This window comes from Berghia stephanieae, chromosome 3 (assembly GCF_034508935.2).
Source record: "Berghia stephanieae isolate SIO BIC M18660-M18661 chromosome 3, UCSD_Bste_1.3, whole genome shotgun sequence".
Lineage (NCBI taxonomy): Eukaryota > Metazoa > Mollusca > Gastropoda > Nudibranchia > Aeolidiidae > Berghia > Berghia stephanieae.
The window spans coordinates 80,896,216-80,968,304 of record NC_088362.1 but is presented as its reverse complement, the minus strand read 5'-3'; the positions used below and the strand labels follow the sequence as shown (position 1 = coordinate 80,968,304).

The 72,089-nt window shown below is 36.6% G+C and overlaps 4 non-coding genes across 4 annotated transcripts; all 4 read right to left on the bottom strand.

Moving 5' to 3' along the window:
• Positions 1-35,805: 35,805 nt before the first annotated feature.
• Trnay-gua (transfer RNA tyrosine (anticodon GUA)) lies at positions 35,806-35,894 on the bottom strand. Its single transcript is given in 2 exon segments — positions 35,806-35,841; positions 35,858-35,894. It is a non-coding gene; the product is annotated as a tRNA-Tyr (tRNA).
• A 2,789-nt stretch (positions 35,895-38,683) lies between these two features.
• Positions 38,684-38,755, bottom strand: Trnah-gug (transfer RNA histidin (anticodon GUG)). The gene has a single exon. It is a non-coding gene; the product is annotated as a tRNA-His (tRNA).
• An 8,704-nt stretch (positions 38,756-47,459) lies between these two features.
• On the bottom strand, positions 47,460-47,531 carry Trnah-gug (transfer RNA histidin (anticodon GUG)). Its single transcript has one exon. It is a non-coding gene; the product is annotated as a tRNA-His (tRNA).
• A 637-nt stretch (positions 47,532-48,168) lies between these two features.
• On the bottom strand, positions 48,169-48,240 carry Trnah-gug (transfer RNA histidin (anticodon GUG)). The gene has a single exon. It is a non-coding gene; the product is annotated as a tRNA-His (tRNA).
• Positions 48,241-72,089: the final 23,849 nt, after the last annotated feature.

The window sequence follows — 72,089 nt, the reverse complement described above, 5'->3', positions numbered from 1 at the left end:
TGACTGAAATAAAGAGAAAACGCCAGTCTTGCCACACTCAACCCCAAGATCAACTTTAACTGTGTAAATTTAAGAATTCATATTTTTATATATACCTAGTCAAAATCATCAAAAGAAGTAATGAGGAAGTGCGACATTTTGCTGAATGTGCGATTTCATAAAAGACAGGCGAGAGACCCACCAGTAACCTAGTCTCTTGCACACCTTTGATTTATCATGCATTGAGCTGGTGTCAAACAAGATAGTCTAAAACAAAGTACTTATCAAATTAAATAATATACCCAATATGCCCAACAGAATTATTGTTTTTTTTTTAATCTTTTCATTTCAGGAGAAAGGACAAAAGATCCAACATCATCATCAAGAGTGTGTACTTGTCATTTCAGAGATGGTGACAAAGCCAACCTCCCTGAATGGTTTGACAGAAATAAAAATAAATTGTTTCCATCAGAGCCAGAAAGAAAGAAAAGAAAAGTGACACAAGGAATTCCCACCCCATCTCAATTGGCACCAACATCAAGAAGTCCACCACCACCACCACCACCACCACCACCACCACCACCACCACCACCACCATCATCATCATCATCATCATCATCATCATCATCATCAATCATCATCAGCTCAACTCTCTTCATCATCATCACAAAGTCACACCTTTAAAAAAACCAGATTCCTCATCATCATTATTTTCCTCCTCATCATCATCCTCATTATCTTCTCCCTCATCATCATCTCAACTCTCGTCACCATCATCACATGATTCCATCTTTTAAAAAAAACAGATTGTAGAACAAGTGAGGATATTTTAAATAGAACAACAAATTTAATTCAAGAACAAGAAATTACAGACAAAAATAAGGAAATAGCTAGCTTTAAAAAACCCAACTAAGTTAGATTCAACGCACTTACACTGTTTCAAGCCTTACAGAAAAAGTTCTTCGAATGGAGACTGGTGTACATTGTTTTAAAATATTTAATATTATTGTTCAATATGTTGAGTGCTTTAGAGGTAACATTATTTATTATAGTGGATGGGAAGTTCAGGAAGAGACAGTTGCATTAAAAGACAAAATTTTCATTATTACACTGATGAAACTTAGACAGAACTACGCTAACCTTCATATTTCACAATTGTTTAGCGTTAGTGAAAGTACTATAAAAAATATTATACAAACTTTTAATCATGTTTTACATAAGCCATAAGCTTCTCTTTGAAAATGTTATGAAGGTTACATGCCCTTCTAGACATAAAAATAAACTATCAGCTCCATCATCATTTTTAAGATTTCCAAATTGCAGAATGATCATTGATTGTACAGATGACCAAATTGCTATTCCTAAAGAAATGGATAAACAACTCTTAATTTATTCTTATAGGTCCATGAATTCTGTTAAAGCTCTTGTTGGTCTGAGTCCAAATGGTATGATAAATTTTGTTTCTAAACTTTATCCAGGGTCTGTCTCGGATAAGGTCATTGTACAAAATTGTGGATTACTAAAACTTTTAATTTTAAGCCCTGGAGATTTAATTTTAGCAGATAAAGGTAATAAAGGTAAAACCCCATCCTGATTCAAGATATTTTACCTCAAGGAGTAACTGTAAATATTCCTTCCTTTTTACATAATAAATTTACTGAAAATGAGATTTTATTAACAAAAGAAATTGCTTCATGTAGAATTCATGTTGAGAAAGCTAATGAAAGACTGAAAAATGTTAACATCCTCTCATATATTCCAACCATGTTAAGAGAAACATCTGATATTATTTTTCAATTTGTTGCAGCACTTGTCAATCCCCAGTCTCCTCTTATTAAGGAGACTGCATTTTGTTAGCTTTGCCATTTATTTTGTACAACTACAACACACATATTTTGTTCATCATCATCAAATCACCATTCAAAATAATGGTTTTGTAGGTCCATACATGATTTTACATGATAAACATGACAAATTATGGCATTGTTGTATCAATGTATGTTCAATGTCATTAACATTGTTAAATAAAACCACACAAATTAGTTTTGGACTGAATCAACCCAAGGCATCATCAAGATAGATCTGTGGAAGTAAAAGAATAACAGATTCAAATTTAGAGCTGCGACCATGCTCAATAGGCAAAAAACAAACAAACTAATTAAACGTCTGTTGTGGTCTTGTGGTATGACACTCGCTTTCAGATCAGAAGGTCCTGGGTTTGGGCCTCGCTCGGCGCATAGTTGAGTCCTTGGAGAAGGCTCTTTACTCACAATTTCTCACCGTACTCAGGTGTCAAATGAGTACCTGGCCGTTAACAGCGTTGTCTCTGTCCGAAAAAATTGTAATATCGCCCAACAGGCATCATGTCCCGTCTTACATGTTAAATGTTGCTGTTGGCCAAGGACCCCTTGTAAAGCACTTTGAGCACATTTAGTGGATATTACGCTGTATAAAAACTCAATTAAAAAAACAAATTAAGTGATTCTTTCATTCATCTTGCTTTGTTGATAAGGGGGAAACCCGAAACGTCCATTTTATCTGTTTTCGTATATTAAATTGAAGTTCACATTCAATTTCACAATGTTATTGATTTCTTCGAGTTTCAAGCAGCAACATTTACATTACACCTTAACCCAATAGGAAATTTAGTTTACCGTGACTAACACTGGTCTAAATAAATCCTTTATTCATCCCATAGAGGAAATTTATCTCTAGGGTCTATTCCCAGGGAAGACTGGAATAACCGCGGTGCAGCGCCGCAAATTGAGCTAGGGCGAGGTGACTTGCTCAAGGCCACACAGCGCAGCGGCGGGTGAACGAACTCGGTACCTTTCGGGTACGAAGCAAAAACCGTACCGCTGATCCACGCTGCCCCACATGAAGTATTATTGGTCAGATTCAGCGTGGGTTACGCAACTGGATGCGTGGGTTGACGGAGGCAGGAAGCAATAACAAACCCACATGGTTGCCATTACCTCCACCATCATTCTCGCTCACGGTTTGTGGAAAGCACTTCATTACAGGCACGTAATAGTGAATCTAGTTTTTGTTTTGAACATTTCTATTATTATTCTTTGTAAATTGACCCATATTAAAAGAAACATACAAACAAAAAAGGCATGACCAGTCACTAACAATGCCGTGTAGTGTGTAGACAGTAACACAGTACGGTGAACATGACTGACACTGACATTGGGGTCGGAATGTCGGAACCCATGAGTCGTTCGCAACTCTGCCTCACGTATTCATTTAATCAGTCAATTTAATTTTTATTAAGCTTGCGTAAAACATACAAACAAAAAAGACATGACCAGTCACTAACAATGCAGTGTAGTGTGTAGACATTAACACGGTACGGTGAACATGAATGACACTGGGATCGGAATGTCGGAACCCAGTAGTCGTTCGCAACTCAGCCTCGCGTACTCATTTAATCAGTCAATTTAATTTTCATTTAGCTTGCCTATTCTTCAAGTTTATGTTATATTCACCTTTTCTATTTAAAAAGGGTAATCCAAACAGACCATAAACGATTTTATAATAAGCCGACTTCAACTTCCATCACACACGAACTTATTTTGGGTGTTTTTTTTTTAACCAAACCGTTTGACTCAAATTAAAGCTTCGGCATTGGATAAGGAGCGAGGTCCCTGTTGCCATCTTGCTTAGTTTATACAGAGACTGGGTTGCCACCTTGGCTGTTCTTGATAAATAGTAAAATAGTACAACCTTGTGCAATATGAGAGAGAGAGAGAGAGACATTTTGAACAAAAAACGAATCTCTCTCTCATCCTCTCTCTCTCTTTCTCTCTCTCTCTCTCTCTCTCTCTCTCTCTCTCTCTCTCTCTCTCTTCCTATTTCATCTGTCACACTGTTTGACAATCTTCATCACCTGGCTCACTTGTACTTGTAATATCGGTGTGAGGTAAAATTTTGAACAATTATTATTATTTATAAAATGCAGAATCTTTTCAAATAAACGGATAAAATAGAGATTAATTCTAATCGAACAGTGGAACACAAAGGCAGAATTTGCGAACAATCTAACACATAAGTGTCGTGGTCTTATTTATAAAATGCAGAAACTTTGCAAATAAACGGATAGACTAGATGTTATTTCGATTCGAAAAGTGGAACACAATAGGAAAATTTGCGAATACCCAGTCCAGACATAAGCGTTATGGTCTTATTTATAAAGTGCAGAATCTTTGCAAATAAACGGATAAAATAGAGATTAATTCGATTCGAAAAGTGGAACACATAATCAGAATTTGCGAATGCCCGGTCCAGACATAAGCGTTATGGTCTTATTTATAAAGTGCAGAAACTTTGCAAATAAACGGATAGACTAGATGTTATTTCGATTCGAAAAGTGGAACACAATAGGAAAATTTGCGAATACCCAGTCCAGACATAAGCGTTATGGTCTTATTTATAAAGTGCAGAATCTTTCAAATAAACGGATAAAATAGAGATTAATTCTAATCGAAACAGTGGAACACAAAGGCAGAATTTGCGAACAATCTAACACATAAGTGTCGTGGTCTTATTTATAAAATGCAGAAACTTTGCAAATAAACGGATAAAATAGAGATTAATTCGATTCGAAAAGTGGAACACATAAGTAGAATTTGGAATGCCCGGTCCAGACATAAGCGTTATGGTCTTATTTATAAAGTGCAGAAACTTTGCAAATAAACGGATAGACTAGATGTTATTTCGATTCGAAAAGTGGAACACAATAGGAAAATTTGCGAATACCCAGTCCAGACATAAGCGTTATGGTCTTATTTATAAAGTGCAGAAACTTTGCAAATAAACGGATAAAATAGAGATTAATTCGATTCGAAAAGTGGAACACATAAGCAGAATTTGCGAATGCCCGGTCCAGACATAAGCGTTATGGTCTTATTTATAAAGTGCAGAAACTTTGCAAATAAACGGATAGACTAGATGTTATTTCGATTCGAAAAGTGGAACACAATAGGAAAATTTGCGAATACCCAGTCCAGACATAAGCGTTATGGTCTTATTTATAAAGTGCAGAAACTTTGCAAATAAACGGATAAAATAGAGATTAATTCGATTCGAAAAGTGGAACACATAAGCAGAATTTGAGAATGCCCGGTCCAGACATAAGCGTTATGGTCTTATTTATAAAGTGCAGAAACTTTGCAAATAAACGGATAGACTAGATGTTATTTCGATTCGAAAAGTGGAACACAATAGGAAAATTTGCGAATACCCAGTCCAGACATAAGCGTTATGGTCTTATTTATAAAGTGCAGAAACTTTGCAAATAAACGGATAGAACTAGATGATAATTTCGATTCGAAAAGTGGAACACAATAGAAATTTGCGAATACCCGTCCAGACATAAGCGTTATGGTCTTATTTATAAAGTGCAGAAACTTTGCAAATAAACGGATAAGATAGAGATTAATTCGATTCGAAAGTGGAATGCAAATGCAGAAGTTGTGAATACCCGGTCCAGGCATAAGCGTCATGGTCTTATTTATAAAGTGCAGAAACTTTGCAAATAAACGGATAAAATAGAGATTAATTCGATTCGAAAGTGGAATGCAAATGCAGAAGTTGTGAATACCCGGTCCAGAGATAAGCGTTATGGTCTTATTTATAAAGTGCAGAAACTTTGCAAATAAACGGATAAGATAGAGATTAATTCGATTCGAAAGTGGAATGCAAATGCAGAAGTTGTGAATACCCGGTCCAGGCATAAGCGTCATGGTCTTGTTTAAATGAAACAATGCAGTTTTAAAAAATTTATGGTCATTGAGTAATTAAGCTAAATATGCGGAGTTCAAATAGATAACTTGATCTGTGAATTTTTTATAATTAGCTGTTTTTATTCTCCATCATTTAGATTATGTGATTAAGTTTATAATTGAAATACAAACTTTTTCTCACTTATCAATGTTTTGCAATAAAGGAGAGTGTGAGTGAACCTGTGCAAAGAAAATTATTTGATAGAGTGATATTTATCATGCTTTTCAGTTTGTAGTTGAATTCTAGAATGGATTCTTTATAGTTCTCATTGATTGTATGTCAGTATGTCAGTCTTTAGGACACCGATTACCCTAATGCGGTCACAATTTACAATGTGACGGCCACAAGCCGTTAAACGCAGAGTGGGGTATTGTTGTTTGCAAGTAATGCTATAGTTTTAATAGGATATCTGTCTCCTATTAAAATACATTCCTGTGTTGGATTTTGGATTAAATTCATGTCTTCTTCGGATTATGGGATATTTAATTTTCATGGATTGTGATTGTGATTTTCAAGACTTTTAATGTAAGTAAATGCCCATTAGATGTTTTTATTCATTTATTCTTTATTTTTATTTTTTTAGTTTTGTTTTGTTTTGTTTTGAAGCATTTATTATAAGAAATAATGTACATATGCACTTATACACCAAAGACTGCTTTCAACTGCTTATTATTATTATTATTATTATTATTATTATTATTATTATTATTATTATTATTATTATTATTATTATTATTATTATTATTATTTTTATATATATATATTAATAATAATAATAATAATAATAATAATAATAATAATAATAATAATAATAATAATAATAATAATAATAATAATAATAATAATAAAATAATAATAATAATAAATAATAATAATAATAATAATAATAATAATAATAATAATAATAATAATGTGTGCATTGAGTGAAATCCCAATCACGGTTGCCCAAATAAAACTGGCGCTAGAATCCCGACTACCTGTCTAACTAAACGAATGTTGTTTGTACGATACATACTAACTACACGTTCAATATCGGGGGCAGAAAATATGCGTTTGGTTTTATGAAATTAAAACAGTAGTCCCACATTGTTCTTTGATGTTATTTGTGGTTGCATTTGCTTTGAAACTTACACATTATATTGTGTTACATTGTTTACAAAATATTTCTGGTACTCGTATGCATGTGTAGTCAACGGTCAATCGTGTTCTTTATTATTTTATTATTAATTTTGGCTTGGCATCTTACATATGTGAATTTGACAGGTTGTTATGGATGGTAATTACTCGTATAACATTAAGTGATTTTTAAACATTTTTACGGCGTTTTAAATGTCTTTCTTGCATTCATTGCCGAGCACCTCCACTTTTCTGTTACTATTTTAACGATCAGCTGATTTTCTCTTGCCTCCCCTTTAATTTCGCGGACTTTTTTCAGAACGAGGCGTGGGAGTGGCTAATGATAAAATGTCTAGCGTGATTGGTGATTGTGATGCTCATATGAGTATTATAATAAAGGTTACAACACGATACTAAATAGTATGTAGTAGACTATAGTCAATAGCAACGAAAATTAGCGAAGCAAGACTAAGACTAAGACCTCAAAGACTCAAAGTCCGTGGTCCATAAGATAAAAACACAATAATTCAATGACTCCCTCTCTCTCTCCCTAACTAAAATCGAACGTAAACAGTTAAATCTTTCCATTGGATATACTAAATCTGCCTAAACTCAAAGTAAACTGATTATTGTCCAACAGTAGTTTTACGGAGATGTGAGATTTTGAGAGTGAGACTGAGAAGACGAAATGACTTACCTTCACAGAATACTCTTTATTCTTCATGCTGGCTTGAACTTTGCCGAACATCAAGCCATCTGAGTAAGTGAAAGTCAAAACATGACCTGACTGAGATGATGATTTTCACCTCGCGAGACACTTTTATGCTCATTGGAGAAGTATTTCATAAGGGCGGTGATGGAAATAGAGTTCGTGTCAGCCATTTTTCTCGACTGTTTAGTAGAGCCAGCCGGTTTGTTGCCATGCGTTGCTGCGCAGGATTACGTCACGACTTAGGAAGCCTATTCATAATGGATGGGGAAACCCTAACCATGGCTTCATGTTCATCGAGCTTTTATTAAATGAATTCCTTTATGATGATGATGATGATGATGATGATAATAATAATAATAATAATAATAATAATAATAATAATAATAATAATAATAATAATAATAATAATAATAATAATAATAATAATAATAACGATTTAAGAAGATAGACTGGAGGATAGATAGATAAATAATTATTTAGTTTGTAAGATATATATATATATATATATATATATATATATATATATATATATATATAATTAGATAGATAGAAATATAGATAGACTAACAGATAGATAGATATTAAGAAGAAAGAATGGAAAAAAAAGATTGATAAATGCAGATGGATAGGTAGTTAGATTTGTAGGTACAAGGTAAAACAAGTACAAAGTCAAAATTTAAAACCAAAAAGTGTACAACTGATAGACATTGGCATTACTCCACACAGATGGACAGACAGATGATAATATGATTGACTGAATGAGTAAGAGGGTAAGAGGGTATAAGATCGATTGGCCATGTTTGTAATGACTGCTGTGACCACAGGGTTCATTGAAGGGTCATCTCCATGTCTGTGGTCATTTCCTTGATAGGTTTGCCCCACGGGTTGGTTCGGTGATGGATGGATGGTTGGATGGACGGATGGGTGGATGGATGGATGGATGGATGGATGGGTGAATCGATGGATGGATGGATGGATGGATGGATGGTGAATCGATGGATGGATGGATGGATGGATGGAGGGATGGATGGATGGGTGAATAGATGGATGGGTGGGTGAATGGATGGATGGATGGATGGATGGAAGAATCGATGGACGGATGGGTGAATGGATGGATGGATGGATGGATGGATGTTTGTATGTATGTATGGATGGATGAATGAGTGGATGGATGAAGGGATGGATGGATGGACGGATGGATGAATGGAGTGGGAGAGAGAGAGAGAGAAAGACACACACACACACACAGAGAGAGAGAGAGAGAGAGAGAGAGAGAGAGAGAGAGAGAGGGAGAGAAAGATATATATATATATATATATATATATATATGTATATATGTATATATATATATATATATATATATATATATATATATATATATATATATATATATATATATATATATATATATAATAAGGTTACACAAGAATTCTAATGGAAGACATGATCAGTTATTCTTGCAGTTGTCTCAGTGGCTTAATGATGCAGTCATTTCAAATGAAAACTTGGTTAATATTTGATGGGTTTGGGACAGTTTTACGTTCAATTTAATGGATTGGTCAAAGTGAGTATTAGAAAATTACTCTCTTCTTAATCGGTTTTGATTATTTGGGCGTGAAAAACTGACATTTATCAAAATAATATTATGCCATAAAAGACAGTGTTTAGCATAATTACTCAGAGATTTAACTTTTCGAGTTCAGTATGATTCGTTTTTACTTTTAGCGGACCGGTTTTAGATTGACATTGGGGCGGTCAAAATCAGTAGAGGAGTGGTTTGAAAGAATTGTGGGAACAGTTTTTCTTGGGCTGCACCTTTTCACTTTTAAACTTTTCTTGCTCACCGTCATTTACTGCATGCTTTTTTGGACAGTATTAATTTTTTTGGTATAAATCGTTGTATTTTGTTAAGTGTTTGAATAAAGGACATGAACCACTTGAGTCATTAGCCTTTACATACGAGTACAACTACACCACAGAGAGAGGGAGAGAGAGAGAGAGAGAGAGAGAGAGAGAGAGAGAGAGAGAGATAGAGATAGAGTGAGTGAGAGAGAGAGAGAAAGAGAAAGAGAGAGACGGAGAAAATAAAGAAATAAAGAAAGAGAGAAAGAGAGAAATAAATAGATAGATAGATAGATAGATAGATAGATAGATAGATAGATAGATAGATAGATACCCTTTGAAAGAATAAACTCATTAAATTGTTCAAACAAACTATCAGGTAACCTCGGTGGCGTAGTGGTAACTCGTCTGACCCATAATCAGAGGGTTCGATCCACAGTCGTGGCAGGACGACTTTTGGGATTGTTTTATTTTTTCTTGTATTTCTCTTTCTGCGTCTTCTGGCACCACACACCATCTTCATATCCTTATCTTACATCAATGCCGGTTCCCTAATTTGTGACTTGTGTAAATGCTAAATGTTGAAGTCACCAGACCATTGCGTAAAAATTGGGCTTCAATAATCTTAAAAGGAGGGAAAGATATGCAAGGATGCGATGAGAAGACAACGCCAAAGATGGGACGGGGCTGGAATGGATCACCCTGCCGCTAAAAGCAGAAAATATGATGGAGTTTGAGGAGGATGGTTGCAAAAATCAAAAGCAATGCCCCGTATGATGACAATATCATGCGATAAATAAGAAAAGAGAAGGTACGATCACAACTCCAGGAATTTGTGTTGTAAAACAGAAACCTTCATCTTATTCTGTTCTCGACCAATCGCCCTAGATGTGCTTCTGTTACCAAGTCAATTTTCCGCACATCCTTATGAATGCACATACGCCAAGAGTTTCTTGGCAAACTCCACTCATTGTTTTAATGGATCCGGGTGAATTTAAATATAGCAAGTACTGTTTTGCGTCCAATCCACTTTAGAGTTAGAGATATCGAGATGATTGGTGGATAAAGCGACGAATAAACAGGATTGCGATTGTCCGAAAGTTTGGAAGATGACCAAAATCGTGATAGGTTGGAAGAGAACTTGCATCTAACTAAGAACTGATAGAAATGACATGACGTTATGTGAAGTGTCCAATACATCTCAACTCCAAAATCTTCAGCCAGTTTCATTTAGGCACTTTCCAATTTCCCTCGAAGATTTTGGTACTGCCGATGCTCTTGGACAAGGGGCCATCCCCATTCCCCTCAGCCCCCCCCCCCCCCCCCCCACCAAAAAAACCCCAACAAAAAACAAACAAAGAAACAAACACAAAAAAAAAACACACAAAATAAACAAAGCCTGTTTCATCTCCTACGATAATATATTTGTCAAGATCACGACTTGGTGGGATGTTGTGTTCGATGAATTGACATAGATATAGACAAATAGATGACCTGATGGAATTATGTGATTTGAGAGTGAATAAAGATATACAGAGATTGACGGCCAGATTTTGTATCTACAAAACTGACAAACATATATTTAGATATTTTGGCCTGAAGCTTTTACTTCAAATTCGATCGTTTAAACTGACTCTCAACTTGATTAAAATTGGCAAAATATCTCAAACCAGAGTTCGAAACTTTTTGACAATTTTGACAAAATACGGATTATCGTAATCGATCGATTTTTAAAGTAAAACTTTTCCGGCCAAATCTAAAATAAAAGTGTTCCACTTGTTTTCGGCTGTATAGGTCATAATGTCATTTGATGATAAGAGCTTTAGAAGATGTAAAGATGTCGAGGGGGGATAAAAGGATGGGACGAATGTTGGCCATAAACTGTCATAATTGATTGATTGTCAACGTGTGCATAGATCGGCCATGCTATTCAAAGATGTGACGAAACATGAGAACTATAGAATACCAGAATAAAATGAGGCACCCCCCCCCCCCTTACCAACCCACACACACACAAAACAACAACCTCAAAATACATCAAGACCAGTAATAGTAGGTAGAGAAATACATGAATATGGTAATTTTGGTTGATGGGTGGCCTAGATAGAATCGACAATGACTACAGTTTCTCACGGTAATATTGTTAATGTTAGGGATTTTAGATTGATTTTCAATGTCCGGATAATGGTAAATTAACACAAAGAATGAAATTCTGTTACTGTTAAAAGAACTGTGACTATGATCAACCATGTTAGCATAAGGTGGATACTGTATAAAAGTCTATTTTGCGTCTCACATTTTTTCATAAAAAGATAACGTTTCCTCCTCCTCCTCCTCCTCCTCCTCCTCCTCCTTCTTCTTCTTCTTCTTCTTCTTCTTCTTCTTCTTCTTCTTCTTCTTCTTCTTCTTCTTCTTCTTCTTCTTCTCCTCTTCTTCTTTTTCTTCTTCTTCTTCTTCTTCTTCTTCTTCTTCTTCTTCTTCTTCTTCTTCTTCTTCTTCTTCTTCTTCTTCTTCTTCTTCTTCTTCTTCTTCTTCTTCTTCTCATTATTATCATTATTAATATTGTATTATTATTACTATTATTATTATTATTATTATTATTATTATATTATTATTATTATTATTATTATTATTATTATTATTATTATTATTATTATTATATTATTATTATTATTATTATTATTATTATTATTATTATGTTGTATTTGCCTAACAGTTTAATTCAGATGGAACCGCCACCGAATATTTATTGGACAGGAAGGAGTTACAAAAATTAACAGAAATAGAAATCGACTCACAGAAAAATAACCGCTTGGTAACTGGGGGTGCGATTTTCTAACACAAGGCCAGTCATAAATTCACATGAATATCATTTATCATCGCTTGATAGGAAAATTAGCCACTATTATGAACAAACCTTATTCGATCAGGAGCGACCGAGCATCATGAAAATGACAAGGCTTAAAGACCAGCTACTTGAAAATTCTAAAATTCTTAGTTTTTAGGAAATAAAAATAGTAGTCGCTCTTGTTAACTTTACAGATCAACAATTTACTCACACCTGGATTAAGTAACACTTCAAAATCCTTTAGCTGATGAAGTCTGGCATCAACTTTAATTTTATTTCAGTTTAAATGAGTTAGAGATGTCTATATGAGGTTCTGAAATTGAACCCAAAATTCCGTAATTCTACGAATTGTTCTTAGTAGTATCAGGTGCTCGTAGACCGGGAAGTGATTGTCACAAGGTGCTTTACATGCTAATAACAATGAAGTTCAAGAGAACACAAAACAAAGCAATCAAATAGTTGTTAAGCATTGAGAAGCTTGTGCGGATAATATGTTGTCTTATATTCTCCTTCGGGCCAGGATGTCCAGAATTTGTGTTCCGCTCTGAGCGGATCATAGTTGAGTCCTTGGAAACGACTCTTTACTCACACTCTCTCACCGTACTCACATTGTAATCTGATTATATTATTTGTGGCCGTTTACAGTGTTGTGTCTATGAGGGAAAAATAATATCGCCTAACAAGTGGCATGTCTCGTCCTATATTATGTTAAGTGTTCCTGTTGGCTTGGGACCCCTTGTAAAGCGGGTTGAGCACGTTTAGTGGGTGTTGCACTATATAAATGCTTTAGTTTTTAAAATTGAAAACAAATATATATCTAGTTAATAGATTGTATAATCGTCGAATTGACGTCTGAGATAATATACAAGGAAATGACGTCATTGCATTTTGCAACAAGGCACAGAAAAAAATTCTGGAAACTAATAAAAAAAAATAAATAAAAATAATATAAATAAATTAATAAATATCTAAATAAAATCTTGCACTAGAATTTCAGTAAAGAGCGATAGGAGGAGATTGATTTCTGTCTCTTCATGGGAAATCGCTGTAAACAGAAAGATCGCTAAACAAGAATTGAGAGAAAAACATGAACACACAAAAACAAAAATAAATAAATAAAAATTTCGGATAGATATTTCGAGAGAAATAAAGATAGCATACAAAATGACCAAAAGGCCAACGTTTTAGTTCTATCTAGTTCTATATCAACTTGAAAATAACTGTCATCATCATTCTCAAGTTGATCACTTCAAGTGTAAACGCTTTAGATCACAAAGGCAAGAATTGGTGAGGCTGTTTTGATGTTCAGGGAAATCACAAAAGAATGACAGATTGTTGAAAGAAAGGAAGGGACAGTTTTATCGCCTTAAACGTAAAGGTTTCGAATAAAGAAACACAGTCAAAGGTTGCATCGATAAGTATTGAGAGCAGATCTTGTCCCATATCGCCTCGGAGCTACGGAAAAGCTGAAGCAAAAAGTTGGGATATTTCACGCGATAAAGTGGGGTTACGCGGTTCGATATAATGGACCCACCCTGAGGGCAACAGACATGTAGATAGGACTGCACCTTGGGACACGTCAAAACTTTAATGTGATCGATTGAGTGACAGATTTGTGCGACGTGCATACATTATCACAATCTCATGAATGAGAGGTTAAACATGTCAATGGTTCATTATGATGATGATGAAGTGGGAAGTGATACGATGACCTTATACTTATATTTATCTTTGGCCATGGCAAGCAAAGAAAACTCTTAAGATATCGTTTATCTATATCACCTAATTTTATTGTGCTTTGGGCGATAATGTGAAGACTAAAATGACATATATTTATTATGCCCTGAAAACATTTGGCATATTTATTTTTTAATGAAAAGAAACCTCTCAAGTGGATAGTTTGTTCCACAACATTCTTTGTTTATCGACAAACCTTATAAATAGGATCATGCGTAGGTATTTGTTTATGACAGTCTGAATTTTCTGAGTAAGGGTATTGGTGGCTCCCCGGGTAACAGATCCATACAGAAGAACGGGTTTCAAATTGGAGCCAAATATTATAAGTTTAAATTCATAAGATATAATATATAAATATATATATATATATATATATATATTATATATATATATATATATATATATATATATATATATAGAGAGAGAGAGAGAGAGAGAGAGAGAGAGAGAGAGATAGAGATTGCTACTTTCCATATGGGCGACAAGGTGGCAATGAGACTGTTGGGCCTTCCTTACTCTGGGTTTGATATAACTTTACTGCCTAATGCCTAAGTAATGTAAAGTCATTTAATTTACATCTTGAACTGGAAATTCTGATATGTGAATTGGGGTTTGCTGTTGGTCGCGTTGAAACGAGGAAAAAATACCAAGTAATGAAATTATCATAGCGTGTATTTTGAGATTAATGTGTGTGTGTGTGTGTGTGTGTGAGTGTATGGGTGTGTATCCGTGTGTGTGTGTGCACCTGTGTGTGTGTGTTTATGTGTGATTTGGAATTAATAAGTGTAACCTGTAGTCTGGGTCCTCTTTTTTAGAGGCTACTACAGTGACCACAAAGATGTTAATTCGAATCACCTTTGTTTTTTTTTTTTGTTTTTTTTTTTTTTGGTTTTTTTTTTCAACATTTACTTTGAGACCAACACTTTAGGCTGTTTCTGTCAAGCAGTCCACGTTAAATTGCATTCAAATGCGATAGCTCAGTATGGCATTGTCATCTGCAAAATCTAAACCTTCCAGATTTTTGGACAAGTTCCATTGTATTCCTCGCCCTGAGTTTGCAATTGCTTCTCTTGTCGTTCAGTCAAGCACAATGAAGAAGAGAAGAGGGGACAGGAGGCGTTTCTTGCCTCTGTCCGGAGGACACCTGGAAACCCTGCTCCATGATGAAGTCCGAAAGAAACAAGTGGACTTTATAAAATTACTACATGAAGACTTTTCCAGCCAAGTCATCCTTCAAGGAAAATTCTCACACCGAAAAATGGTTACTAATCTAGTAAAAACTGTGGGCAGTGAAAATAATGTACAAAAATCGATGTAAACATATTTACAGGTCTGATAACCGCACGCAATTATAAGCTCGTTTTAACTCTTTCGTAAAGATGTTTTCTTTTTGTCTTTTGTGTTGGTTTGAGAGCATACTTGTATGTATTTTCGTTTATCAGACCTGCAAATAAGTAAATCTAGACAAAAATGAATATAACAGCCTCAAAAAAATAAAAATGCTCAACACGGAATGATTTAGACTCAACAGTTTTGGTTCTTTTTTTTTTTTTGAAGTTGCAATTTTCATTTTTGTACTTTACTTTTTAAAAATGATTGACCTGATACGATGAGGGAATAATTATCGCTGGCTGAAAATTATCTCACAATTATAAACAGCCTCTCGGAATCAATTGGCCTAAGAATTCACACTGCAAAGTCAAAGGTCTTGAGGATAGGTACGCGTCAAAGGGAGCAGATCAAAGTAAAAGATCAGGAACTCGAAGATATAGACACTTTCTGCTATCTCGGGAGTATAATTGATAGGGATGGAGGCACGGAAGCAGAGGTGAAAGCACGAATAGGAAAGGCACAGGCTGCATTCGATCTTTGAACAGAGTTTGGAGAACTAAAGATATCTCCCTTCGACTAAAGCTAAGACTTTTCAACTCAAACGTGAAATCTGTGCTATTGTATGGATGTGAAACTTGGAACGCATCACAGGCATGTATAAGGAGGGTACAGATTTTCGTAAACAGGTGCATGCGTAAGCTACTCAGAATATAAATGGATGGATAGAATAAAAAATGAAGAAGTATGGAAAAGAACACAGCAGAAACCAGTGGGAGAGGAAATATGAAGAAGACGATGGAGATGGATTGGACACACGCTTAGAAAGAATGACTCCGCTATAACAAAGAAAGTATTGGACTGGAACCCTCAGGGCAGAAGATCAAGGGGAAGGCCACGAGGAACATGGAGAAGAATTAAAGAAGCTGATATACAGAGAAGTGGTAAGACATGGAATGAGATTAAAAAGTTAGCTCAGGATAGAGAGGGATGGAAACTGTCTGTCTGTGGCCTATACCCTGACCCAGGGTGAAAAAGGCAATGATGATGATGATGAAAATTATCTCTTATAATCTCCTTGTTATAATGTGTTGGTCCGATTCTCCCAGTCCTGTCCACATGGTGACTAGCAACCCCTTACTATATACCGGGTCTCCATAAAGTTTTCCCCTGATTTGAAAGACTTATTGCTCTAAAACCGTTATAGATATTTGCATTTTGGTTTGTGCATCTTCTAAGGAAAAGTCACACATTAGTCATCAACCCACATTACATCACCAAATTTAGAGAAATTGACCTGAAACTAGAAGACATCATTTTTCTCACCTTCTATGTATTTCGGAATAGCAATCTTTTTATGTGTCATGTGATTGCATGAAACAAAATGGACATAAATGTATGGATTTTCCCTAGAAGATGGTGAAAACCAGATCAAGTATCTATAACGGTTTTAGAATAATACGTCTTTGAGATCAGGAAAAGACTTTATAGACACCATGTATTTCTATTTTAAAAATCAGTGGTCACAGGGAATAATGTTACGATGATTAAATTAGTTGAAATTTAAAAGCAGCACACAAACAAACACATTACACACACACATACACACACACACACACACATACAAACACACGTTATTGCAATTTCTATCATAATGAATAAGAAATGTTGATTAATAGAAGTTATATGGATTTCTCTTTCAAGTTTACTTCCAGTTCCAGGCAATAGAAAGTTAACGATTTTGACGTGGAAGAAAACGGAGATCTGTGCTCAGAGACAGATTGACAGCTTTTCGGTTCTTCCACGATGTTCGTTGATCGCCGTGGGTTGGGAACGTATTCGTTAACTTCCTAATGCTGCGTTAAATATTCTTTTGTGAATACCAGTAAAGTGTGTAATTATAACCAGCATGCCATTACTGTAGGGTTGCTTACCTACATCCGAATTGAAAGAAGAGGAAAAAGAAGAGGAAGGCGAAGAAGAAGAAGAAGAAGAAGAAGAAGAAGAAGATGATGAAGATGAAGGCGAAGAAGTATAGGATTAATCGGTGAGATGCGTGGTATAGATTTTGTTTACTTAAGCTCACAAGATTTATCTGTGTGCCATCATTTAATGAGTTTGTGTATGAACATATGTGTGTAGATGAGTATGTGTATATGCGTGTGTGTAGTGTATGTGTGTGTGGATAAAGCCAGCCTAAGTCTTCTGTCCCGAACCCATCATATATCTCTGAACATCTCACCTCAAGCCATCAACGTACGCAAGAAAATGGACAAAACAATGATGATGACGAAGATGATAATGTTGATGATAATAGTAAGTATGACCCTGGTAGTAAGGGTGTTACGTAGGTCAATGCAATCGCCTCACCTTAGGGCCATAGACATTGAACATGGCCCAGACTGACCACTGGCCACTACCTTAATGTGATCGATTGACTAACGACTGACTGACTGACTGACCGATACAAACTCCAGTTGAAATGCACCGTTTTCGGACGACTTTCGACTCATAAAGGTGATGCGTAAGCATTTTGTCTATCGTTTGTTTTTGTTTGAAAGATCGCAACCATCGAAAATCCCATTATCATTTAATACTAAACCTGGGTTTTCATTCTGAACTTTGTAATGGTTAGAGCATACAATGTGTCTTTGTGACCCATCATGTCAAAGTTATAACATCCAGATTGTCAAAAAAAAATAAAAAATGAACCAAAAAAAAAAAATTTAAATAAAGCAAAAAAATAAACCCCCCAAAACACACAGACACACAAAAAAAAAAAAAACAAAGAAAAAAAAAACAACAACAAAAAAAGAAAACAACAAAAAAAAAAAAACCCCAACAACAACAACCCCCCCCCCCCCCCCCAAAAAAAAAAAAAAAAAAAAAGCAAAACAACATTGCACTTAATAAAACGTTTGAACATACACATGTAAAAAGTTACTTGCTTGTTTTTGACCATACATGTTATTTTTAGCATCCATATCCATTCGACATAATATCGTTTTGAGACGGCGGGTTACATATGGGAATGGGACTGAAAAGATAAACACGCGAAAAGAAGAGGAAAAATACACAGATCTGAGTCAATGTTGACGGTAGGTGGATATTAATGAAATGACACGGGAATCAATGCCAATGGTTGACGACGTCATGATGATGATGATGATGATGATGATGATGATGATGATGATGATGATGATGATGACGATGCTGATGATGCTGATGATAAGATGATGATGATGCTGACGATGATGATGATGATGATGATGATGATGATGATGATGATGATGTTGATAATGATGCTAATTAGAAATCAAATCCTTGCTAACTCGATGGTGATGATGCGGTGATGATGATGATAATGATGATGATGATGAAGATTATACTGATACCTATGATAATGATAATAAAATTATGTAGATGATGATGGTGATGATGATGGTGTTTGTGGATGATGTTGACGATGATGATGATGATGATGCCAATGATGGTGATGATGATGAGGAGGAGGAGTGTGATGTTGATAATGATGCTAATTAGAAATCAAATCCTTGCTAACTCGATGGTGATGATGCGGTGATGATGATGATAATGATGATGATGATGAAGATTATACTGATACCTATGATAATGATAATAAAATTATGTAGATGATGATGGTGATGATGATGGTGTTTGTGGATGATGTTGACGATGATGATGATGATGATGATGCCAATGATGGTGATGATGATGAGGAGGAGGAGTAGGAGGTGGAGGAGGAGGAGGAGGAGAAGAGAAGGAGGAAGAGGAAGAAGACGACAACGATGATGTTAAATGAAATCCTAACTCAGTTTTGATAACGTCGACGGTGACGCTATAATAATAAATCAAGTCCATCCTGATTCTTGACAAATACGACCACGACGATGTTCATGATCATGATGATGATGATAATGATGATGAAGATGATGATGATGACAAATCAAATGATATTCACAGTTATGCGACATGGGCAATGGGCGTGGGGTTAAGAGAAGTGAAAGCGATGGACAATAAGTGTGATTTATGCACACTCTGTCTCTCTATCTCCTCCATGTTGTCGTGTGAAGTAACACAACAAAGACGATTTTATGGGAATCAAAAGATCTTGAAAGACCTGGCAACTCTTTTATCTTTGGAGAAGTAAAAGCCTTATGGTAATGGAGGTAATATAGACTGACATATCAACCACATCTAGTATAACCATCATATCCTTTTTTCTACTTTTATTACTATTCACTGTACAGTGTATTGTCCTTAGTGCGGCTTTATGGCCTTGTGGTATAAACTCAAATTCTGACCACAGGCCCCTGGTTCGTGCCCTATTCTGTCTGAAGTGGCAAAAACGTTGAGTCTTAGAAAGCGGCTCTTTACTATATTTCCGCATCCAGGTGTAAGATGAGTACCCGGCAGGTAACAGCATTGTCACTGTCGGAAAAAAACATTGGGGTAAACGACTTACAATCGTCATAACTTGTCCTACATGCTAAATGTTGCGCTTCGCGTGGGAGCCCTTGTATAGCGCTTTGAGCACAATAAGTGTTGTCTATTGGTATGATATTCGTCTTCGAACCTGTAGGTTGCTGTTTCGAGTTCCGTTCTGGGTGAGGACATTTTTGTTTGTTTTTGCTTTTGTTTATTTTATTATTATTTTTTTTGTGTGTGTGTGTGAAATGAAACGCTAAATTTCTATGTTAGCAGTTCCTTATTGAGGGAAACTGATGAAGGGGATGGTCCAAAAACAAGCGTTTGTTTTTTTCAATCTATTCGACTCATGCGGGATTACTTTAACCATACTCCACTGTATATGTAGATCCAAATCCTAATAGATACCATGGATGCTATTTTAGTACAAAACATTTTATAAAGAAAGGTAAAAGGGTATTATAAGGATATATCAGGGATGAGGTAAAGTATGATGAAAAAGTCGATAAAGATTTGTCAACAACTGTCATACTGTCCATGTTACAAGCTCAAATACTTCTGTATATCAGAAGTTCATTGTTTAAGCGGAAATAATATGGGGGGGGGGGGGGGATAACAGAACATACGTTCTTTGATTCAGTCAGATTGTTTAAAGCGTAGTCGCTATACGTGTGTTCTACTGTTTGAATACAAAATCCTAATAGATGTCATGGACGCTATATGTTTGACCAATGTTTGGATATTACAAGGATGTAATGGAGATGAGGAAAGTATAAGGATAACCTTTATATCAATAGTTCTCTGCCTACTTGAACATTTCAAAAATTCGTAATAGATGATAAAAATTGTAGTCCCAATAATTAACGTTAAAAATCAACAAGTTACCATCACACAATTGAAACATCAGTTCAAAATCCTTTAAATCATGTACTCTGAAATCAACCGTTATTTCAATGTTTTAATAACTTAAGAGAGGCTTATAAAGTTATGAAATTGAAGCTTAAATTTAGTAATTCTACGAATTTTTCGTGATAGTGGGAAGGTTTGTATTAGGGGGGGAGGGGGGGGGGAAGCAGACATGAGTTCTTTAATTCAATCAGATTGTTTCAAGAGTGGTTGATATAAGTATGCTCCACTGTAGATATATTTCTAAATCCTAATAGATATCATGGACGCCATTTCAGCCCAAACTGTTTTTACAGATAGGTAAATGGGAATTATAAGGATGTATTGGGGATGAGGTAAAGGAAGATGAAAACGTGGATAAAGATTTGTCATTAACTGCCATACTGCTACAACTACAACTACAAATACACAGTAAATCCAGCAGACAACTTATCCAGACATGTCCTGGGGCCTGGGATTTATCGACAACGAGAAAGGGCGGGTGGGGGTGGTGATGGGGGGTGGGGATGGGGTGGGGGCAAATCATAGCTGGATGTCCAAATTGATTGACAGTTTTATGCTATTGAGGTGTATTGTGGTGTAGTAGCTCTTTAACAATATACGAAATGTAGATGTTGTTTCTATAAGTTCCAAGAAGTAAATACCAACAATGAGAGAAAAAAAAACAAACCCTACTTAACTGCCGTCCTCTGAGAAGACTCGTATTTAAAAATGTGGCTAGGAAACTCGTCCTTAAAATATCGTTCGATTTGAATGATCCTCATCTTGGTAAAAAGCAAAGTCCTTGGTTTGAGAGGTTTTTGCCAAGATGAGGGTCATTTAAATCAATCGGTTTTTGAAGGACGAGTTTTCTGGCCAAATGTTTAGATTCGAGTTTTTCCAGATTAGGGCAGTTAACTGGTTAATGAAATAGACCCTTATTAAGTTGATAAAGACACATGAAGTGAATGGTTTGGGTTTCCCCTTTGTCAAAAAATCACGATAAATAAGAAACTAAAGACGAATGGGACGAATGTCCGAGTGAACAACGCTTAACAAGATTCCGGAAATTGAATTTAAAGTGAAAATTATTAACTATCTCCTCACCAATTATTTCTAAGATTTTTTTTTGGAAATGTTATACTATCCAAACATAAAGATTGATTTTAAACAAACTCAAAAGCAATAATTAGATACGTGTCATTACATAATTTGTTCAATAAGCTTTAATTTCGTATAGCCATAACAAAGGTTTTTCTTCAACTTTTGTGACGTACAAGACAAGTCTGGATAAGACTCTCCTAGAGAGTACAATACACATTTGATACTTAATTAAGTAAATTCAGAAACTAGTTGTATTCTTCTCTGGGAAGAACATTGTTGATTCAAATAGAATGTCATCAAGTCAATATTGAGTATATTATGGAAAACCCCAACATAATACCCTATTGTGACAATGAATGGGTCACAAACTTTGTCACAACACTGTGTTGCTTTGTTTGGTATGATTTGACTACTACATCTTGCCTGAATTGTGGGCTGTAAAGATATTTTAAACAAAAATTATAATAGCATTTAATAATAAATATATAATATAGAAGTAAATTAGTGATTCAGAGCCATTATGCCCATGGAAGCGGAGTTTCTCCAATTTCTATAGCTTGAAACGGACAATGACAATTGCTACCCTTTAGATAGGACGCATAATATAATATTCGTAAATGTAAAAAACTATGTAATAATAATTATCAAAAATTGATAATAAAAATAACGTGAAATTTACCCAAAACAAATTCAGCCAGGAACAGAACTGATATTAAAAGATATTATACGATATGTATTCGAAAAAAACAATAACTGTGACACAGTAAGATAAGATTAACCTTAATTATCTATGAGTTTATTGAAATTTACAATGAGTCTCTCAGTTACCAACACACGATCAAGGACAGATAACAACATTAGAAATATACTTGGAAAAACAAGCAAACAAATAATAATAATAATATAATAATAATAATAATAATAATATATAATTAATAATAATAATAATAATAATAATAATAATAATAATAATAATAATAATAATAATAAAAAATCTTTATTGTCCTCAAGAAATTGGCAATTTGTCATTTGGTTACACATTGATAACAATAGAATATTGACATAGACACACTCACACAGATGCACACGAGTAAAATCGTAGTCATAAAAAAACGGCATCAACAACAACATCATCATCATCATCATCATCATTATCACCATCATCATCATCATCATCATCATCATCATCATCATCATCATCATCATCATCATCATCATCATCATCATCATCACAACAACCTTCCTATTATTTTCATTACAATCCTTCACTTTCACCATTCTCCTATAGCACCATCACCATCTTCATCATACTCCATTTTATATTATGGAATATATTACATTTAAATATATTATTAAACAAAAACCAAAAACAAAAGAAAAGAATTAACAACAAAGGAAAATAACAAAAAAAAGCCCCATAATTAAGGACAACAAAACATGATTGTATAACATCAAAATCTCCTTTGACTTAGCGAAAACCATTGCAGATCATGTTTGTATGAAACAGGCTTGAATCGAATTACTATCAATGTTCTTTGCTTCTCTCTTTCTCCTCTTCCTCCTCCTCCTCCTCCTCCTCCTCCTCCTCCTCCTCCTTCTTCTTCTTCTTCTTCTTCTTCTTCTTCTTCTTCTTCTTCTTCTTCTTTTTCTTCTTCTTCTTCTTCCTCCTCCTCCTCGTGTTCTTCTTCTTTGTTTACGCTGTCTCATACACGTCATTCTTTGTTTTATGATCATGTCTGTAATGTTTTGAGCACTGTGCAGTACCTTGTCAATGTGTCAATCTTATCCATTTGACATTAAAAGTTACAACAGTTTGCTTGTCCACCTGTCGATCGGCGGTAATCGATCACCTGAGATGGATTATCTCCCCTTGTTGTCGTGGCGATGATGGCTTCTCGCTGATAAAGTCGGAATATCACTGTCATGTACGTACAGTACCATAATATTATACTTGGCATGTCTGATTGTCTGGGTTGTCCAACACCCATCAACTCATCAAGTCACCAATTTCTACATTCTTGTCCTTGCTCCATACATACAACTATCCGATCAACATATGAATCCTCATCATCATCCTCATCATCATCATAATCATCCTCATCATCATCATCATCATCATCATCATCATCATGAGCTACCATTACATCCTTGCATTTAATCCACCATAACCACCACCATTCTCTAAACCACCACCGTCTCCATCAACGCCCATCAACACCAAATCACAACCAAATCATAATAATTAATCAAACACTTCATTCTTCTTCTTATTATTATTCTTTCAGCTTATCCCGCATTTTTCAGGGTTGTCATAATAAATGCCACATCTCCATACATCTCGGTTCAGAGCATCATCTTCCTCCAGGCCCAGTTCTTTCATATCGTCCTTTACCTTATCCAACCATCTAGTTTTTGGGCGTCCCTTTTTCCTCTTTCTAGACAATTGTAAGCCCGATACTTTTCTTCCCACGTACTCCTTCTCTCGTCTCTTTACATGTCCCGGTCCGAACCATTTCAATCTATCTTCTCTCATCTTTATTGAAACATTCTTCACTTCAGTCAACCTTCAAAAACAAACCAACCCATTGACCTCACAATAACATCACCATCATCATCATCGTCGTCGTCATCGTCATCATCATCATCATCATCATCATCATCATCATCATCATCATCATCATCATCATTTCATCTCTGCACTTATTCCACAATAACCACATTATCCCTTAAACCACAACCACCACCATGACCACCACTATCACCCACCAACACCACACCAATCACAACCTCAATCCAACAAAACCATCATCCATCTCAAGCAAAACAACCAGACCCCCTACCTCATCATTATCCAGCCGTAACCAGATAAAGCCACCCACAAACTGCTAGAACTACAATTCGACTTCACATACACCTATCTATTACACCTTCTTACCTTTAATACCCACAATCCATCTTAAATGTCTTTTACTTTAAAGATGGCCGACCCCAAACAAAACTACAGGACCGTGGTCAGATAAGCGTAAACTTATTGAACCTGTTTAGGCAACGAGGGTAATCGCCCGAACAAGTTGGCGATGATTTGAGGGCAAACGAGATGAAATTACATATCCATTGCCATCAGACCTCGTAATCAGGAAATTGTAGGCGGAAGAATCTGGTAGGTCGTTTTGAAAAAGAAGAAGAGGAGAGAAAAAAGAACCCGGAGAAGGCCACGTGCAAAAATATGTGACTCGTCTTATCAATCAGGTATTACAATCTCGGAATTTATCGATGAAGAAAAGCAAGTTTAAACTAAAAATTATCAGAAACAGAAAAAAAATAAAATAGCTTACTTTACTCAATGAAGGCATTTCTTCTTCTTTAAAGCGAATCCTTTTAGGACATAGCCTCCCAAACAGCCAGATGGAACTCCTTTCTGGATTACATATGTGCCATGGGTCCTGTCTCTGTGGTTATTCTCCCGATTCAGTCCGCTTTATCTTGAGAACACCTCTCTTCCTTGGCCTTTCTCTCTCTGTTCCGCTTGTCGTCCCATACACCTTCCATGTAAAGCTTTTCAATCTTTAGACGTGTCTTCTGGTGTGACCATATTATGAAAGCTTCAAGTACTTGATTAAAAGTGAGCTTTTATATAGAGCAATATCCACTAAACGTGCTCAAAGCGCTTTACAAAGGGTTCCTGACCAACAGCAACACGTTACATGTAGAACGAGACATGACGCCTGTTAGGCGATATTACAATTTTTTTTTCGAAAATGACAACGCTGTTGACGGCCAGGTACTCATTTTACACCTGAGTACGGTGAGAAAATATGAATAAAAGGCCTTTTCCAAGAAGTCAACTATGCGCCGAGCGAAGCTCGAACCCAGGACCTTCTGATCCGAAAGTGAGTGTCATACCACTAGACCAAATAGCCGCACAATGTTTGACTTGAGTTGTAGATCGTTGAGGTTTATTCTCTCCAAGACACAGAAGGCCTTAAATATTGTATAAGTATAGCTTAATATTCAATTTTTAGCAACAGGTTCCTCGCGACACAATACTTTCCTGATACGATTGGTAACTATACATTTTAATTCAATCATCTTGAATTGAGATATCCTGACTACTAAATTCTAGGTATTACTTTTTCGGAATAGAATTTTTCGTTTATAAAACCATTAATTTGTCGAAGCCGGCTATAAATACAACGACCCCTTTTGGCTGAATTAGCAAATCTAGAAGTACATTTTTATGTATGAGACATTTTAAAGGAAAGAGATTGATTTACGTAGTATATTTTTTGAAATTGCAGAGTATCAGAATATAAATATTTTAAAATACCACACATAACCCCCCCCCCCCCCCCCCAAAAAAAAAAAACAAAAAAAAAAAAAAAACAACGACAAAACAAAAAAAAAAAACAACCAAAAAACTACAAAAAAAAAAAAAAAACAACAACAAAACAAAAAACCCAAAAACAAACAACAAAAAAACAACAAAAAACAAAAACAATAACAAACACAGAAAAATAATTGATTTAACCTTGAAAAATTAATCTCATCGGTTCATAATGATAATATTGGAAACGTCAAGGATTGCCCTGTTAGTGGGGCAAATTTCATGACTAAGACACAATAACATAGGATCGAATCAACCAACAGTTCCTTTTTAAACAACGCCTTTCATTTTAATTTTACGAAATTAAAAAAAAAGGAAAATGAAGTGGAAAAAAATAAATAGATAACTGCTGCCCATTTCCTAGTGTGTAAGCCGACGTGCACCTGTCAACAGAACTGATAACCCAAATTTTTATGGGCCCTTTATGTGCAATACTCTCAAGCCGGTCCAAATTATTATTTATTAAAACAATGACAAAACAAGTCCATGGGTGCGTTCAGTTATCAGACCTGCAAATTATAATGTGTGCAGCTCGTGTAAGTAAATCTTTTGTAGGATAAATAAAGAGGTTAAAAACGATCTATCTAAATTTTTAAAAAAATAAACAAAAAGATTGCTTTAAAAAAAAAAGAAAAAAAAAGAATATAAAAGAACTCCAAAAAAAAAAAAAATAATAAAAATAGAAAAATAAAAGAAAAAACAAAAGAAAATAATACCGACAAATATATTATGTACAAAATAGAACCCCCCCCCCCTCCCAAAAAAGAAACAAAAAAACAAAAAAACAAAAAACAAACAAAACAACAACAAAGAAATACTGACTACCCATGGAATCAAGCCTAGTCAGCTAGTTCATGTCGTGAAAAGGGTATTTCAAACACCTTTATTAGTCTCATGGGCATACTCCAAAATTAGACTCATTTTTCTACTTCTCCTCCATCGTTCCCTCGTCCCCATTCTCCATCACCATCGCCGGCTCCACTATCACCGCCTCACCTCCTCTTCTTGTACATTTTCTTCTCTTCTTCTTCTTCTTCTTCTTCTTCTTCTTCTTCTTCTTCTTCTTCTTCTTCTTCTTCTTCTTCTTCTTCTTCTTCTTCTCCTCCTCCTCCTCCTCCTCGTCTCCTCTCCCGTTCCTTCATTGTCTCCTCCTCATGCTCTTCTCATCCTCCTTTTCGACCTCCTCGTCTTCTCCTACCTCTTTTCTTGTTTCTTCTGACTCTCCCCTCCTTCCTCCTCCTCAGCCACCCCCCCCCCCTTTCCCCTATATCATTACGTGTCAATGATTGCAAAGCTGAGGATGAATCGATCTTCACGCCATTCCATATCACACATCCACCACTAATACTATATTTTGTACTTCTGTACTACCATCGGTGAAGAGAGAGACCCCCCCCCCACCCTCTCCATTGTCCGTTTTGCACCAATTTGATATTTATAGATGAAAATAATTGATAAATTTAACGTCAACTGATGGGAAATTAGAAATATATTAAATTTTAAAAGTTTCAAGATAAAAAACAAACAAACAGCAAACTGTTTCCAAAGAAGAGTTTCCATTTCAACAGAGAATTAGGATTTAAGCTTAAAATTCCTTTATTTTTTCAATGAGGTCCAACCTTAATAATACAGTTTTGAGACAAATCATCACGTGTGACAGAGACTTTCGACAGATTCAGACCTGCCATCTACCACGAAATAAATCTTAGAATTACGTAATTTTGGGTCCAATTTCAGAAATTCATGAGCACTTCCAAGTAATGAAAACTTATTGAAAATGAAAGTTTAAAACCAGACTACATCATTTTAAGGTTTTTGAAGTGTTATTCATTATTTGTGAGTGTAAATTGTTGATTTAAAAGTTAATCATAGCGGCTACAGTTTTTATCACCTAAAAATTACGCTTTTTTTTTCAAGTAGGCAGGTCTGCTCAAAATCCCTATCTGTTGAGTTTTCCACTTGGCGGATTTCCTAGTAAAACGGTTTGTTCCTTTACTATATACAACAATTATATATCTTAACAATTATATGTAAAGGAACAGAAATGGACATACGGGCGTAGAGGCGTGACTGTCGAGAATGGTGAATGGATTAAGTGTGAGATAGTAGACTAGGTGGCGGAAGACCACCCATGCTTTCCCCCCAGATCCAAATAGATTACCAATCGTCTCAAAACGGTATTATATCGGGGTTAACCCGATGTTTGAAATCAAACTTTAAGCTCAACCTAAAGATTTTGAGCTTTTAAGCAAACGCCGCCATTGAGAAGAGCATGTTTTAATCTTTAAACTTTGTGACATTTTATTCTCCTAATTTTGATTATTCTGATTGTTAAACTCATTTCTCTTGTTCTTGTTCCTGTCGTTATCATACCAGACGGTGAGAATGAGTCACATAGGCCAGGTGATACCATAGAGAATACAGGGGTGATACAGCATCTGGGCAGTTCGCATGCTATCTTGATGATCAACCAGAGCTTCACGAGGACCTTAGACTGTGGAGTGTTCATCTCATCTCATGTAGTTCCATATCTGAAGCAGACGTCGGAGGTCATCTTCCGCCAAGCTGATCTATCTCTTGCCAATTCTATTAAAGCAGCGCCACCTTTCTCAGCTTCATCTGTCCAAGTTCTTATCCCTTTCAAATACGTTATTCTTTGTCTTCCTCTTATTCTTTTTCCATTCATCTTTCCAGTCAAGGCGAGTATTTCCAAACCAGGGTGGCGGATAATGTGTCCTAAAAATTCCATTTGGCGTTTGATGATTTTTGTTATCAGTGATCTTTTTCTGTTGGCCATTTCTAAAATTTCTTCATTTCTTTTCCTTTCCATCCATGACACCCTCATCATTCTTCTGTAAAACCACATTTCCACTGCCTCCAGTCTTTTAACCATGGTCTTGTTTATGGTCCAGCTCTCACAACCATATAGCAGCACAGACAGTACATAGCAATCCAGGACTTTGATTTTTGTTTTCATGCTAATATTCCTGTTTTTCATAATTGTATGCAGCTGGTTGAATGCATTCTTCGCCATACCTATTCTTTTCTTTATTTCACAATCTGATTTTCCATTGGATGTTACATTGAAGCCTAAATATTTGAAACATTCAACTTGTTGTATTGTTTGTCCTCTGCTTGTTATTACACAGGCTGGTGGGTTATTATTTTTAGATACCGTCATACATTCTGTTTTAGATATATTCAGTTCCAGTCCCATATTTTCACTACTCCTGACTACAACATCCAGTAATTCTTGTAGTTCATGTTCAGATTCTGCCAGTAGAACCGTATCATCTGCATACCTCAGATTTGTTACATTCTTTCCTCCAATACACACCCCCTTCTTGTGTTCGATATCTCTTAATATCATTTCACTATAGAGGTTGAATAAATCTGGAGACAAAACACACCCCTGCCTAACTCCTCTTCTAATAGGTGTAAAACTGCTTAGCTCGTTGTCAACACGCATTGCTGCTTCTTGTTCCCAGTACAAATTCCGTAATATTCTTAAATCTTTACCATCAATGTCCAAGGATGATAGAATTTTGAATAGTTTTTCGTGTTGTACTTTATCAAAGGCTTTTGAATAGTCGATGAAACACATATACAGATCTTTATTTACTTCAATACATCTTTCCATCAGCATTGATAATGTGAATATTCCATTTCTGGTACCCTTGTCCTCAACAAAACCAAATTGCATCTCCCCAATTTCAGGTCGTATTTTATTTCTTATTCTTAGTAAAATTATCTTCAAAAGAATTTTTGTGAGGTGGCTCATTAGGCTAATAGTTCTGTGTTGTTCACAATCAACTGCCCCAGGCTTTTTTGGTAGTGCTATAAAAATGGATCGTTTCATATCAGTTGGCATTTTTCCTGTGTCATACACTTGATTTAGAAGGTTTGTGATGAATTCAATCCCCCATTCACCCAGGCCAGTCAAGGCTTCAATTGTTATGGCATCAGGTCCTGCAGCTTTTCCATTTTTCATGCTTTTCATGACGTTCCTAACTTCATCTTTCATTATAGAAGGCCCTTCCAGTTCTTTTATCATAGGCATTTCTCCTCGATTATCAAAAAAAGTTCTTCAATATATTCTGACCATCTGTTTAGAATGCAGTCTTTGTCCATGATGGTGTTTCCACGCTTGTCTTTGATGCATCCACTTTTAGCACCTGATTTAGTTTTGTTTGTCACTTCTTTGATTTTCTGATGGAAGAATTTGCCATTTTTTTCTTTGCAGGACATTATATAGTGACATTGTTCATTTATCCAGTCTTCTTTAGCTTCGTTGCATTTTCTTTTTATCTGCCTGTTCAGAGTCTTGTATTTTTCTTCCTGATTTTTGGCCTTTCTTCTCTCATTCATTAGTTCTAATATCTCTGGAGTAATCCACTTCTTCTTCTGCAACTTAAGTGTGGTTGGAACATTTTCTTCTAGTGATGCAGCAACAAATGTCTTTAAACTGCTCATATTTCTCTTCTATATCTGTTAGTTCTCCAAGCACTTCAAACTTGTTTCTTACTGATAGTTCAAATTTTTCTTGTATCTTCTGTTCTTCCCGGAGAATGTCTAGTTGGTATTTAGGTTTAGCCTTTGCTCTTTTGCAGATTTTCAATTTAACTCGTATGGGGCATAGCACAGGTATATGATCGCTGTTACAGTCAGCCCCCGGCATAGATTTGGCATACAAAACCGAGTTTCGGAAACGTTTGCTGATGAGTATGTAATCTATTTGGTTTCTCACTCCATCTCCAGGACTTTTCCATGTCCACTTCCTTCTATTGTGGTTTGTTGACCAAGTATTTGTGATTGTCAGATCATGTTGACGGCACCATTGAATAAGACGATCACCTCTGTCATTTTTGTCTCCCAGACCATGTGGGCCCACAATATCTTCTATTCTTTCTCGGCCCACCTTGGCATTAAAATCGCCCATGATGAGTTTTATGTCTGAAGACTTAAACTGATGCATTGCTTTATCTATTTGTTGATAGAAATTTTCCACTTCTTCATCATCGTGACTGGTGGTTGGGGCGTATATTTGTAAAATATCAAAATCAAAAGGTTTTGCTTGTAGTTTGATTGCCATTGTGGAGTGTTAAAAGCCCTAAAATGCATTACACTCTTAGAGGTGTTTGCGGTGGGTGAGACGATAAATGTATAGGAAATGAATTATATTACGATCGTCTATTTTACTATACAGTATTTTACTATTACTGTATTTAGTGCAGCTTTGTGCTCTTGTACTATGACACTCGCCTTCGGATCGGAATATCCTGGGTTCGAGCATCGCTCGGCGCATTGTTGAGGCCTTGGAAAAGGCTCTTTGTTCACATCCTTTCATCGTACTCAGGTGTAAAATGAGTACCTGGCCATTTACAGCGTTGTCTCTGTCCGGGTAAATTGTGATATTGCCTAACAGGCGTCAGGTCACGTCCTACATGTTAAGTGTTGCTATTGGCCAGGGACATCTTGTGAAGCGCTTTGAGCACATCAAGTGGATATTGCGCTATATAAAAGCTCAAGTTTTTGGGGGATTTTTTAAATCTGACACCCGAATTTGGACCGCTAGCTTCGCGATTCGACGAATCCTACAATGATGTAGAGCAAAGTTGAGTTATTGAAAAAGACTCTTTTCTCACATGCTCTCACTGCCTTCAGGTAACCGCATGTTCAGCGAACCCCCCCCCCTCCCCAAAAATAAAAAAAAAACAAAACAAACCAAAACCCCCCCCCCCCCAAAAAAAAAAACAACAAAAAAAAAAAAAAAAAAAAAAAAACAAACACAAAACAAAAAACAAAAAAAAACAAAAAAACAAACAAACAAAAAAACAAACCCCTAAAAAAAAAAAATCAAAGCAAAAATCCAACCAGAAAAAAACAAAACAAAACAAACTTGTTTGAAGCGCCTCACAGGCGTCATCGTATCATGTCCTCCATGTTAATTGTTGCTCATGGCTTGGGACCCCTTGTATGGTACTTTGAGCGAGCACATTATAAAGTGAACATTGCTTTTTATAAAAGTTCAAACTCAAGAGATAGAAGACTAGTTTGGATTAGAGACAGACAGAGCATTTTATGGAGTACTCTTTGTAGGTGATGATTAGAGACTTGTCATAAGTCTCCTGGTCCAAAAGGTTCAACATCTGGGCAGTTCTCATGCTATCTTGATTTCCACCTTCAAGAAGGCCTTCATCTGTGCTGGCTGGAGGGTTAAAAACTCAAATTCAAACGTCCACATTATCTGTTTTCGTTTATTACATTGAAGCTTACATTTAGCTAATTTCACATGATTATTTATTTCTTCGAGCTATGAGCAGCAACATTTACAATATGTTTTCTGACCATAACGAACAAAAAATGAATGTTGTGCAGCTTTGTGGTCTGGTAGGATTAGCACTCACCGTCCCTGGGTTAGTCCATGGAAAAAATTCTATACTCATATTTTTTTTTACCTCGCTGAGGTCTAAAATGAGTACATGGCCGGTAACAACGTTTTCTCTGTTGCCATGAAATCGTTAATTGCGCCATACAGGCCTCATTTATCGTCTAACATGTTAAGTGTTGTTGTTTTCTTGTGATCCCCTGAAAAGAGCTTTAAGATCATTAATTTGAAATTGTGCTACGTATATAAAAGCTTATTTCTCGGCCGTCTATGTGGTTTTGAAGTAATGTATAATTTGTTTTTATTGTTTTAGTTTTTGGGTGAAGAAGGGTTTTGAGTGTTGGGTATTTTATCCATTTTTGATTGTTACTTTTAACTCCCTCCTTAACAGGCATTTTCAGGATTTCCCTCCAAAACTTCAGACACAAAATTATATTTTTTATCACTCAAACACAATAACAATAAAGTTCTTGCGATAGATAATTTCGTTAGCAAAACATGCTCTACAACACACTGGCAATTTTCTTTAAATATTATGAAGCGCAAAGAGAAATTTGGATAGAAAAATGTTGGTTGTATCGTAATGAATGTGACGATTTTACTGTAGTTGGTAAGGAGAGAGTTAACAGCAACAGCTTCTTCCAGTAGCTTAATATCACATTGAATTATAGAAAGAACCAAATTTACCCCACTCGGCTCTTTGTTATTGTTTATAGCCAGGCCAGGGAGCAGTTCTATCTAAATTGTATTAATCAGACTATAAACATTTTAATGTTACACCTAGTTTTGTGTGTGTTGGTACGTTATATCCGGCTGGCGGATGCCATGATCTTTTGAACTTAACGCATAACATCAATATAAGGTTTTCAATGTTGGGCAATCAATCCTACCTATAGAATAGTGATAACGATTGGTGTAATGATGTAAATTGAACGTGACAGCTTGATGGGCGAAAGGTGATTGACTCCTATCGTATCAAACATAACTTTGCTAAAATGTCTGTAATAGCTTATTCAAATGGACGTAATGAATATACATACCACTGTGGCAAACGGTCAGACTCATAAATTATGACTGATTGTGTAAGACATGGTAACATGTCGAAGGGGTGATGTTAGGTATAAATTTATGTTCTGTATCTTGAGAGGTATGTAGAGAAAATTATAATATATATTTGGAGAGGGAGAGGGAGAGAGAGAGAGAGAGAGAGAGAGAGAGAGAGAGAGAGAGAGAGAGAGAGAGAGAGGAGGGGAGAGAACTTTGAAATTTTAAATGTTTATTGAATAGGCCTTGGCCCGTCTCAACATATGCATGAAACCAAATCAAAAGATCAAAACATAAGGGACAATAAGATAATTAAATAAATAAATAGATAAAGAATTACGTTTTACAATGGATAGACACACAATATTAATATTGATATACAATATATACAATTGATACAATGTGAGCAGCAATAGATTTGACAATAGGATTCAATAGTCTGATGTCACGTCGCCTAGCAACGAGCAGATTGGTTCTAAACAAAGAAAATCGGTATTTTTTATTCTTCATGCTGGCTAGAACTTTTTCACATGTCATGTGATCAGAATGTATAAAATTCAAAAATGATCAGATTTATAATGTTTTTCTCATCTGGATACACTTTTATGCTCGTCGGAGAAGTATTTCATAAGGGCGTCCACCATTGTTCCGATAGTGTAGAACCAGTTCCTAATTTACTATGCGTCATTACGAGGGAAGTGACGTCACGACTGTTGAAGCGTATAACGATGAAAGTAAAAATAATAAGTTCATTCCGACATAATACCAGAGTGGCAGGGTGGGTCACAAATCGTTGATCCCTCGCACCTCATGCAAGTCATGAAATTCGATTTGAGTCATCCAACTATAATACATTTAACAAATGCCCACCTGCTGCTGAGGCCTGAAGTTACTGTTTGATTTAATCAGTTAACTGCCGTAAGTACTCTGGAAAAACACGTATTGAAAATTTTGGCCAGAAAGCTCGTCCTTCAAATATCGATCGATTTAAATGACCCTTATCTTGGCAAAAACTCTCAAACCTGGGGCCCCTCGACCTTTGCACAAAGAGCAAAAATGAAATAAAATTTAAAAACAAAACAAAACAAAAAAAACGTAACCCCCCCCCCCCCCCCCAAAGAAAAAAACCAAGAAGAAACAACAATCCACAACAACAAAAAAAAAAAAAAAAAACGACAACAAAACAACAAAGACAAAACCAAACCAACAATCCTCAACAAAAATACAAACAAAACAAAACAAAAACAAACAAAAAAGAAGAGATGCCCCCACCCGACGTGCAGTTGTTTGCAGGTCTGATAACACATAATCCTTATGGGCTGATTGTTGTAATGGAAATCTCAAAAAATGACGCAAAATATTGTGTATTACAACAATGTTAAACTAGGCCCATAAGTGGGTTCGGGTGTCAGACCTGCATAATGTACACGTCGCCCCCACTCCATGCCGAATAAAAGAATATTCGCCAAAATAATCACTAAAAAAACAATACCAAAAAAGAATACTGCGGCCATGTTGTGATTTTGTGGAATGACACTCGCTTTCGGATTGGGAGATCCTGGGTTCGAGCCTCTTTTGGCGCATAGTTGAGTCCTTGGAAAAGGCTCTTTACTAACATCCTCTTATCGTACTCAGGTACCTGACCGTTAACAGCGCTCTGTTGGAAATAAAATTGTAATATCGCCTAACAGGCGTCATGTGTCGTTCTGCATGTTATGTGTTGCTGTTGGTTAGGGACCCTTTGTAAATTGCTTTTAAAAAAGAAATATAGCGCAATATCCACTAAACGTGCTCAAAGCGCTGTCGTTGCCAACGACAACACATGTAGGAATAAACATGACGCCTGTTAGGCGATAGTATAATTATTTTTTCGGACAGAGACAACGCTGTTAACGGCCAGGTACTCATTTTACACCTGAGTACGGTGAGAGAATGTGACTAAAGACCCTTTTCCAAGAACTCAACTATGAGCCGAGCGAGGATCGAACTCAGGACCTTCCGATCCGAAAGCGAGTGTCATACCACAAGACCACACAGCCGCACGCTTAGTGGATTGTGCACTATAAAAGCTCACGTTGTATTTTTTTTTCTCCTTTTAAAAGAAAATAGCATTTAAACTTAAATGCCCATTAAAAAAAAAAAAAGAAAAAGAAAAGAAGAAAAGTTAATATGCAGAAAGAAATTAAAAAAAAAAAAAAAATTCTCGCGAACCGGAATCGAACCAGTGACCTAAGGATTACAGCAATTCTACATCTACAGTCCTCCGCTCTACCAACTGAGCTATCGCGAGTTGTTATCTATGGCTCGCTAAAATCGATATACATAACACAGGCACATCATTAACTCATTAGCCGTGTTTGTTACAGTGTTGACTGCAACAGATGGTTCGTTGGAATGTTGGCGTGTTGTCATAAACAACAAATAATTTGATTGCGTCATCCCCTATCAATGTTATGTCAATCGCGATTTCGCGGCTGTTTGGTATTTTTTTTTTCTTTTTTTGGTGGTTATTAATGGTATCAGTTTATTTTTTGGTTCCATGTACCATTTTTTTCCCCACTTTCATGTATGTTGTCATCAAATTGTGTGATTTATTGGCGAAAGCCTAAGATTGAATAAACTACGAAACTTTGAAACTTTGGTATTGTGCATACCTGCTTCCTGAAGTGAGCTTTTATATAGAGCAATATCCACTAAATGTGCTCAAAGAGCTTTACAACGGGACCCTGACCAACAATAACACGTAACATAAAGAACGAGACGTGACGCCTGTTGGGCGATATTACATTTTTTTTTTCGGACAGAGACAACGATGTTAACGGTACGTACTCATTTTACACCTGAGTACGGTGAGAGAATGTGAGTAAAGAGCCTTTTCCAAGGACTCAACTATGAGCCGAGCGATACTAGAACTCAGGACCTTCCGATCCGAAAGCGAGTGTTATGCCACTAGACCACATAGCCGCACGAGAAAGTAGTAGAATTGCGAAACTTGGGCTTCATCAGCAAAGCAAGATAAGCTACTCAAATTCTATTGATTAAGCATGTCATGAACGAAAATACGGCACAAATTAGCAAATTTTAAAAAAGCAACAAGAGAAAGACGATAAAAATGTAGAGATCTATCGGGTAAAAAAAAAAAGATATTTTTTTCTCCCAAACCAGAATCGAACCAGTGACCAAAGGATTTCAGCAATTTTACACCTCCAGTCCTCCATCTTAGGCTGTAGACTGAGTGCATCCATTTTCCTCTCCTGTCCGTCTTGTCCTCCAAGTGAACGTTCCTCTCAGTCCATCTCTCGTTATAGATAGTATGCGCTTGGCTAAGAAGCTCATAACATTGCCATCCGGAAGTATAACGGACCAACACACAAAACTGTGTGTATCCATGAACGTTTATAGTCAGGTTAATACAGTTCTGTGAGCATTACTCATAAACGCGGATGACAAAAAACAACAACAAAGACCTGAGTGACGTCATCTTCGAACTATCTATAGATAGTTCGAAGATGACGTCACTCAGGCCTTTGTTATTGTTTTTGCCATCCGCGTTTGTGAGTTGTTCTCACTAAACTGTATTAACCAGACTATAAAAGTTCATGGTTACACAGAGTTTGTGTGTTGGTCCGTTATACTTCCGGATGGCAATGTTGTGAACTCCTTGGCCAACCGCATTCTATCTATATCTCAGCAAAGTGAGTGCAACTCACACGTTTTAGTTGCCCAATCGTACAAGAATCGAACGCGAACCTTTTATCTCGGACTTAAAATTTAAAATGTCTCTGTTTCCTACCAACAAAGTGAAACAACACACGGAGTTTCTTTGTTGTAGTTTTCAGGACACCTGCTTTGGATGATCAGTTCTTACTAAATAAATGTTTGAATAGTAATATAAACATTACACGTAGTTTTGTTTGCTGATATTTTCGTGCGTTTATAGTGAGTAAATTACAGAAATGTATAGATAGAATGCGCTTGGCCAAGGAGTTCACAACATTGCCATCCGGACGTATAACGGACCAACACACAAACCATGAACTTTTATAGTCTGGTTAATACAGTTTAGTGAGAACAACTCACAAACGCGGATGGCAAAAACGATAACAAAGGCCTGAGTGACGTCATCTGCATACTATCTATAGCGTCTATGACACACGACTTATTCACGAACAGGAGAGGAAAACGGATGCCCTCAGTTTATACAGCCTTACCAACTGAGGTGGCTATCGCAAAGATAGATATACGCATGATATTACGCATCATTAACTCATTATACGTTGTGTGTTAATTACTGTTTACTGCAACAGATGGTTCATTGGAATGTATGCGAGTTGTTGATAAAAACAATTTGTATTTTGAACCATCACTGTTTTGATATCACCAATTTTTTGAGTTCAATCTTCAGACATAATACCACATATGTGTCACTTATCTTAAAATAAACGCCTGATTTTTTTTTTTATATGATACACTTAATATTATTGTTTCCCCACATAAACTCATGACTCTTAACATTTTGTAGTGCGCTTGAGATTAGTAAGAATAAATAAATGAATCAATGATTAAATGAATAGATAGATAAACAGAGAAATAAATAAATAAATAAACAAATAAATAAATAAATAAATGAATAGATAAATAGAAACCTATAAATTAATGAATTAATTATAATAATAATAATAATAATAATAATAATAATAATAATAATAATAATAATAATAATAATGATAATAATAATAATGATAATAATAATAATAATAATAATAATAATAATAATAATAATAATAATAATAATAATAATAATAATAATAATAATAATAATAATAATAATAATAATTTCCTTTGTTCAACCCCAAGGGAAATTAACCATTATAGGTTATTCAATGAAAGACTGGAATTACGCGAACCATACCACTACGCTGTGCCCAACGAAAAACATTTAAAAATCAAATGATATTTTTCAGAAAAAAAAATATATTAAAATCGATAAATTATGATCAAACAGAATCGATGCAAATGGAGTGCTTCAAAAACTGCTCCTCGTGAAAAACAAAAATTAAGTGAAATAAAAAAAAAAGTTGCCGTGACCAGGATTCGAACCTGGGTTGTTGCGGCCACAACGCAAAGTACTAACCACTATACGATCACAGCTACATCTGCTGGTGAACTTTATCTTAATATACCAGCCCTGCGCAAGACAATGGAAAACTCCAAAAAGAGGGGGCGTGTCTACGGCAAGTGAATGCAAACATTGATGCATCGCTTGTGACCATAGCCACCTTTTGTAGCATGCCAAAGGGACGAAACAGTCGGCCTCACGATTTGTGAATAATTGTCACAATATTTAGATATTGGTAATGAGCGCCACTACATTTCAACACTTGACGTAACATAAGAAACCACTAATCCAGTTGGTTAACCTATTGAATACAACTCACAATTTGCTTTCTTTTGGTAGTCTGGCCTTGTATTTTGAAGTAATTTTTTTGGTCAGTGCGTAGCCATCGTTAACTTATATATAGCCAGACACTGACCAACAAATTACGTCATAAGACAAGTCTTTGGTTACAAAAGAAAACAAATCGTGAGTTGTATTCACTAGTTCCACCAATCAATCACTTGTTTCCTTGAGCTCTGCTAACAACTCACCAGACGCTGCACAAACCTTAAAAATGACGTCAAACTGTAAGTCCTACAGGGTTCTAGTGTCAGGCTTTATGTTAACGATGACTACGGTCAGTGTCAGCGTCGCCTTCGTAAATTCATTGCCTGGCACTAACATTTAAAAAAAACGTGAACACACAAGTCGATGACCACAAAAGAAAAACAAAACCGTGAGCTGCATTCAATAGATAGTATGCGCTTGGCAAAGAAGCTCATAACATTGCCATTCGGAAGTATAACGGACCAACACACAAAACTGTGTATATCCATGGACGTTTACAGTCAGGTTAATACAATTCAGTGAGCATTACTCATAAACGCAGATGGCAAAAAACAATAACAAAGACCTGAGTGACGTCATCTTCGAACTATCTATAATCGACAACTCACTAGGCGGTGCACAAAATAACGTCACAATAGCCCCTCGCCTAGCATCAGGCTCTATGTAGTGTGCGATTGAAGAAGCTCACAACATTGCCATCCGGAAGTATATGGACCAACACACTAAAGTATGTGTAACCTTAAACGTTTTTAGTCTGGTTAATACAGTTTAGTGAAAAATACTTACAAACATGGATGGCAAAAAACAATAACAAAGGAATGAGTGACGTCATCTTCGTTCTATCTATAGATTGAACGATGTTGTTAGCCAGACATTTTTATGAGTGGTCCTCACTAAATTGTATCAATCAGACTTTTAACCTTCAAGGTTACACACAGTTTTGTGTGTCGTACGTTATATCCGACTGGCGAAATTGAGCTTTTTTGGATAAACGCAATGCATCAATAAGTTTTCGAAGGCTACGGTGTCGTGTTAAGAATTTACAAAGGCTACGAATAATACGCTTCAACAGTAGTAACGTCACTTCCCTCGTAATGACGCTTGGTAACTTAGTAACTGGCTCTAAAATATCGGAACAATGGCGGACGCCCATATGAAATATTTCTCCGAGGAGCATAAAAGCGTATCCAGAGGAAAAAAGCATTATAAATCTGATCAGGTTTTGACTTTTACACATTCTGATCACAAGACATATGAATAGTTCTCGTCAGCATGAAGAATAAAAAGTACAGATTTTCTTTGTCTAGAACCACGATGGCCGCCGTTGCTGGGCGACGTGACATCAGACTATTGAATCCAATTCACGAGACCATTATATTCAACAGCCAGAATTGATGCTTTGCGTTTAGGTAAAACGTATCAACACACAAAACTGTGTAACCATAAACACGTAGAGTCTGATTGATATAATTTAGTGAGAGCTAATCATTAAAATGTCTAAAATGGCTGGCGAAAAACAATAAAACAGTGCTGAGTGACGTCAATTTTGTTCCAGCTATCAAAATTATGATTTATGACCAGGATCAGTGGGGCTAATTGGTTTGGTTAATTTAACGAGGCATGTATTTGAGGTGGCTATGCTTGTGACATTTGATCTGTTTGTTTGTTTTTTTTTTATCCCTGGTCGTGACAATTAATGTTGTCATTTAAGACGTTTCGTGATAGACGAGTTGTTTTTGTTTTGTTTATTTTTTGTTTTTGTTTTTTTTTTATCGCTTATCGAGTTAAGAAGAGTTACGACCCACCTTCTCAAAACGGCGGGTGTCCCGATATTCTCTTTTTTTTTCATCTGACACTTCTCCATACCTTATATTTGTCATCATTATTCATTTCCACTAAATGTTTTAGAGGGGTATCAAACCAATAGCAACGCTTTAACGTACAGAACGAAATATGGCGTTTTTACAACTCTTTTCGACAGAGGCAATGCTATGACCGGTAGATAGGTCCTTTCTTTAACACCTAAGATCCCTATAATAACTCAGTTGGTAGAGCACACTCTTACAAGCAAAAAGGACCAAGATTGATCGTAGCCTTCGTAATCTCCTCGCCTGCCACTGACAACGTCAAAAGATAGAGAGCAAAAATTAGAATGTGTAAAAGTCAAAACATGATTAGATGTATAATGTTTTTCCTTCTGGATACGCTTTTATGGTAGTCGGAGAAATATTTCATAAAGGCGTCCGCCATTGTTCCGATAGTTTAGAGCCAGTTCCTAAGTTACCATGCGTCATTACGAGGGAAGTGACGTTACGACTGTTGAAGCGTATTGTGAGTTGTATTCTATTTATTATGTATCAACCAATGTGATCAGTTGTTTCCTTGATCGCTACTAACGACAACTCACTAGTCGCTGCACAAACCTAAAAATGACGTCAAAATACAAGTCCTATTGAGTCTTAGAGCGTGGCCTTCGTAAAGTTATGGCCTGATACTGACCAAAAAATGACGTCAAAATGCCAGTCTTTTGCCACAAAAGAAAACAAATCGTGAATTGTATTCAATAGTTCAACCAATGAAATAACTTGTTTCCATGAGCTCTACTAACGACAACTCACAAGGCGGTGCAAAAAACAAATAATGACGTCAAACTGACAGTCCTTTTCGATTTCAGTATCAGGCTATAACATAACGATGGTTACGCTTAGAGCGTGGCCTTCGTAATCTCATGGCCTTCGTAAAGTTATGGCCTGACACTGACCAAAAAATGACGTCAAAATGCCAGTCTTTTGCCACAAAAGAAAACAAATCGTGAGTTGTATTCAATAGTTCAACCAATGAAATAACTTGTTTCCATGAGCTCTACTAACAACTCACTAGGCGGTGCAAAAACCAAATAATGACGTGAAAATGCCAGTCCTTTTGGATTTCAGTGTCAGGCTATATAGATAGAATGCGCTTGGCCAAGGAGTTCACAACATTGCCATCCGGAAGTATAACGGACCAACACACAAACTCTGTGTAACCATGAACTTTTATAGTCTTGTTAATACAGTTTAGTGAGAACAACTCACAAACGCGGATGGCAAAAACAATAACAAAGGCCTGAGTGACGTCATCTGCATACTATCTATAACGATGGCGACGCACTGACCAACAAATGACGTCAAAAGACAAGTCTTTGGCCACAAAAGAATACAAATCGTGAGTTGTATTCAACAGTTCAACCGATGGGAACACTTATTTCCTTGACCACCACTAACTAAAGAAAACTCATTAGGCGGCCCACAAACCTAAAAATGACGCCAAAATATGGGTCTTAGTGAGTTTTAGTGTCATGTTAACGATGGCTACGCTGAGAGTCAGGCTATAGATAGAACGAAGTTGACGTCACTCAGGTCTTTGTTATTTATTTATTTATTTATTTTTTTGTTGTTGTCATCCACGGTTATAGGTAATTCTTACTAAACTGTATTAACCAGACTACAAATGTTCATGGTTACAGATAGTTTTGTGTGTTGGTCCGTTATACTTCCGGGTGGCAATGGTGTGGGCTTCTTAGCCAAGCGCAACTGTCTCTCGGTTAACGCAGGCTACGGATCAATCTCCCGGGTAAACTCGATATTTTTTTCAATTCTCCCTGTCCACTCAGCAGTGATTTGATAGTTGAGTCTTTTAGATATGGCAACAGCTTCTAATGGCGCTCACATTATTATGTTATGACGATCGACCCAATCAGCAAATTCTTCACCGCATTCGTGCACCGTCACAAACCGCCCGGAAGCTTCGTCACAACACACCGTTCAACTAGATGCTCTGCAGTTTCGGGTTCTATCCCACATCGGGTACATGTTGCACAGGTGGAAAATCCCCACTGATGAAGCGATTTTGCCGTTTCATCAGTGGGGACTTTCCACCTGTCCAACATGTACCCGATATGTCGGAAAGTACTTTGCGATGGGTTAGCGTCCTATCCAAAAGGTAGCAAGTAATTGCTATTTTTCGTTCCACGCTATAAAAAAAAACAGGATAAACTAAAAATAAAAATAAAAAAAAAACAAAACAAAAAAAAATCCCAAAAAGATAAACAAAAAAAAAACAAAAAACAAAAAAACAAACAAACAAACAAACAAAATAAAACACGTGGAAGGCTCAGATTGAAGAAAAGAATTGAACATCGTGTATGTTCGGGGAAATCCGAATTTACAAAGCATTATTTTAGCCTAACTTACATATTGTACTCTGATTTTCTTTTTTAAAGGTAAAAAAAAAAGGACAGACGTTGATCTGTCTATTTGTACCAAAAAGGAAGATATAATATATGAAATGAAAAAAATATAAAATATACTATTTCCATATAGATAGTATGCAGATGAAGTCACTCAGGCCTTTGTTATTGTTTTTGCCATCCGCGTTTGTGAGTTGTTCTCACTAAACTGTATTAACCAGACTATAAGAGTTCATGGTTACACAGAGTTTGTGTGTTGGTCCGTTATACTTCCGGATGGCAATGTTGTGAACTCCTTGGCCAAGCGCATTCTATCTATAGATAGTATGCAGATGACGTCACTCAGGCCTTTGTTATTGTTTTTGCCATCCGCGTTTGTGAGTTGTTCTCACTAAACTGTATTAACCAGACTATAAGAGTTCATGGTTACACAGAGTTTGTGTGTAGGTCCGTTATACTTCCGGATGGCAATGTTGTGAACTCCTTGGCCAAGCGCATTCTATCTATACGTGTAACTTATTCAGAATTAGCTCCATTCCAGAAAGGATTTTTTTAAAAAAGTTGACGTGACCAGGATTCGAACCAGGGTATATAGATAGTTCGAAGATGACGTCACTCTGGTCTTTGTTATTGTTTTTTGCCATCCGCGTTGATGAGTAGTGCTCACTGAACTGTATTATCCAGACTATAAACGTTCATGGTTACACACAGTTGTGTGTGTTGGCCAGTTATACTTAAGCATGGCAATGTTGTGAACTTCTTAGACAAGCGCATACTATCTATACTTTATGGAACATTCATGTGCTGATTTCAAATCAATTTGACAAGGCACACACACAAAAAAAAAGAAGACAGAAAGGAAAAGAAAAAAACAAACCTTTCTCAGTGCCGTGACCAGGAATCGAACCTGGGTTGTTGCGGCCACAACGCAAAGTACTAACCACAAAACGATCACGACTGTAAATAGATAGAATGCGCTTGGCCAAGGAGTTCACAACATTGCCATCCGGAAGTATAACGGACCAACACACAAACTCTGTGTAACCATGAACGTTTATAGTCAGGTTAATACAGTTTAGTGAGAACAACTCACAAACGCGGATGACAAAAACAATAACAAAGGCCTGAGTGACGTCATCTTCGAACTATCTATATAAGACGTTATCTTTCAATTTGAAACATTCAAACCAAAGTCACAACCATTATTTGTAAGCTATTTTGTGAGTTGATATCAGAATACACGATCGGTATATTTACGTTACAGTTACTCCTACTGGATACGCTACATTATGCCATAGCCACCATCAGAACATGCCAAGCAGCCGAATCAGTCAGCCTTATTGTTTGTGAGCATTTATCCCATATTTGAACAAAACAAAACAAACAAAAAATCAAAATCAAAATAAACAAAATGAATACTAACAATGAGAAAGGCATTTTTACGGATTAACCATGCTTTATGACACAACGTCAGGATCCGAATTTTTCACCATCACTGTCACCCATCCATCCATTGATCAAGCTTAATATTACTATTTGTGATAAGCCGAGACAACCACTGATCTATAGAACCATACAGTATTAATTGGCCATTTGACTACTTGTATTTTGGATAACCTGAGTTTAAGTTATGAGTGAGGCACATGAAATGCTGGGGCTGATTGTTTTCGGTAACAAGCATGTACAGAAGATAGCTTTGGATTCCTGAATTCTTGTGATTGAAAGTTCGAACTATTTCGCACTGTAATTGGAAAATCTTTCCAAATTGGCAAAAAGAGATTTTTAAATTTCTATTTTGGTCACTTCAGGATTCAACTCAAATAACCATTTGCCGCAAAAAAAAAAGGAGGGGAAAGAGAAACAAAAACCCCATTTGTATAACGAATAAAATAAAATAAAGAAAGATAAAAGAAAAAAAATGAAATGTTTCCAAACCGCTAACCTTATCAGAACGATCTCCTCTCTCGACGTAAGGTAAAAAAATAAATAGTTGCCGTGACCAGGATACGAACCTGGGTTGTTGCTGCCATAACGCAAAGTACTAACCACTATAGATAGTTCGAAGATGACGTCACTCAGGCCTTTGTTATTGTTTTTGCCATCCGCGTTTGTGAGTTGTTCTCACTAAACTGTATTAACCAGACTATAAAAGTTCATGGTTACACAGAGTTTGTGTGTTGGTCCGTTATACTTCCGGATGGCAATTTTGTGAACTCCTTGGCCAAGCGCATTCTATCTATACGATCACGGCGCTGGAGTCAACGACAATTTTTTAGAAATATATATACATATGAATCATGTAGAACAAGAGCCCCTCAAATAAAGGCAATTTGTGATTAGGAGAAAGCAGATCAATAAAAACTACAGGCATTTCATTTCATGGCATTGTGTCCTTAATGTGCCTCATGTCTAGATTTAAAAAAGAATTTTAATTGTTTTTTTTTTCTTTACCAAAAGAACAATTGGATTCAATAGTCTGATGTCACGTCGCCCAGCAACGGCGGCCATCGTGGTTCTAAACAAAGAAAATCGGTACTTTTTATTCTTCGTGCTGGCTAGAACTTTTCATATGTCTTGTGATCAGAATGTGTAAAAGTTAAAACATGATCAGCTTTATAATTTTTTTCCCCTCTGGATACGTTTTTATGCTCGTCGGAGAAATATTTCAAAAGGGCGTCCGCCATTGTTCCGATAGTTTAGAGCCAGTTACCAAGTTACCATGCGTCATTGCGAGGGAAGTGACGTTACGACTGTTGAAGCGTATTATCATGCACGGAAGATATGTATATATGGCAAAGTAACTTTCGTGAGTTATTTGGTGTGCAAGAATGCATCATCTGCCAAATTCAGTCCCTTGGTTTGTGGACAAAAAAACGTTACAATGACCTCTCCACAGGGGACTGGTATCTCAATGTTAAGGCTTGTTTCTAAAATGACGTGTGTGAGTTTTGTTCACACGAAGAAACATTGGAGCCCTATCTTTTTTTTTTAAAAGTGTTTACGTGTGTGCTGTCCTCTTAAAAGTATTCACTGTGCTGTTTACAACTAAGGGACATAATCTGTGATAACCGCATTCACCTAATAGAGTGGTCGAAGTGCTTGAATTATATTATTAGCATTCTCACCTCTTATGCTTATTCGTCCTTTTCTCATTTCGTATAAAGTAATTGGATCAGTAGTCTGATGTCACGCCACCCGGCAACGGCGGCCATCTTGGTTCTAAACAAAGAAAACATTACTTTTTATTCTTCATGCTGGCTAGAACTTTTCATTCCCTTTTCATATGCCTTGTGATCAGAATGTGTAAAAGTCAAAACATGATCAAATTTATGGGTTTTTTTTTCTCCTCTGGATACGCTTTTATGCACGCCGGAGAAATATTTCATATGGCGTCCGCCATTGTTCCGATAGTTTAGAGCCAGTGTTGCTAAGTTACCATGCGTCATTAGGAAGGAAATGACGTTACGACTACTGAATCCTATTAGAGGTGAGATTACTAATATAATATGACAACGTAAGAAAGTTTTTGGTCACATCTGAATTAAACTAAAGATTAAGTTGGAACAAAAAGGAGAAGGAAGAATAGGAAAAATCGGCATGTGGAATGATAACAAAAATATAACATAAAAGATTTCCAATTGCGTAATCTATTCAGAATAAGTTCCTTCTTTCACCCGTGACCAGGATTCGAACATGGTTTGTTACGGCCACAACGCAAAGTACTAACCACTATAGCCTACGGTCACGGCGATGAAGTTGTTGGTGATTTCTTTCTAAAGGTTTTAATGAAAGATTCAACCAAGATCACTCCAATCAAACACAATATTCAATGAATATCTGGATGACAGAACAAAAATAGAAAAGGATACAGAAAAACAGTTATTTAAATTTCATGGTGTATTTATTTAGCTCTTTATCTTGAATATGTCATATAATATATATTTTGTTGCTATTTTTTTTCTTATCCCGTAGAACAATTAATTGTACTGTGAATAGGGTGTGTATTTGACTTGCAGAGAAAATGTTTAGCCACATATACAGATTCACGTAAAGATCAATTTACTAGAAACAGAAAAAAGAAGAAGGGGAAAAAATAACATTTAAAAAAAATGAAATGAAATTTTTCAGTTGTTTAACCGGGTCAAAACAAGCTACATGCTTGAATAAAGAAAAAAAAAAGTTGCCGTGACCAGGATTCGAACCTGGGTTGTTGCGGCCACAACGCAAAGTACTAACCACTATACGATCACGGCTATGAATGTTAGACGTTATCTTTCTATTTGAAACATTCAAACCAAAGGCACACCCATTATTTGTAAGCTATTTTGTGAGTTGATATCAGAATAAACAACACAATCGGTATATTTACATTACTCCTACTGGATGCGCTTCATTCTGCCATAGCCGCAGGTGTGTGAGATTTCTTTCTACATGTAAAATGAACACTCAAATCAAACGCACAACTAACATTCAATGGAAAGATGACAAAACAAAAAAGAAAACCAGACGGAAACACGATCATTTAACTAAAAATGAGTTCTTTCTACAAGAAGCATTCAAGACCCTCATAAAATATGAGCAGATGATTAACTAACGACGTCGTCGGGGTATTTACTCCCGAGTGTGCGACATGCCTATAATTTGTTCTTATTATTTTCTTTGAATCACATTGAACAGTGAAGTGAAGATAATAATACTTGGCTAGGAGAGAAAGTGTTTGGTCACATCTGGATTCACCAAAACATCAATGGGTAGGAAATAGAGGATGATAGTAATAATACTTTGTTCGCATAAGGGTGTTTTTTGTTTTTTTTTTAGCTATAACATTCGTCCAAATAGCTTCCTCCGACAAAGAAAAAATAAACCAAAAAAAAAAAAAAAAAAAAAAGTTGCCGTGACCAGGATTCGAACCTGGGTTGTTGCGGCCACAACGCAAAGTACTAACCACTATACGATCACGGCGATGTAACTAGTGACGATTTGTTTCTATATGAAGCATTCAAGACAATGGAAATGCTCGATGATAAAGGCTGATGTAAGAAAAGATAAGGTTTACAGTGCAGTCGTCCTTGTCTCGATTTCCACCAATCTGGTTTGCTTCTATTCCTTGCCTGGCTTCGTCGTTTTGTGTTATGACCACTGTCATCTATTGAGATGTTGATGGTCATGACACTCGCTTTCAGAATTATAGGTCGCTGATTCAGGTCACTCCGTGAGAGGCGAAAGGTTGGGTCCTTTGAGAAAACTCATTGCTCGCAATCTTGGAACCCCTTTAAGGAGAGCTTTGAGCATATTATTTCAATGGATATTGCTTTTTATAAAGTCCATCCTAAAAAATAGGATTTTTGACAAATGGAAAAAAAGGACAGATAAATATAGTCATGTATGTTTAAACTATTCAACTATTAAATTATTCTCAATATTATCAAAATAGCCAAATGGGACCTTTATTACGCCTCGAGAACACCTCAAATGTAATTTCTTCATATGCAATGTCCAATATTTTGCAAATCTAGCCATCACAAACTTATAAATATAACAATACATTTCCATGCCTCGGAACAAGACTGAAAGAAAAAAAAATTAATAAAATACTGCTGTCACTTTTTTCAGCTTTTTTTTTTTTATGAAGTACAATATTCTCGATCAAAATACTTTACAATGAATTTGAACAAGCACACCAACAACTCGTTCAGGTCAGGACATTATTCCTATAAGTTGTTATTACATTAAAAAAATGTAACACTGACACTGGTCAGCATTTCTTATTACACCTGAGTGCGGTGAGAGAAATGAAGAAAGAGTCTATTCAAGGGACTCTGCACCACCTGCGACGACGGGATTCTAACCCAAGATTCCTTCCCCATTTTGTGTTTTACATTTTACAAACCATATATTACAGTGAACATTAATATTTGCCTCACATCGCTTAACATTTCAGGAGCTCGGCCTGTTCGTAGTTTCTGATAAGAAATAAACTTGAAGAGTTTCGATGATGATTGCACTGTGTGTTTTAGCCTGCATCCGTGACATTTTCACTTTACACAAAAGTGTCCCTGGTTAAACACGTCTCCAAATCTTAGCCTTCTCATACCCCTAGTCTGTAGATTGTTAAGTTCCGGATTCATCAGGGTAGAAAGAGATGATTTCATTTTATTATGATAAGAGTTGAATGAAACTTCCTGTCTTAGTCATACATTTGTAAAACACAATATTATTTCATGCTGGTTTGAATATATTTTCTTCAAATCTCGATTCATAAAAATAATCCCCTAATTGTCAAAAAGTGAGAAAAACTCCACACATCTAAAAATAAGGTAAAATAGAAATTATATGGGTTATATATATATATATATATATATATATATATATATATATATATATATATATATATATTTTATATGTATATATATATACTATATATATACTATATATATATATATATATATGCTTCTTATACTGCTTACTACTACTACTACTACTACTACTACTACTACTACTACTACTACTACTACTTCTACTACTACACTACTACTACTACTACACTACTACTACTACTACTACTACAACACACTACTACTACTACTGCTACTCTACACTACACTACTACTAATACACTACTACTACTACTTTACTACTACTACACACACTACTACTACTACTACTACTACTACTACTACTACTACTACTACTACTACTACTACTATACTACTATTACTACTGCTACTACTACTACTACTACTACTACTACTACTATACACTACTACTACTACTACTACTACTACTACTACTACTACCTACTCTACTACTACTATTACTACTACTACTACTATCTACTACTACTACTACTACTACTATTACTACTCTACTATACTACTACTACTACTACTACTACTACTTACTATACTACTACTACTACTACTACACTACTACTACTACTACTACTACTCTACTACTACACTACTACTACTACTACTACTACTACTACAAATACTACTACTACTACTACTACTACTACTACTACTACTACTACTACTACTACTACTACTACTACTACTACTACTACTACTACTACTACTACTACTATTACTACTGCTACTACTACTATTACTATTTGTATACTGTTTGCTATACTTTGTAACAAAATTCAAGTTGATTGACCGATTGATCAAGGGCCAAACCCAGCTGGTATTTGATTTTTATCCTCTTAACTTTTTCTCGCACTCTAGCTTGAGCTTTAGCTTTTATATAGAGAAATAACCACTAAATGTACTCAAAGCGCATTGCATTGGACCTCAAGCAAAGAGCAGTACTAAACATGTAGCAGGAAACACGACAGTTTTAATGCCCAATTACAATTCTAGAGCCATGTACTCATTTATTTACTTCAAAGTGTGGTGAGAGAATGTGAGTAAAGGGACTCGTTTTTACGATGATGTCAACGACACGACTTTACGACGATTTTAGCGACACAATTTTACGGCGATTTCAGTGACTCGATTTGATTTTATGACGATTTCAAGACACTCGCAACTGAAGCTACATGTCGGAAGACGAAAGTCATCATCATCACCCATTGTGGCTTGAGTACTCATGAGCACGTTGCCGGTCAGCTATCTCCACGTATCACGATCTTCTGCGGTGCGCATGAAGTCTGCGTTGCTTTTAAAACCACTTTTGGCCATTCTTAGGTTATTTAGATATGACATTCTCTGTCTTCCCCTAGCTCTCTTTCCTTCGATCATCCCAGATATTACCAACTTTTCTATTGCGACTCTTCTCCACACATGCCCCAGAAACAGTAACTCTCTCTTTCTGGTGGTATCTATTAACGAAGTGGCTAGCCGTACTTAAGGACGGGTAGACTGGAAGGACACAGGAGTCTAGCTGTTCTTATCCTGGGGCCTTCTTCCTTTTCTCACCTACAAACTACAATACCAAGAATCCTCACAAAGACCATTTAAAAGACAATTCATTATACAGGTGGTCAAACATGACATGATTTTATCCATGGAGATTTCTCCTTCCCTTTGTCTACAGCATTGATAAAAACGTTGATTTTAATGGCCAGGAATATATAATTTTCACACAAGGGCTATGGTCATTAAAGGAATTAAGACTGCCTGGTATCAATTAGTGCTAAAGGAGTAAATAAATAGAAATATGTTCTTGTTTTGTTTTTAAGGGTTTTACGGCGCTTGCAAAAGTCATATCAGTGCCAGAAAAAAAAAGAAGAACATGGATAATAAAACGTTCTAGAATTACAACTGAAGCACCCAAGAAAAGGTAAGGCAAAGGGGGATTGGTCTCATCCAGACAAAGCACAGGTTGCTTCTAAGAGGAAAACACTCAAAAGTTCCAAGTCTTATGATATATAAACAAAATATAATACAGTGCATAACAGAGAGATGATTGACAAGGAAAAAAATATCATCTCCCAAAAACATCTATACATTCGTCTGATTCCCTCTCAGCCAGGGTATCCGGTCAGAACCAGGACAAAACTAAGTAATATCATTCCAAGACAAAGACAGAAAGCAAGTTGGAAAACATATAGGGGGATAGAAGACACAGTAAGTACCTCCTCCCTGCCCACTATAGGAGGTCTAAACCCCACCCAGAATCGAATTAAGAGTGTAAATTGATTACAGTGCCGCAAGGACACCTGCGTTCCATAGAAATAAAGTACACACCAACAACTACCACGATGGTTCCCTTGTAAACAGTTTATCTCAGTTTACCACGACAAAATGATTATAATCATAGCGAATACCACAGATCAAAATTATATTAAAAGAAAAAAAAGAGATCAGGGAAATTTCTGTAATAGCCATTCCTTTATAAACATTGGTTTTCAAGATATTTCGCTTTCCCATGACATGACATTACTTCCTAGAAATGATACACATTATCTAATTATTTTAAAATCACCGCTTTCTCAACGTATAAAATCACAGTAAATAGCAGGCATCACAATACAGAAACAATTTGTGTATGTGCGTTTGTGTATGTGTGTGTGAATGTGTGTGTACATGCTTGTGTATGTGAAAACATAATCTGAAATAATAGCCCTTCTCGACGTCTATTATTAATAAAATTTTTAGCTTGTGGAAAAGATGAGAAAACATTTAAAATGTGGACATGGTAAAAACAAGCGCCAGCAGCTGATGATAAAGCGTGGCTTCCATCACAGCTTCTTTATTATCTCTGAAAAACCAGCTTCCTGTTTGACTTATGAATCACTCTCATTTTAAAAATAATATTTTACATAAATTCTCGAATTAAAGCAATCAGTCGTGTAACAAAAATGCTCTCAAGAGAAAGAACGTATTTTTTCTATTCTTTTGTCGACAGACAGCGTTATTACTACAGACCAGGTTCTCATTTTACACCTGAATACGATGACAGAATTTGAATCAAGAATCAAGATCATTTTTTTTTCACTAACACAACACATGTTTAATTTTTACAAGACCTGCAGATGACCTTGTCTGTGACATGACAATGATAATGGTTGGTAGAACTAATAAACTTGACAGTAACAGTGTTCTGTCAATCTATTTGGAAGAATGTATATTGGAAATTACTCTATTAATTACTCTCTAAACTGTCAGTGATTGCTCTCATACTGAAGTAATATGGATTGTATTACCATAACAATAGAAACTCATTCATATAGGTTACTATGACAATGATAGAAATAAATGTCAACTTGACGCAGCAGTAATAAAAATGCCTATTGTAATTGGTGGGTTCTTTTACATCCCGTTTTAACCCGTTAATTGCGTGCTCTGGAAAGATACGTATATAAAAATTATATTGGATATTATTCTATTATCACTATGCTGTCAGTGATTGCTTTCATATTGAAGTGATAAGGATTGTATTACCATAACAATAGAAACTCATTCATATAGGTTACACTGACAATGAGAAAGATAAATGTCAACACGACACAGCAGTAATAAATGCCTTTTGTAATTGGTGGGTTCTTTTACATCCCATTTTACCAGTTATCTGCGTATTCTGGAAAGACACGTATATGGAAATTTGGCCAGAAAACTCGTTCTTCGAATTATGTTAGGGGGCAGCGTGGCTCAGTGGTACGGTCTTTGCTTCCTACCCGAAAAGTACCGAGTCCAATCACTTGCCGCTGCGTTGTGTGGCCTTGAGCAAGTCACATCGCCCTAGCTCACTTTGCGGCGCTGCTCTGCGGCTGACGCCTGGGTTATTCCAGTCTTCCCTTGGAATAGACCCTAAAGACAAATTTCCCCTTGGGGATGAATAAAGGGAATTTTATTTTTATTTATTTTATATCGACCGATTTTAATTATACTTATCATGGTAGGTCCCAAGTTTGAGAGTTTTGACAACCAAAAAATCACCTATAAACGGCAAAGAGTCGGATTGGTTTAGATTGTAAATATTGAATGGATAGCCAGAATTATTGTTTTATTAAGGACGAAGAATAAAGCCAATTTCTCAAGAAGCTAAAACGGAAAATGTCATTTTTTCTCTGATCACTCAAAACTTTAAATCACGTATCGTTATCTGGTTCACTTTATTTTAAAAAATTATTTTTACGATACAAAACAGCCCACATCGCCGATCTCTCTCTCTCTCTCTCTCTCTCTCTCTCTCTCTCTCTCTCTCTCTCTATCTCTCTCTCTCTCTCTCCCCTAACTCTATCTATATATCTATCCATCTCTTTCTCTTTCTTCTCTTTTTCTGATTCACTATTCGTGATCTGGTTCGCTCCGAGCCGGAACACTATTCAGTCATAATTATGATCGCTCCTATGACAAAAGCAGATAAGGTCTCTTTGTTCACAGCCACAACCACAACCAACTCAGTAGAGTAAAGGCATCAGTCAATAAATGTAACCATAGTGTTTGTATAAACCGTCATTCTCCATTCAACAACTTTCAATGATATTGACCACCCCTTTTTGTCGCGTTCCATTCACAGATCGAAATAGACACCACTAATCTGTGATAGCCACTGCCGCCACCACCCGTCCACATTTTCGCAATTCCCACCACAACACTAAGCAAGCTCGCTGTTTAAATAGATGTAAAAAACAAAACTTCATCCAATCTTCTTTCCTCCCGCGGGGAAAGCCACCCGTCAATTCACACACAATATAAACTCATTCACACGTCACAAAATCTCTACATAAACACCCAATACCTGCAACACCCACCCACACAATCTAAACAAAAAACTACAAAGAAACTCGCGGTATCTCAAGTACCACTCTACACGTGGTATGTACTATGTACTTTCGAAAAGCAACAGCAGTAGTGTAGTACAGATCTGTTGTTGTAGCTTTGTATCAGGTCCACTTTCATTCTCATCACACCAAATGTGAACTGGACATAAAATGTGAATAACCTCGTCATGAAAGAAAGAAAGAACATCAGAGTGAATGGCGCTCTTACTCCCCCAATCATTTCTTTGTCCATCGCCGGCACACCGTTACCTAACCCCTCTCAAAACAAGATGACCATGAAATCCTCACGCCCCAGACCAAACCTACGTAATTCTACGCCACTGCATTAATAGGTTACGCCCACCAACACTCCCCCACACCACCACACCCCCCTCTAACCTTTAATCCACTAAATTGTTCCATCCGTTCTTGCTCACAGCGGTATTCAGTGCCCCCCCCCCCCCCTGCTCACCCAGCCACCCATTTTACGGTTGTTTTCTGAGTTTTAGCACGTGCCTACAATCCAGAGAGGCGTAAACAATTAGGCGGCTTGCGCCCCTACTTCAAACAGGCGACTTATCAGCTTAACTCACCACAATATCAAATTGCATCCTCGCTGAGTTTATAAATGTGAGATGGGCTGTCTACCCCCTCATTATCGATGGGTTTTAACGTCATCAGGTGGAAGTTTATGGATTAGCGGGTCTATTGAAGATGGATTCAATTTCATGACCTTTACTCTCTCACTCCCTCTGTATACTTTCATTGTCTTTATCTCTGAACCCGGCGCTGGATATCCGTGCGTAACTTTCAATTTTTGCCGACATTTGCTCATTGATGTTGATTATAGAATGCGGCTATGTGGTCTAGTGGTATGACACTCGCTTTCGGATCGGAAGGTCCTGGGTTCGAGCCTCGCTCGGCGCATAGTTGAGTCCTTGGAAAAGACTCTTTACTCACATTCTCTCACCGTACTCAGGTGTAAAATGAGTACCTGGTCGTGAACAGCGTTGTCTTTGTCCGAAAAAATGTAATGTCGCTTAACAGGCGTCATGTCCCGTATGTTGCTGTTGACCAGGGAACCCTTGTAAAGCGCTTTGAGCACATTTAGTGGATATTGCGCTATATAAAAGCTCAATTTAAGTGATGCCATTTTTCAACAGTAAAAATATAACAGGAAAGATGAGGACAGACAGTGAAGGCCTTTATAATCTATTAAGAGATGATACGGGTGAGGGCCCTTGCTGCAAAATCATATTATCTCTTGTCTCCTCTACAACCATCTTGGTCAGGAGGATGATTTTGTGAAAAGTAATCCATAAGATATGTGGATAATCACAATTTCTTGTTAGATCGACAGTAATGATTGTTAGCAGTCAGTGTTTACTATTGAGTTTCAGACTGCCTAGCTCATAGTACTATGGATCAGATGCTGGTTTTAACAAGGAATGAAGTGAGTAGAAACAATGGGATGACAAGAGAGAGTAAAATCTTTTGCACCGATGGGGAGTCGAACCATGGCCTTCGTGAACTCTTAGTATAACGAAGGCCACGGTCGAACTCACGCCCGACTGTTACAACACCTCTGTCTGGTCACGAGAGAGAGACGCTCTACAATTGGATTCAATAGTCTGATGTCACGCGCCCGGCAACGGCGGCCATCTTGGTTCTAAACAAAGAAAATCATTACTTTTTATTCTTCATGCTGGCTAGAACTTTTCATTCCCTTTTCATATGCCTTGTGATCAGAATGTGTAAAAGTCAATACATGATCAAATTGATGGGGTTTTTTACCTCTGGATACGCGTTTAAGCTCGCCGGGGAAATATTTCATACGGCGTCAGCCATTGTTCCGATAGTTTAGAGCCAGTGTTACTAAGTTACCATACGTCATAAGGAAGGAAGTGATAGTACGACTGTTGAAGACTATTGACGCCATCCACCAGTAACTAGTTTAGCGCAATGTGATTTCCATGAGGTGTCAGAGAAGTACATCCGTATTGACCTCACATGCCTTGTGAAAACAAAATAATAGTTGAAACATGCCCCTAAGGCTGTGAGGTAGATAAATTATAGATATTTGACGATCTGAGTAGACATGGGGTTGTATAGAATATGGAAACAAAACTTACATTACAAATATGTGTGTGTTGATGGCCAGAGAAAACAACTTCAATTAAATATTGAATTTTTAAAAAATAATTTAAATTCCAAAAGACTTTTTAACAGATTCAGAGCCTATCATTTTCTTAATCAATCGTTGAATTTTAAATTTTTTTTTTTTGGGGGGGGGGGGGGGGGGGGGGGGGCAAAATGTATAAAAAAATGTATTTTGTAAGAGTACGTCCGTCTGTATTGACCTCACATTCCTTATTTAACTGATTAAATGTTGTACTCTGAAGAAACAAAGATGAAACAAATACGCGTTTTTGAAAACTTGGGTCATAAAACTCGTCCTTCAATAAATATCGATCGATTTAAATGACCCTCATCTTAACAAAAAACTCTTAAACCTGAGTTCTTACTTTGAGGGTTTTTGTCAAAATGAGGATCATTTAAATCGATCAATATATAGAGGGGAAAATTATCTTGCCAAATTTTTAAATACGTGTATTTCCACAGGGCCGTCAGTTAATTGGTTTGAAAAGATAATCATTGACACACATGCCCTGCTAAGGCCTGGGGCGAGATAGTAGATAGATGATAGAAAGGCGATCTGAGTACATTTGGATTGTTGAATTGAATGCGGAGGAACAAACTCAAATGTCACACCGTGATGAAGGAAGATAATGATGGCTGATTCCACAATTCATAGAGAGTCTCAAACTTGGGACATTGGTAGTCTCAGGTTGAAGATCGTTTGACTAGTTGAAGGTCACTCTTTTATAATCCTTCAGGGTAATCCTAAGAATCTGCCTATACATCCTGCTACTAAAATAGCTGTCATCTTATGATTCAATTAATGTAATCTATTCATTATTAGTCCTCCGAAGGAATGGTTACATACAAACTTTCAGGGATATTGGAACCGAAAGAGTAGAAACTGTGACGTCACGACTTCACTGCCCTAATGACACAAAAAAAAAAAAAAAAAGAAAGATTGACACATTATTCTGGGATCAAAGCTAATCATATTACTTTTGAGATATGTGCCCTATCAACTGAGCTATCCAAACCCCTGAGTGACCAAAATACTAAATAATCTCCGGTATTTAAACATGATCGTCCATAGCTTATCATAATTGCCCACCTTTACATAGTGCATTCAGCCTAAAAAAAAAAAATTATCTTTTCCTCTTTGTGTTCAGTACGTAATGTCCACTCCTCTGTACTATTATGGCATAACACTTTTATTTTTCTTCTCTTTCCTCAATTTGGCAACTGAGAAAGCTTTTTAATTAAATATCGATCGTTAAAGACATGACCCACACTATTTTAAAAATCTGAGAGAAAGAAAGAAAGATAGATAGATAGATAAATAGATAGATAGATAGATAGATAGATATATAGATAGATAGATAGATAGATAGATAGATAGATAGATAGATACACACACACACACACACACACACACAGAGAGAGAGAGAGAGAGAGAGAGAGAGAGAGAGAGAGAGAGAGAGAGAGAGAGAGAGAGAGAGAGAGAGAGATGTTGGATAATCCGATTGTTAGGGTCGAATCGTTGTGAATTTCTTATAATTACTAGATTTCTATATTTTTCATAAAAATCTGAAAACGTGTTAACGAAACAGAGTCAGTACAAATAGGAAGTCTCGGGTTTCAGACGTTTTGACAAGCTCTAGGTCAAAAAGATCTATAATTGAAGCACAAGTAGTTATTTGTGTGTGTGTGTGTGTGTGTGTGTGTGTGTGTGTGTTTGTTTTTTTTTTCTTTCAAAAATTAAATAAGTGGGATTTGTGAGAATGCGGCTGTTTGACCTCACATGCCCTGGGAAAAAAGAAAAAAAAAAGAAAAGCGGTGACATGTCCTTAAGGCCTTTGGGGGGAGAGATAAGAGATGGTGGTGGGTGGGGTTGGCGGGGGGAGGGAGGGGGTGGGGGTGGAAGGCAGATAGATCATAGATAAGCGATTCGAGCACATCGTTGTTGAAAAGAATGGGGAAAACAACTTAAATCACAGAGGTGTGATGATTGAAGGTAGATAATAATACGGGTTGATTCCACAGTTAATAGGGAAGCTGGAGGATAGAATAGATAGATGAGAAGTAGATAATATGTACACATTCATGACAGATTGACACGTGCAGCAGGGGGTCAAAGGTGAAAATGGGAAGGAGGGAGAATAGGGGGTGGGGCTGGGCAGGTAAATATTCAAGGGAGAAAACAAAGCAGAACAAAACAAATGATGTTGTAAGAAAAAAAAATATGGGATTGATGAAAGATGAAGGATGTTTGGTTGAGAAGAATCGAGTAGAAGGAAAAAAAAAAAAGGAATAAAGATGAAAAAGGAATTAAAGATAAATGATTTCAAAACTTTATATAACTATAATACTTCTTTTTTAAATCTCCCTCATGTCTCATGTTTGGATGGCCAGTTGTTGGTGAAGGAACGCTTAGCTCTGTCAGGGGCCCAATACCTATCATATTATGTACAACTATCTCGACATTTTCAAAGTTTGTGAAATTTTCAATTCAAGCAGTACATGTATAAATCATTCATCCTTTTTTTTCTTCTTTTTTTTTTGTTTATAGATAGATAGATAAATGAATGGGTTAGTAGGTAGACGGACAAATTGATCTTATGAGAGGAGATCTGTATACGCGCCTACTTGAGGGGGGTGGGTGGGGGCATAGAGAATACAAGACTAGTCTGAGGGTGGGGTGGGGGGGGGGGTCAGAGCGAGTGAGAAAGAGTGGTTGGGGGGGGGGGGGGGGGGGGGGGAGAACGTGAGTGAGTGGAGAGAGAGAGTGAGGGAGAGTGAGAATGAAAGAAAGAAATAAAGAGAGAGAGAGAGAGAGAGAGAGAGAGAGAGAGAGAGAGAGAGAGAGAGAGAGAGAGAGAAAGTGTGTGTGTGTGATATAAATAAATATACACAAATATACTTATATAATTATAAGTATAGAGAGAGAATCAAATAGTGTGTAGCTAGTCCCAAATATGATGATCATTTTGCGGGCAATCCCGATTATTCGGGTCAAATCCAAGGAGAACCCGCGTGGTTATTTTCTTATAATTACTTTCTATGGTTTTCATTAAAATTCTGGAAACGTGTGTACGAGGCGGTGCCAGTGTAGTACTGTTATCTCCCCCTTAAAAAATAGTCCTTCAGAGCCATTTGGCCCATGGAGTCGGAGTTAATTCCGAATTCTATCACGTAAAACGGACAATGACAATTGCTTGCTACCCTTGGATAGGACATTAGTCTATCGCAAAGTACTATCCGCTAGATCTAACAGACCCAGATACCTAATCAATGCTGGGTGGACAGTGGGTCGGGAAAACATCTCAATATCCCCCGGGATTGATCTCGGTCCCTTTGCATATGAAACGAGGGCTCAATCAACTCAGCTGTCGGGACCTTTTAAAAGAATTTTGAAAGTGTTGAAAAGTCTTTGAAGACAGACAGCTGGAGATTGATTGGGTTGTTGAAAATAAACCCAACTGACACATTATTATCATGGAATTATTCTCTATGGAAATACCATGGATTTCCCAAATACTTAAGATGATTATAATGTTAAATCAAGGTGTCACAGTGGTGGATTTGATGAGCCAACAAAGAGGGTAGGCGATTGAAATCATGTTTCTTTGTTCATCTACTGATTTCATTTTTCAACGTGGAATATTTTCAAAAGAATTCCAAAATTATTGTCTTTTTTTCTCCTTAAAATTTTGATTTGACGATTACAGCAGGCCTGTAGGGAGAGCGGCTTTGTAATCTGCTGGTGGCGTAACACTTGCTCATGGGCAAGATATCGGGTTCGAGTCCCGTCCTAATTAAGCAAAGTTGAATCATTTGAAAGAAGCTCTTTACTCATATTATTCTCTCATCGGATTCGGGTATAAAATGAGTAGGGCAAAGTGGGGGAATTCCACATCCAACTTTTTCAGTTTATTGTCATTATGTTTCTATTGATGAAGTGAACACACAAACAGAATACAAATATCCCACAATCCTTCAAACTTGGATTCTCTACAAATAGCGTTTTTAAAAAATGGAACAACACTTCAAAAATCTTACATTTTCTATGTATTTACAGCGTTGTTTCTGTTAATAGAAAGAAGAAAAAAATTGTTGAAGCCAGCGCTTCACAAGAGTCCTACATGTTGAGAGTTGCTGTTGGCTTGGGACTCCTTTAAAATCTCTTGGAGCTCGTTCAGTGGATATTGATTTATATAAAGGCGCAGGATTTCTCAATGTTTGCAACATAGCATATATTATATATTAAACAATTGCTAAAATATGATATATAATAATTGATAATATATAATAATAAAAATACAACAACAAGGAAAACAATCCAAAATCGGAATAAGATGGAGTTTGAGCCTGGGAAAAGTGGGGTTAGATTGTTGGGAAAGGGGGGAGGGGGGATGGTAGATGGGGCTGTAAAGGTATGTTTTGGCGATAAATTCCATTACGACGTGTGCCAAAATGGATTGAAAGGTAGAAAAAAGAAAGAATTGGAGTTGATTTGAAGGTGGGGATCGGAGGGGTCTTTGTAGTCGATCGTGGGAAAAGGTAGACAAAGAGGCAATGACTTTACCATATGTTACTAGCAAAGGTACTTACAGGCTACTTCTACCAAAATCTTACAAAACAATTTTTATCCATTTTGGCTAGAAAACAATGTCTTCAAATATCGATCAATTAAGATTATCCTCAAAGTTGTTAAAAGTCTCAAACCGGAAGCTTCAAAGAAACGTACTTTTAAGACTTTTGGACATTTGGGATCATCTTTAATTTATCAAATTTTTAAGTGAATGTTTTCTGTCAAAAATGAAAATAAAGAAGTGTTTCATCGTAGTATGGTCGTACTAAGGATGAACGTGGGAGAACGTGAGTCGATGAATGTCATGAGTATTAAATTGTTTGGAGAAAATGTAATGAGCAGATCACCTGGTTGGATGGAGAAATGAATGGAGTGGTCACATGTTTCAATAACAGGGCTGGTCAATGTTCTGGTATGTGGCGTGTGGCTACAATGATGTCGTTATCATATTATATTATACATGTATTATTGTCTTTGTTTTGAACGCCCGGTGAAAATTTCTTATTACTTGATATACGATGCAAACAGAGCTGGCCGTTCAATGAACGATGTCCGTTCAATGAACGTGATGATATGTCGATCAACTCAAAATTTATGATTTGAGTGTTGAACATGTTTTTATGTTTGTTTTTAAGGGTTTTACGGCGCTCTCAACACATTTAGGTTATATCAGCGCCAGTAAAAAGGAAGAAAATGGGATAGAAAAAAGTTCTAGAATTACAATTAAAGCACTCAAGAAAAAGTAAGACATAGGGGAACTGAGAACAAATAGGGATCAGATGTAGATTCCAAGAGCATAACACCAATGTACTTAGTTTGAGTATAATTTTAAGTCAAATTCAATTGCCTTGAAAGACAATACATTTTTCGACGTCGTAAGAGAACTCCACGGAGCTTTTTATTTGGTTCATGGAGGGATGGTTCCTGCAATACATTTCGCTCACTTATTGTAGAATTCTTTTCCAATGTCGAGAACGGAAAATGGTTCAATATAAAATTTTAAGAAATTGGTTGTATTCAAAATAATGAGAAGAACCACTTACTGGTATCTACTCAATGCAAGTATTCCCACCTCATTGCCATACTCGCTAACAGAAAAGTTCTGCACATAAACCGTATAAATGTGGTAGTATCACATCCAGAGAACAATAGAACAGAAAATTAAGTCAAAATAAACAGATTTAGGAAGAAAATGAATATAACAGCTTCAAAAAAGAACTAAATGTCGAGGTTGTTTATATCCATTTTTGTATTTTACATTTTACAGTCCGCAGCTTCTAGCGGCTTAGTATGTATCCTGTTCAGATTTATGACGCTCCTTTTATTTATTTATTTATTTATTTATTTATTTATTTATTCATTTATTTATTTATTTATTTATCTATTTATTCATTTAAGTTTATGAATCAAATACAGATCGCCTCATTTAATTATAACTCATACTTTATAAGTGAAGCTTAATAAGATACAATACGATCATTTTAAATTACAAGTACCAAATAATCTATTTAATTGGATGCGTATTATATTATTATGATAAATGCTCCCTCACACCCGACCTCCTCAAACAAATACAATTGCCATTCAATCTTGTGTCTATTTATTTTTTATTTTTTGGTGGGTGCCTGCGGTCGAGGCAGATAGCTAGAAATCCTTGTATGTATATTATTACATGTTTAGAAGTCGCTGGTTCTGTCTAGTATTTCTCTGTCGTTGTCGGGGAGTGGAGTGAACAAAGAAATCTTTGGTTTATCAAGTTAACTGCTGTGCTCTAGAAAAGCACGTATTTACAAATTTGGCCAGAAAACTCGTCCTTCAAATATCGATCGATTTAAATGACCCTCATCTTGGAGAAAACTCTCAAACCTGGAACTTCCACGAAGTCTTCCTTCAGTCCCAGGTTTGAGAGTTTTTGCTAAGATGAGGGTCATTTAAATCGATCGATATTTGAAGGACGAATTTTCTAGCCAAATTTTTAGATACGTGTTTTTCTAGAGTACGGTAGTTAACGGGTTTAATTCCCGCTGGTACAGAGGATAAAATACCTATACAAACAAGCCATTGTGAGCCACTTCTTGTTGTGTCAACATGCTTTATGAGTAAAACAAAACCTCATGTGCGGATTCTGCCATTGCTAAGGAAACAAAGATGAAAATAATCTTTGATTTATAAAGAAAAAAGTATAGAAGTAGAATTCTCTCCTTTTACCTCTCTCTCTCTCTCTCTCTCTCTCTCTCTCTCTCTCTCTCTCTCTCTCTCTCTCTCTCTCTCTCTCCAACTCACTCTCACTCCTTTCTTCTCTCTTTATATTATTCTTTCTCCTTTCCTCTCTATAATCTCTCTCTCTGTCTCTCTATCCCCCCCTCTCTCCCTCCCTCTCTCTCTCTCTCTCTATATATATATATATATATATATATATATATATATATATTATTGTACATATTTATATTATATATATATATATATATCTATTTATCTATCTGTTTATCTATCTATCTATCTATCTATCTATCTATCTATCTATCTATCTATCTATCTATCTATCTATCTATATCTATTATCTATCTATCTATCTATCTATCTATCTATCTATCTATCTATATCTATCTATCTATCTATCTATCTATCTATCTATCTATCCATCTATCTATATATCTATCTATCTATCTATCTATCTATCTATCTATCTATCTATCTATCTATCTATCTATCTATCTATCTATCTGCTTCGCCCACTCGCATCCAACCTACCCAAATTTGCGGTTCAGGTTAATCTTAAAATAAATAAACAATTTCCATAATACCCTCCACACCTGGTTGTAACAATGAAAATCCACTACCCGTCCCCTGCTCCCATCTATCCCCCCCCCCCCCTTCTCCCGCCCTCATCCCGTCTCCCTTCTTCATCTCCCTCCTTCATCTCCCGTTTTCCATTCCGTTATATTCTGTATCAGATATCCCTCTCAAGCCTTGGTGTTATTCTTTAATTCACATTTATTCTTATCACGATGTATGACAATAAAACAAGATGAACAGTACGCTCTGTTTTTTGATGGCTTGTCGCTTATCTTACTAAAATTACCATGAGTAAAAACTACAGTTTGCTCGAAATCTGGAAAGATCTGTATGAAACATAGCTAAGCAAACAAACAAACAAATGTATAAATAGATAAATAAATAAATAAATAAATAAATAAATAAATGAATGAATAAATAAATAAATAAATAAATAAATAAATAAATAAATAAAATAAATAAATAAATAAATAAATATTTTTTAAAAAAATACACGAACTAGTCTGGGATTCGATCCCCAGTTATTTGGGCTTGGTTGATATTGTGGGAAGAGGATAATTTTTTCGTGCCCCCCCCCCCCCCCCCCTTCCACCTGCTTTGTCGATGTCTACTACCTCTTCGGGTATAATACAATGTCTTATGTCAGTGCTTTCTCCCAAATTTGTCTGTTTCGTGATGTATTTAAGTTCAAGACCAATCAAAGCGATATGTTGTCTGGATGATATTGGTGCTGATATTTTTTTGGTTAGAATCTCTATCTTTATAATAATATTATGTTTCTACAGCCCATCTCAATGTTGAGCATTATGCTGAAGATGCCCAGTATTTCCCAAATAACAAAGCTTTAATTCCACTGCCTTAGAGCAGAAAAGGTGGATTGAAAAATAGGAAATGCGAAACTTGGGGTTAATTTCTATTATTTTTTATGGTGGAGAATAAAAATACAATTTCTTACATTGCATAAAACTCAAACTGCCTATCTAATCCTTATGATTTTAATTCTAGATTCACCTTTGAAGGTCTAGTTCATTCCGACTTTATACTGGGTCACAATTATGGCCTCAAGAAATTGTAACATTGTTTTGTAAATTGTATTGTCATTCAGTGATTAAAGTTCTGACACTCCTATGTGGTCTTGTGGTATAACACTCGCTTTCAGATCGGAAGCTCCTGGGTTCGAGCCTCGCTCGACGCATAGTTGAGTCCTTGGAAAAAAAACCTCTTTACTCACATTCTCTTAAATAATTGGGGCGAGATGACTGAGTGGGTAAGGCATTGCACTTCCACAGGTGAGACAAGGGTTTGAGCGCTGCTTCAGCATCTCGTTGTTTCCATTAAATAGCAAGCTAACATCTGAGGACGTCAGATCGTCGATCGCTGTAGGTTGGGAACGTAATCGTAAACTTGATATAGATAGTTCGAAGATGACGTCACTCAGGTCTTTGTTATTGTTTTTTTTTTTTGCCATCCGCGTTTATGAGCAATGCTCACTGAACTGTATTAACCTGACTATAAACGTTCATGGATACACACAGTTTTGTGCGTTGGTCCGTTATACTTCCGGATGGCAATGTTATGAGCTTCTCAGCCAAGCGCATACTATAAAGATAGAATGCGCTTGGTCAAGGAGTTCACAACATTGCCATCCGGAAGTATAACGGACGAACACACAAACTCTGTGTAACCATGAACATTTATAGTCTGGTTAATACAGTTTATTGAGAACAACTCACAAACACGGATGGCAAAAACAATAACAAAGGCCTGAGTGACGCCATCTGCATACTATATATATATATATATATATATATATATATATATATATATATATATATATATATATAAAGATTCCCACCAAAATGTCCAAGAGAGCCAGCCAGGTGGTTAACTAAATCACCCTGAGTTGATCAAAATTAATTTATGTTTATATCAACCCATTCTCAACCCTTTCAATCCCTTGTTTGGAGAAGAGGCGAGAACTAAGCGATACTCGGTGGCACTACCCATTAATTCCTGTAAATCACAGAATGCCAAACGACTAAAGCGATAAGCCTCAGAGATAAAGTTGTTTTCATTCACTGCCAACCAGATTCTCGCTCTCACGCGAGTGCGGTGGAATCTTGGCTAAAAAATAAACAAGCGAGAGCACGAGTCGTGTAAACATTGCTCAGTGTTGATGGAGATAACAGCGATATGTCATTAGCACACACTGTAAACATTGATGATGACCTTTGAGAGTGTTACTTTCTACATGCAATGTGTTTTATAGATAGAATGAAGTTGACGTCACTCGGGTCTTTGTAATTGTTTTTTGCCATCCGCGTTTATGAGTAATTCTCACTCAACTGTTTTATCCAGACTATAAACGTTTAAGGTTACACATAGTTTTGTGTGTTGGTCCGATATACTACCGGATGGCAAGGTTGTGAGTTTCTTAGCCAAGTGGATACTATCTATAGATGGTGTGCGCTTGGCTAAGAAACTCACAACATGCTGGTTAATACAGTTTAATGAAAATTAATCAAAACTATGGATGACAAAAGTAAAAACAACAAAAAACAATAGCAAAGGCCTGAGTGACGTCATCATCGTTCTATCTATAGATAGTATGCGCTTGGCTAAGAAGCTCACAACATTGCCATCCGAAAGTATAACGGGCCAACACGTAAAACTATGTGTAACCTTAAACGTTTATAGTCTGTTAATACAGTTTAATGAGAATTAATCACAACCATGGTTGGCAAAAAACAATAACAAAGGCCTGATGGACGTCATTTTCGTTCTATCTATAGGCTGCACTCTGGAACAAGATGAGGTGCGAGACGTCTTTGAATGTTGTGGACAATAATAATGGATGAATGAGGTCGAAGGGTCACTCAGAAAAGCGATTTTACTCGTTCTCTCTAAAGGCACAAATATTAACAGTATGTGTTTAAGAAAAATACTCAGTTCTATTCGCCAGATAAATTGCACAACACACAATGCTGTGTGTATAATCTTAAACGTTTATTGTTTGATTGCGAGAACCTGACGGTGAGAACGAAACACCCATTGATGGTCGAAAAACACTAACAAATAGCAGTGGGGCGTCAACTTCATTTTTTCAAAAATAACGTTTGTCCGAACGGGTTTTAAGGCGTGTCACGCATTCTTGATTGGTCAAAATTCTACTGGTTAATTGTGTTTTATTGGCGGCATTTTGGATTTGGATGATGTATCTTTGATGTAGTTGACAACAATAATGGATGAAAGGGGTCGAATGGTCACTCAGATATAACAAAAAGCACTGTATTGATGCGATGCGGTTAAGAAAAAAAAATACTCACCAGTTCTACCATATGTAACCTTAAATGTTTATTGTTTAATTGAGTAAATTTATTAATAACTTATAACGCACTTGACGAGCTTAATACAATTGCAAAAAGCTGAGTGAAGTCATCTTCATTCATTCTATACTGCTGTTCATTGACAAAACGCTTTTTTTTCAAATTGTATATACCGATCAATGATTTTGATCCCCAAAGTGTCACAAATATTGTCGAAATGTAACAAACCCCAGACTTCTTCACAGGAGTCAAAGTTTGACAATTTTGATAAAGTGGATGGCTCGGTGGTCCTCATCGGTAGTGAAAATCGAGGATGACCCGTGATCTGTTTTACACCCTCAAACTCCATCGTTGCAAACAACCAGCCTTATTTGCCAGCTCAAAATTTAGAATTTTCCTCACGAAGTTTGGGGGTAGCCAATACTTTACGAGAGAGAGAGAGAGAGAGAGAGAGAGAGAGAGAGAGAGAGAGAGAGAGAGAGAGAGAGAGAGAGAGAGAGAGAGAGAGAGTTCGCTGTCAACGTCAAGAAGTTATGTCTTCTGACACCAGAGAATTCTTGTGGCAATTGGTAATGGTAAAATCAACAGCAACAAGCCTAATGAACGGGATTTATGTATGACCACTTTCCTGTCAAGATTCGCGTTGATTTACATTATGAGCTTATTTACTCTTCCAACAGAAGAAATTCTTCTTACAAACGTTTACCTAACTTCCGTTCAAGAATCTTATGACCTGTGGCGTCACTGATAATTACGACCATGTTAAAATATACATGAAAACCACTAATATGTACTTATTAATGGCTTTTTAATGGAACGAGATCAACAAGACCACCATGGCCAATACGATATCATTAAGCCACTAGTGTATTTTACCTCCAGATGAAATAATATTTTCAAACTTTACCATACACCACCAAAGCCACCTCATTTCCTGTATTGAATCAAGTTGTAATAATACTAGACCCAGTTATAAATCATGCGGTCATATTGCATAGACAGGACAAAACGTACACTATGTATTATGCATGCCCTTATTGTTGACGGTCTTTGGAAATTGGTCCCCTGTTCCAACAAACAAACGGTTTCAATGGGCAATGGGTGTATTTTGACTTGGGTGATAAGTAGCTCCCGAGCGCGCGTTAGAGTTAGAGAGGTCATCAACGCTCTTTATCTTTCTCTCTCCGCTTCATTGATCCAGCTAGTCATAGGGAGTTAATTGGGGCTATCTAACTTCCATCGAGCTGTCGGCACCTTTTGGAGATCTATGGAACTGGAACCCCTATGGAACCCAACACGGAGTAGTGATAACCTTTGGTCTGGTGTTGGAGAGCGTGAAGAGAGTGAAAACAAGAGGGTTAATTGATACTTGTGATATCCATCGAGGAGATTAAACACTTAAGAGTAGAGGGTTGTGGGTAGTCGTTAATACATCATAGATCTCTGTCGTAACGGTACAGCATCTCTGCAAGCCCTCGCCCTGTGTAATCTGTGCTCCTCTCCACCTCCAAACAGTGTGATAGTCTTGACAAGGGGAAAGGTGTAACACAATGATATTAAGAGGATTAATATCAATTTTTTTAACAAATATTTTTTGTTTGGATAAAATAATGATGGACTGACCCACACTTCTTCGTAATTAAGTAACCCCCCCCCCCCCCCACACACACACACAACTTCATTATTTTTGTTTTTGCTAGGAAGTCAGCGAATCATTGGTTATGTATTTGATCAAAATGTGAACGATCCACACTTGATTATAAGATCTGCATCTAATTCTTTTTTCTTCTGAAACTTAAATTAAAGTATTTTATTATAAACCAGCGTTTTATCGGATGTAGCGAGAATTTTTTTTATTTTCTGTTTGAAGTTACAGAATATGGAGACAATCCGGTGAAAGATAGTAATGCTCAAAATATATTTATTTATTCATCTATCTATTTATTTATTTTCTTTTTATCTATCTATTTTTTCATTTTGTCTTGGGTTTGGTCTTTCCTTTGTCCTACCCATGTTGTCTGGTGTCTTGATGGGTGGTTGAAAGCACTGTTTGTTATGAAAAGTTTTCTCTGTTCAACAACATGGGTAGGACAAAGGAAAGACCAAACCCAAGACAAAATGATAACAATACACAACCAAATAGACTATATCATATGTCGACACCGCCATAAACACTACTCAACCAACTCGCGATCATACGGTGGTACACTGCTAACATCCGATCACAAACTTGTAAAAACGAATTTCAACATAAATGTGTACAGACAACGAAGACAGAAAGGTAAAACGGCAGTCAAAATAAACACGGCAAAAATAGTAAATGAGCGAGAATGTCGCATTCATTACCAATATGAACTTAACTCAAGTCTATTTAAAATAAAGCAAAACAGCAATCCAAACAATGAATGGAAAGAGACGCAAGCGGCAATGAAATATGCGGGGGAAGAAAGTGCAGGCTCTATTAATACAACTAAGAACAAACCAAATCGAACGCCTAACATCGCTATTAACGATCTATCGCGGCAACAAAAAGAACTTAGGATCAGGATACAAAACACGAAAGACTCGGAAGAAATAATAAACCTGAAAACGGAACGAAACAAAATACTGCATTCAATTCGATCACTTACAATAAAACACAGAAACGAGGAATTAGACAAAAAAGTGGAAGACATAGAAAAGTCCAAAAATAACGCATCGTCTATGTTCAAAGCGACGAAATCTCTGAACCGAAAACCATTCGAGAACCCAAAACTACAGGATAAATTTGGCAAACAGACAACAAATCCCAACGATATCCTTGACATTGTAACTGACCACTTCCAGCAAAAATTTCACAAACAAGTCTCACAAATATCGCCCTTCTCAGGAAACCCTAGAGACCTAAACAACCGCATCACAACAACTGAAGTTAGAAATAGCATAAAGTGCCTAAACAATAACAGATCCCCAGGCGAAGATGAAATTCCCGCTGAATTGCTGAAATGCGGTACACTCTCCCTGGATCTGAGCATTGCAAACATAATGAACAAAACATTCTCAACACACAAAGACTGGGACATAAACAGCGGTGTCCTAATTACAATACAAAAACCAGGAAAAACGAAAGGACCCGTAAACAACCTGCGCCCAATAACATTACTGAATACCATAAGAAAAACACTGTCAACTATTGTCCTCAACAGAATTAGACCGAAAATAGAAAAATACCTATCACATAGCCAAAGCGGGTTTCGCCAAGACCGAAGCACATCGGACGTTGTATGGACACATAAATGGTTGGCAGCAAAGGCACTCAAAGAAAACATATCCATAACAATAACCGGAATCGATATGTCCGCAGCCTTTGATACGATCGACAGAGGAAAACTTTTGGAGATATTAACAGAAATAGTAGACGAAGACGAGCTCCGAATAATCCGATTTCTCCTCAGCAACACAAAGATACAACCAAGGATATACGGGGCCACAAAACAGACGCAGTTCGAAAGTAACATCGGGACCCCCCAAGGAGATAGTCTGAGCCCGATTCTGTTCACAATATACTTAGAACACGCTCTGAAAGAAGTTCGAAAAGTCATTCCAAAACCAACGACTCATATTGAGAATGCAATCCCTAGAGAAATCGCCTATGCAGATGATGTCGATTTTATTGGATCAACACCAGCAAATATAGACATCATACAAAATACCCTCATGAAATATAACCTCCAAGTCAATGCCAATAAAACCCAATTTACAACAATATCGAGGAACAAAGAGGAATGGAAAAGAACAAAGAAAGTCGGCTCACTAATTGGAGACACCGAGGATGTACAAAGAAGAAAACAGCTATCAAACGCCGCACTCAGTAAACTCACCAATGTATGGATTAGAGGTGACAAAATAAAGAGAAAAACCAAACTGAAACTGTACCATGCTCTTGTAAAACCGGTACTTCTGTATAACTGCGGCACTTGGGCGTTGACAAAATCCGAAGAAGAACATCTGGATGCCTTCCATCGCACACAGCTAAGAAGGGTACTGGACATCAAATACCCCAAAAAGATCTCAAATGAATCACTCTATAAGATCACAAAAGAAAGACCAATCTCCCTTGACATTTTACAACAACGATGGCAACTTTTCGGTCACATACTACGCAGGGACAAAAACATACCAGCAAACCAAGCCATGTCGGGATACTTCCAAAAACACGGGAACCTTTTCAGAGGAAGACCGATCACAACACTCCCTGTGATCCTAAACAAAAACCTCACAACACTTGGACAAAGCATTAGTCTCATAACGGCAGGGGACCTTGAAAATCTGAGAACCCTAGCAGAGGACCGGCAATATTGGAGACACCTCACACAGGAAATACTGGAAACAGCCAAGGCGACCCGATCTTTCGGTCGAGACGCGAAAGGCATCTAAGTCAAGAAGTCTATCTATTTATTTAGAGTCCTTATGAAACCGAACATCAAGACTGGTGAACTTTGGTCTGGTCTTGGAGAGCGTGAAGAGGTTGAAAACAAGAGGGTTAATTGACACTTGTGATATCCATCGAGGAGATTAAACACGTAAGAGTAGAGGAGTGTGGGTAGTTGTGAATACATCATAGTGTATCTCTTCTCATGTCCCAGCATCTCTGAGAGTGGCCCCCAACCAAGCGATAATCAAGTTAGTGTTAGAACAGCATGCATGCCGCTAGATATGACATCATATTACTGTACGTAATTAGCTTACGTATTGGGAAATGGTATAT